Source organism: Labrus mixtus, chromosome 20 (assembly GCF_963584025.1).
Source record: "Labrus mixtus chromosome 20, fLabMix1.1, whole genome shotgun sequence".
Lineage (NCBI taxonomy): Eukaryota > Metazoa > Chordata > Actinopteri > Labriformes > Labridae > Labrus > Labrus mixtus.
The window spans coordinates 1,867,039-1,937,813 of NC_083631.1; the positions used below are offsets into that span (position 1 = coordinate 1,867,039).

Consider the following 70,775-nt stretch of genomic DNA (forward strand, 5'->3'; position numbering starts at 1 on the left):
TTATAGTGTGACTTTTAACTTGTGTCATACCTGCTTAAAAACTCCTCAAAGTAGCTTTAATTGACTAAAATGAAATACAATGGGGACTGACCAATGGCCTTTAGTAGTAATTCATGTTGGTATATCCAAAATGGTAAAATCAACGTTTCTCAAAGTTTGTTGACCCTTTTTTTTTTCTAAATCCGATCCGTGACCAAAATCTGTGATTTGATCCGATCCGTGGGATTTGTGATCATTAACACCACTACAACTTAACTAAACAACTAATCCATGTTTGAAATATGTCAGAAAAAAACATGAAATTAGTTTAAAAATGTTTAAAATGTTCAGTATGTTGTTTGTGGTTGACATTAGATGCTGCTTAGAGTATGGAGCAATAGCAATGACGATACAATGTGTTGTAATGCATCATAACTAATGCAGTATCAATCCTTTTTGAATGGAAATTAAACATCCACAAACAAAGCTGCTATTTCTCAATCACTTGAAAGTGTTTTAAGTCGTCTTTTGGATACAGGTGATGTTGAATGACTTTAGCGTCACAGGTGCAGCCACATGTTTGTCCTCATTGGATAAAAGTAAGTCATGTCAAACAAGTCTCCAGGGGAAAACATCTTATAACATCTTGCACATTGAGCCCCAGCTGGAAATCTTTTTATTTCTTTTTCTCAATATTCTTTTTCCTTTTCACTTCTATTGACTTATCCCAGTTATAGGACTCTTGCTGCTTATATCTGCCTGTGGCTATGTTATGATGTTTGTATTCGACCCCTCCTCTCTAACAGCACCTCAGAGTTAAAGCAAGCATCTCTGTTCTCCGGCAGCATCTTTCTGTAATTACAGAAAGAGGGGAGGGATCCAGCCTGCAGTTCGATGCTTCATGATAAATCTTTACGGCCTCAGCCATGCCAGGACATCAGGGTTATAAAACGGAATCACTCGTGGTTGCAGCCCAGAATGATTCTACTTTACTGTCCTTCACAAAACAATACCTAATGAGATTAGAGATGAGCATGCCCAATCAATGAGAGCTCAAAATACAATTAAAGTGCAAATGAATGAGTAAGAGTTAAAACTTCCTCCTCTGTCCATTCCCTGATATTCCTTCTCCACTCACCGGCGCAATCCTTTCTGAGTTCAAAGATGAATACAAAATGTAGAAGGAAACAAGGAAACTGAGTGCAAGTTTTGTTTAATGATGAAAAGGCAAACGTTCAAAGCTCTGTTCAGGCTGCTTCTGTGCCGTCTCAAGGAGTAGGGTTTTGAGAAAAAGTTTTTTATTGTGAATCTGGAAGAGAGGAGTTGTTATCCCTAGGGTGGCTGAGGTTACAATTAATGAGGAAGCCGATGAAGAATGGTAGCACCGAGGAAACTTTGCATCTGCCGAAACAAGAGTGGGACCTTTTTGCTGTGGATGGAGATTGAAGGGACAAGAAGCAGAAGTACTGTGCATGTTTAGTTTAACCAAAGCAGAGATCTGAATACCAGCTTCACACACACACACACACACACACACACACACACACACGCACACACACACACACACACACACACACACACACACACACACACACACACACACACACACACACACACACACGCACGCACAAATGTATTTGCATTAAAAAAAAACTTCATCCAGAGGAAGGCTGTGTGATTAAAGTAAGAACTGGGTTTGCTTCTTAATCCTGTCTTCATCTCTGTTCCTGCCTGTGAGGCTCACCCCGTGCACTCTATCAAACCGCTTCCTTTGCTGCCATATCTGCACTCCATCAGTTCAAATGCATGTGAGAATGCATGCTTATAGCCACTTTAGGTAAATCATGCCTTGTGTGCTGCTCTGTGGTCCATTGTTCCTTTCAGATCTCTGCATTAATGGAGGCTGCTCAGGCTGAGAGATTTCTGTGGGTTAATACGCCCTCTAAATACAAATTCTGTGTTGAATACTTATTATTCAGGCCAACTTTAATTTTAAAGTTTGTCTTTTAGTTTTCAGTGTCTTGAGGGAGTCAAAACTTTGGAAAAGTTCTGGTAAAGTCACCGTTAAGCTATGAACAAATCACTGGGGGGGGGGGGGGGGGGGGTCTTTCGGCTAAACTAGTAGCAGTTTCTTCTGTGTTTGACAAACGGTGTAGGACTGAACCTTTACTTTAACTGCTGCTTTAGCCTTTGTAATACACAGCTATCTCACATATTACACCATGCTGTTTCACAGTTTGCCAACAACAGTTATTTATTGCGTCTTTACTTTCCTCTGCAACTGCAGAGAACTGAGTAAAGCAGATTAGTGATGTCTTGGCAACCAGAACGTGGACTCGCGTAGTCAGACTTTTAAATTGCACTCGGCAGTGATTTGCTTTTCAGCGTTGTGTTTGTTTTTGATAACAATTTCTACAATTGTCCCTTGAGGCCTAATTCATTTCATGCATTATATATTCCTTTTTTTTAATCAAAGGCAGTAAATGTCTGCTTCGGTTCCCTTGCAGTTTACCTTGTTGTTAGGCTACTTTGTGTGTTTATATTTTGTGTACAACTCAGAGCACTTGAGTGTGTTTTTGTGTAAAAATCTATCAATGGCCTTTCTCAAACCTTTTATTGTTTGTACAGTTCAGCACCATTAATCAGTTTCTCAATGTCTGCCAAACCATCAGGCACATGTCATGAGTCTCCTCGCTCTTTTTTTTTTTTTTTAGATGTGAGTCCTTGCAATTTAAAGCAGATTATAGGTCGAGACTTCTTCCTCTCTTTCTCCAGTTCAGTTTTGTCTCAGTGGATTTGAACATAAATCAGGTGCTAGTTGGCACAAAAGCAATAACTAATCATCGCTATCTTATATTAGAAACTATTTTTTGCACTTAAGGTCATAAATCGTATTGAGCTTTTCACCACAGCTTTTATTCATCCACTCTCCTGACAGGGAGGATACCACCGACTCATACCAAATAGGTTCTAAACCAACTTCTGAAAGTGCCCCAATAGCCAAATGCTGTCATATATACTGTATACAATTACATCATTATAAATAAGCATGTTTATGGCCTTTGATTCATACAGCCATAAGTCTTCCTTGGAAACTAACTTCATTTAGATACAGTCAGGTAACCCTGTTGAGCTGGCTGGAAACAGCTGACGGAGACACACCCAGCAGGAGCTCAGATTTAAACAAAAGGCTGAAATCTGTACCGGACAGTTTTACAGATAAAGCTCCACTATGTGAGAATCTGGGTCTGTGGAGATTTACTCGCTGTGTGAACCAGCGTAGTGATTCAACATTTTCAATTCACATGTTCCCTCTGGAAATGATCTTGAGCAAAGAAGACACACCAAGGGTTGTGTACTGACTAGAAGGCCTTAACTAGAGAACATCCCTCCTGACACAGATAAGTTGATGCAATTCTAACACGAGGGCAACCGAGGATGATGTAATGCTGTTCGTCATGCCTCCAATCTTTATTGTTATTATCCCGACACTTACTAGCCCTTGGCCTTGAGCATTAGTTGGCACAACAGCGTGCTCAGTGCCACTTACGGAGCTAATGTTTGTCTCTCCAGTGCTGCAGGCAATGGTTACCCTGCTGGCAGCAACAGTTACAGTAATTGATAAAGAAAAAAAACAATCCTTTTTTTCAGTTGTTCTTGGTTACATCATCGTCTTTCTTTTTTCTCTCAGTAACATATGTATTGCAAGACAGACTCATTTAAGGTGTAAAGACTAAAAGTTGTAGACCGGCAAAACATTTTTTATTTTGTTGTAACTAAATGTGTTTTGACTGCAACACATTCAATGGTATGAAAGGCCCTTTTTTCTTTTCTTTTTGGAGCAGATTTAGTTGATTTAGTCTTAAATAACTTTTATTCATGAATGTATAGATGTTCTTTGAACATTTCTCAGATAGCTGCAGCTGAACGTCTGCTTCCTTTAATATTCAGTTTGCATGAAATAATGGCTGCACACAAATGGTGCGATATCTATGATCAAAGAAGGTCCCTTCTCACAGATTGAAGAGTTGAGTTGTCATCTCAAGGTTTTATTGAAAGATGAAAGGCAACACTTTTTTTGTTGTTGAATTTTTTCCAATAGCCAACCTGCCCTTTTTTTCCTTCCATGCACAGATAGGAAATGCAAAAGCTTAGCTCAACAGCTCTTTTTTATGTTTTACATTTTGATAACGAGCAGAAGGATAATGTGGTGGATCTTGATTGGTTTCTACTCTCAGGTAAAACCAATATTTTTAGGTCTAACTGCAATTTACTGATTACAATCCTTTAAAGCCCATGATGGAAATACATCTGTTTCTTTGGTAACAGATTACATCAACATCCTTATTTTTTGTGCAACAGTTTCTCCAAGTTATTTGTTTTCCATCTGCAGTGCAGTTTATCCTGAACTCTCGCTCACACTCTTAGATGCTCTGTATTGTTGTGTACAGTATTGTGCTTGAAATGTCAGGCACTACTGTGTATGAACTCATCAGGGTTCTCTTCAGCACAGCACTTTATTGATAGAAAGGTCATCCAGGATAAAAAGGATCACCATGGTAACGCAGGAAAAGGAAAGTGGCTCCTCCTTTTCTATTCCGTTTCTTCTGTTTCCACCACGGTTTTCTTTTCTTTTTTTCTTGCAAAGAATGGCTGCAGCTTCACGTGCATTGTGAATGAAATGAATAAATAGGCAGCACAGTGGGCATCTTTCTAAAGACATGCCCTCTGTACAGCAGAGAACGCCTATGAAGCTCCAGAATTACTTTCAATAGTTAATAAAAAAGACAGAAATAAAAGGTTTGCAATTACAGACTTCTATAAGAGCATTATTCTATTGTTCAACTTGTGTTTGAATGTTTCCTTGTGAAGATTCCCTGAGTGGAGCAACTAACGAGATGAAAGCAGATTGGAGCTTTTCAAGCAACACTTAACTGTGAAGCCTCATTTCTTTATTCTAACATAAATACTGTTAGAATTCCTTTTACATTTATCCTGGCCCCTTTCCTTTTGTGCTTCTCGACCCTTCGCACCACCACCTGTTCATTTTACCAAATGTTTTGCTTTCACTTTCAATTCACCTTGTGAAATAATAAAAGGCAGCAATGGCTTTTGCAGTTAAATTTAACAATCTCTGAGTATAAGGAAGGAAGCTCTTTTATTGCACAGTAGCATATTCCCCTGGCTTTTTTAGATTTAAAGAATTAGATGAAATAGTTTCAAAGGTTGGGTTAATGCAGCCCTTGGGATTTGAATTGTCTGTATTCACATAGTCCCTTCATTCTTTTACCATTCCACCCTGTTATTAATGACCACATGGTATCTGCAATACTTAGTTATTTCAGGTTTTTCATTATTTTCAAATTGTACTATTGACCATATTTTCTTTATTTTTCTGCTAGTTTTCACTGAACAAGGAATAAAGAAATGTTACACTTGTCTTTTCCTTAGACTGTATGCAGTGCTGACCTTGGGATTACACACATCCAAGTTTAAAGCCAATGCTTTTTTACAACACAGAGTTTCTGTCTTGTTGTCCTTCCCCTTTGAAACACGACAATGTTCTCCGTGATATAGATGGGATAATGAAATCCAAAGTCATAAATGGTAAAGATTGATATTTATTTCTCATCACAAATAAAAAGAACCATGCTTACTCATCACAGAAAGAAAAAAAGAGAAGCGTTCAGTCCTTGTTTCTTTACCGACGTTGCTGTTGGAGTGTTTTTTTGAGAATGTGAATAATTGCACTCAATGAAGATTGAAATTCTTTTTAAAAAATTCAAGCCTTTGCCCGTAAAACAAAGCCCCCAACGCACAACTCCCACAGTCTTTACCCACCTCCACCCATCTCATTTGCCCCTCCCAGTACAATGGTCACAGCATTATTTGAGTGGGTCCCACTGAAGCTCTCAGTCCCCAGAAGTCTTAATAACCTGGAACAGTGTGACATTGTAGAGCACCTGGTGTCCGTTGTTCCATGTGTACAGGACCCTCTCCCTGGGATTGTAGTCCATCATGGAGATGTGAGAGTATTGATTGTGGAAAGGGATGTCTGTGTACTCATAGCTCGATGTGTTGGTGTAGTAGGCAAAGTAGATTTTGGCACCAGCCAGGTGGGAGTTGGTGACGTAAAGTGTGCCACAGATCATGAATGACTCTCCAGCACTTCGCTTGGGAAATCCTGTGTCCCAAGTCTGCAACACCTCCAGATTCTGAGGCTCCAGGCGGCTGATGACTATATTCCCAGCATTAGGGATGGTGGTGTAAACGGCCCACAGGCCATTCTCATCTGCCATGAGGTCGATGTCTGAGGATCCGCCCCAAGAGTAGGGAAAGGTGTTATTATAGCCAGCCCCATTCAGGTTGCGCTGCACCAGCACACTTCGAGAACGGAAGTGGTACTTAATGATGATGTTGCTCTGGTACTTGTTGTAGTACAGGGAGCCGTTGTAGACCACATGGCCAGTGCCTGCCCAGGGGTGAGGCAGCAAGTGCTGCACAAAGTTCTGGCCCTTCATGAAATCATTCATTGTGCGATATTCCAGGACACGACGTCCCTTGAAGTAACCATCCATGGACCAAACCTGTTAAGAGAAGAAAAATTAATTCCAATTGGGAAGACCAGACTAATTAAGAAAACGAGGTATTTAAATAAAGACAAAATGAGAAGATGTAGAGGTTAGAGAGGAGAACATTTCTTCCCTACACCTGACTCACCTCTCTGCAAGAGCACTTCAAGCCATGTTTTATTACAGCCTGTGGCTATGCCCTGAGCAAAGAAAGGGTATTGTGTATACGTGTAGAACCTCAAAGTGATGAGGGTGAATGTATGCCTTCCTGCATTTATGCATACTTGACTCTGTGTGTGCGGAACAATCGATCTCTCCCTCATGTGGGAATGAAGACGTTGCCTGCTCCTTGCAGTCAGCCACTGCTTGTGCTCTCTGCCCTTTCCAGTCCACATTTACAGAAAATCAATCCATTTAGCAGCTCTATCTTTTTCCTCAAGCACTCTCAGCGGATCTCTCCACCGACATGGCCCCTCTCTGGCTGCATCCCCCATCTCATTCCCTCCCATCGAAGCACAGTTCAGCTTTTAATTGATTCAATTAAACTGCAGTTGGCTTAGGTATTTATTTTTTCCTTAACATGTCAAGAAGAGCTTTGCTAAGTTGTAGCTCTCAGTTCACTGATCCACCACCGGTCATTTTTCACCGCCATCTCTCTCTCTTCTGGCTCTTGCCTTCATCCATGGTGTAAGCCAAGCACTTTACTTCAATAACAAGCCCATTGGGGGTAGAGGAAGGGTAAGGGAGGAGTTTGGGGGGTGGTGAGGTGCAGCAACTGAATTATGGAGAAGGGAAGATTATGAAGCATTAGGCATTGTTTCTCATATGCTAGCTAAATGACTCCCTGGAGGGAAGCAAGGAACAGGAGCTGAGCCAGGCCAAATCCTCTTTGCTGAGATTTTTTCTGTTAGGCCTCTCAGTGACAATGATGTTTCCCATATATGACTATCATCATTGGTGGGGATTTTGATATATTGCTGATGTATCAATCTATAATCTGTGATTGGTATAAAGGGTCTCATGTTATATCAGCTATAGTCAGGTGATCAAGGACAAAGATCAGAGCATTCAATCACATTAATTGACCTTTTCTGGTAGCAATATCTATTAAGCCTGTTATGATACAGTGTGCGGATGAAAAAGGCTGACGTCTTCTTTCCTTTATAGGTTCATCAGCTTCCATTCTTCCCTATGGATGGATAAGAAACCACTTTTCCACTTATCCATCTCTACCACTTCTTCAAGCAACCAGGCGGCACAGCTCCTTTTCATTTTTTTTCCTCCGGTGTCTTCCTCACCTTTCTCACCGTGTATCTGCCAATATGAAACCACGTACCATTTCTAATCAGCTGAAGCCATTACTATGTCATCTGGGTCCAGAACATCTCAACACACTCCTAGTAATTACCCTGGTGATTTAGAAAACTTTAGCACAAACAACTCATTCATTTCTCCACTGATGATGAAGTGATTAATCAGCTGGAGTCGCAGTGACAGAAGAAGACGAGGAAAGGGATGCTATCAATCAATGACGCTTTGTGTCCATGTTGCTCTCTCTCCATCTCTCTCTCTCTTTCCTTCTTAAGAGTGCATGGGACGTCCTTCTCAGGGAAACCAGTCAATTAGTCACTAAAGTATCATGACAGCACTACTGTTCGGGATATTTTCTACATTTAGCACCTAACTGAGTTTGGACTTGTTCTTGACAGGGATTTAGGTTCTGCTTTATCCTCTAAGTTAGTTGAATTACAAACATGGGTAGTAGAACCAGAGGGGACTTACTCTGTTGTCTGAGCTGGGGATCATGGTATCTGTCATCCAGGAGCCAAACCTGGACCCTGATGCACGCACTGTGATTGGATTACTAACACCAGTTAGCTTCCCACAACCTGTAGGTCGAAGAAGAGGAAGAGGTTAGAGCAGTCAGGGCCCAGCTATAGCATCATTCTGTGAGAAACAGTGCAGAGGGTATCATTCTGAGCAGCATGCTAAAAGGCATTCACGTTGTTCTTTGAATTACAATTTACAGTAACAAAACACATTTTAAAAATACTGGGACGTTTGAAATGTTCATTTTAAGTACTTTAAATGATTTCCAAATGGTTTATATATTCCCCTTTTTGAAGACAAGCATGTTGAATGATCAATTTATCAACTTCCTTAAATTAACATATGTTTAAATTCCTTATGAATGTTTGATGCTGAAACATAAAGTTTGTTTTTAAAGATTACACAACCCTAATTTTATTTCTTTACAGAGAGCCGAAAAGTGCTCCTTTCTGCAGTTTTTAGGGTTCTCTTCTTCCATTTTTTAGCATACTGAAGATTGAACAAGGTTTATCGGGCGGCAGTAGCTCAGTCTGTAGGGACTTTGGTTGGGACCGGAGGGCTGCTTGCTCAGGTCCTGATACTGACCAAACTATGGAAATTGGTCTGCTTACTGGAGAGGTGAAAGTTAACTTCCTGAGCACTGCTGAGGTCAGACACTCTGACATCTCTCCATATATGCATGTCTATAGATCCTGTTTGTGCATGTTTGTATTTCCTTCCTATTTGTGCGATATCTCTTAATAACAGAGTGTAAACCCATATTTCCCCTTTGGGATTTAAAGGTCCCACATTATGCTTTTTCTGGTTTTATATGCGCTTTAGTGTGTTTTCCATGTGTCCTGTGCATGTTTAGGCACATCTACGGGCAAAAATTCAAAGTCTGTGGAAAAGCAGCTTCTCCTACGTCCTCCTGTTAGCTGTAGCATTAGCAGCATGTAACGCTCGGTTCTAGCCCCCCTCGATAAAATGTTTGCCAGTGTGACGTCATTGTCAGTGTGAGATCACTGATCTAAGCCCATTGGCTCGTTGTGGCAAGCCCAGCAGCTCATGTTGCACGCCCATTAACTTCTGTAGCACGCCCACGATATGCCGTAGCCTGCGGTAGCACAGTAGTGCTAAGGTGCTAATGTTTATGCTCCCCTCGGAGCCAAAGTGGCTGCATTCCCAATATGGTAAAAGGGGCGTGACATTTCAGAGAACCGTGCTGAGCGACTGACCAATCACGGCAGAGCCGACAGGCCGACCAATCAGATCAGACTTGGCACACGTGGGGACTCTGAATGTGGGCACTTCAGAGCCTTAGAGAGAGAGTCAGAAGCGAGCCGCTGCATGGAGCGGCAGTACATGAAAACAGACACTTTTTTTTATAACTTTAGCTATTGTGAACATACTTTAGTAGGTACATAAATTAAATATACGAACCCCAAAAAGGGCATAATATGACCTCTTTAAATAAAGTATTAGTTAAGAAAAAAACATAGATTGATTCTCCAAACACATTAAAAAAAATCTTTGCTTCTTTGTTTATTCTCTATTCTTAGATTTCCACTAAAGCAGGCCTCCTATTGAATATTTTTGTCTGTTTTTGTCAAGCTTTTACAAATTCATAACATCTACCTGGCCATAAATATATCTAATTGATCAATGAGTGTTTGTAATTACTTTTTCTCTGCATGAAGTAACTTGCATTATGTAAGTCATATAAACACAATAACAAAGCACTAATGAGCTAAAGGCATAGAAACAACGACAGTCCTTTTCCATTAATTCATCAGTTGATATGAATGAGATTTTGTCAAATCATCACTAAAGCTAACTCATTGCACGAGAACAATCAATTATTCATTCATGTTTTTAGGCTGTTTCTTTTAATTAATGCAACAATTTGAGCTAAGCAGAGTGGAAGTGTTGACATTTAACAACATACTTTTGACCATCGATTTCTCTCTACACTGCTGTTGTCTTACCGATTCCTTTCTCTACGATCATATTGGTTAATGGATTTCCAATTAAACATTTAAAGACCACCCACCCCCTCATTTGCATATATTTTATACCTAGTTTCTGCATGCAGGAGTGGAGTCTGGTCTCCAGAAGCAGGACTCTCTGGCGTAGCTCCTCATAGTCGTAGGCCCCCATCTCTTCTTGGATGGCCATCAGCACCAAGGACAGATTCCTCACCTCCTCCCGAAGACGAAGGATCATCTTAGCATCTGCCTTATATTGTTCCAGCACTGGCAGCAGGGGGAGCAGCTGAGTCACCTTATCTTTTAACTCCTAAAAAAAGTAATTGCAGAGGAAGACATGGAATGGCAAAGGAGGTGGGTAGGCTTAAACCCTGGGAGAATATATCAGGTACCAGTCAGTACAGGGGTTGTGTCCAGAGGAGCTAGCCCTTCAATCTTTAGTTGTAGCCTCTGGTTAGCCGACAATCTCTCAATCAAGAACCCATAGTGGAGCTTGGTATTGACATGTTAGTGCACAGAATTATCATGACATTAAATGCACTGTGCAGAATCATTCTTTACTGAGTCTTTTTAAATTGTTATCAGCAGTGAAACTGGGTTTCTCTTTGGCTTTATTTTAAATAATTATACTCTTCATTTCCATCCCAAGATACATATTCAACAATAAAAAATTGTTGCAATGCAATCTTCTTTATTGGGCAAGCTGCTGTGCACTTGTTTCAATTGTGCAGGCTTGTTTGCATGAGCTGTAAAGAGCAATTTATTTCAATAAACACTCCTCTGTATGAATGGGAAATGCACATTCTTTGAAGTTTGATCAAATACAAGTCTGCTTCTTGACTAAGCTGATTTGAGTTGTTTTATTTTAACCACAGCAAGGAGCATACTGCTGGGTGTAAACTTGGTCTGTGATAGATCTTTTGTTTACGAGTGGAAAAGAACAATGTGTCCTTAGATTGGAGTGCAGGGAGCAGCAGGAGAGCCAGGCTGCCTGCTCGGAAGGTAGAAAAGAGAAAAAAGGTGTATCAATAAAGTGTAGCCGCCACAGGAGGGGCTGTTTCCTTCTTGTTAAGGTTTATCGTAAATCTGGTGATGGAGCAGCTCTCAGCCCCGTGGCGCCACATCATAAATCTCATTTTCCCCTTTTCAAGCTGCGAAAATTCGCTCTCGTTAATCTCCCACGCTTTGCCATTGGCAACTTTGAGCTGCAAGCATTCATCAGCCAACCTGCTCTGGTCAATCCTGCTTCTCTAAAGTGCCTTTTTTCTCTTTATTGGATTGCAAATATGTATTTACACAAATCTTGGAATAAATGCTTACTATTCTGCAGAATTTAGTGATCTGCGGTTCTTCTGATGAATAAGCTAAATTTGAAAAACATTGTCATTACTTAATTTGGAGTTTCTTTCATAAGATGCACTGAAAGTAAAACACAGCTATTCACACTTGTCCCCTTGTTGAGGCAGTTTCCTAGTGGTTAAGCACACTTAGCATTTATCAAGGCATCTTTTTAATCAAACTACTTTATGGCCCATCTAATATCAGTAAGAGTGTGAGGAATGTGGAGAAAGCCTGGGCCAGACAGCTCGCTGACAGGAAGACAAAAAGGCCTACTGATAATGGCAGCTGAGCTTCAGCTTGTAGAGATAAGGAAGAGATAAATGTGAATATATGTGCCTGCTATCTAAGAGCAGTCACCAGAATGTTAAGTGTATCTTTAAATGAGGAGAGTGAGGGAAGGGTGTAAAACGAGGACGACAGAAAAATTAACAGTCCACTCGTAGGACCAGGACTTTAAATGATTCAGGTGCATGTGAGTAAGCAAAAATGTTTGGCGCATGACGAAGAGATAGTTTTGGAATTGTGTTAGCGCTTCGGCTGACGTAGTCTTTCACGAGTCACGCAAAATGTTACTGTCTGTGAAGTGCAAAAGAGGTTGTGATGCACTCAGTGTGCACACAGAGAGCAGGGCCACATCTAATGGTGTCTGAATTCACTCCCCAATAATAAACACACTCACCAGCGCACAAGAGGTGACAGACAGCCAATTACCTGAAAGCCCTTTGGATTGAGACTGCGGGGATTTTCCGAGGCCACCTTCAGCTTTCCATCCACCACTTTCATTAGGCTCTCTGTGTTCCTAACATACTGTAGATCTCTGTACGTCCTCAGGTCCAGCACCTCCATAGACTGGCTAATGTTCTGAACCTAATACACACACATAGAATCACACACGCAGAGCCACAAGGACACACACACACACACACACACACACACACACACACACACACACACACACACACACACACACACACACACACACACACACACACACAGAATCACACACGCAGAGCCACAAGGACACACACACACACACAAATTGTCCATGGTTAAATTATTGCATAATTTGTGTGTTCATCCTAAAGAAATAGACTTTTACATCTCAGCTTGCAAATCAAACTAAACTTGCTGTTGTTGTAGACTAATGAGCACAGTTTAAGATCTGTCATGTCAACATTGAAGTTTTATTCTTTAAATCCAGTCGGAAGAGAAGTATAAGTGTGACAATAAAAACAAACAACAGAATATGTTCTACTAAGGCAATGCCCTTTAAAAACTTGACGGCTTAAAGACAATCGAAACCTTTTTGTTCAGTGTAGAGCAAAGCATAAAAACATGACATTATATTAAACATACCGTAAAACTTCAAATTAAAACCCATCCTAAATTAAGGCCCAGGCCCTTATACTCCCCTGGTGTTGTTACTGATTAGACAGTTCTCAATTAAAGGCTCCTATGCATTCAGTGATAAAATAGTTTTCTGACCAAAGGTAGGGAGACAAAGCAGACAGACCAGAGAATACAGATGCATATTAGCTCATAGCTAACTGGTACAGCTAATTGGCTGTACACTGTTACTGTCAAAATAAATAAATTAAATAAACCTTCAAATCTGTCCAGAAAAGACAGAATAGTGCTTTTGTGTGACTGTTGTGAGAAAGAAAATTAAAGATCAGCAGGCGATAGGTGTTGAAATTATGAAAACAAATGTTTTTTCCATCGGTCATCTGAAATTTGAACGCTATAATATCTGCTTTGAACAACAAAGTACTTTCTTGTATGTTTACACTGCTCCATTGGTCAGCGCAGCACTCGTTAGTGATTATATTAACAGGGGGTCTCTCTCTCTTTCTCTATCTCTCTCCCCCCCACAGTGCAGCTGGTTGGAAATGATGGGCTGTCTTACAATTATGGATTTTTTATTTAATCTATTCATCAATTACCTATTTCAGTACATGGTTAAATCCTTCCCATCATTGTAGTGCACAAATTTTGTTTAAAAAATAAAGGCCTGTCTAGTATTGAGGCCTGTACCAAATGAAGGGAGGGTCATTTCATGGATTAAGGTAAATAAGAAGCCCAGGCTATTAATGGAAGTTTTTATGATAAACACAAACAGACTGGTGTTAATAACAAGCGAAAGCAGAAAAATAAGAAGCAAGAACAAAAGAGAAGAGGAGGTGATGAGCTTCAAAGGGCAGCTCCGAATTGCTCAGGATGTTACATAAAAAACATAATATCTAAAAATTATGTGATAAAAGTCAACAGGAGTCAGGTGATGATATAAATATCCTATAAACAGAAGGGTGGTAGGCGAAATGAAACTGCACACTAGTAACTTGAACATTTAAACAATAAAGCAAGCGGCACATATTCCCATGGAGTAGCAAACATGTTGTCAAGTAGGTGTTTATTGAATCTCAGTTCTCCGAGGACTCGGGTCTGCACTATGTTTAATTTCACTAGGTACTCTGCTTGCTCACTCTTTGACAGCCCACTCTCTAGCTGCATAACCAGCCTACTCTTTCATACGCCCCCTCATCTCCCGCACATCGCCCTGAACTGGCCAGAACTCATCTGAACATTGACAAATGTTGCACGGCTGCTGGGGCATACAGGAGCCTCACGTGTACATATGTCCAACAACCCACACAAATACAAGCCCCGTCCACACAGACATGCGCCTCTTAAACTCCACATAGATATTTATTGAAATGTCTCCTAACAAAACAAAAACAGTCTGAACTCTCATAGGTCACGCTTTGGCATCAAGTCTGTTTTGTACCAAATGCCTTGCTTGCCTACTCTTTGACAGCCCACTCAATTCACTCTGTGTCCAAACCTACTGTTTGCTACACCCAACTTCTTCTCCCACATGCTTCATGAACTGGCCAGGGATTTTCTGGTCAGACAATGTTTTCTTCTCCAATTAAAACCTATTTGACAGCAGTGCAGATGGGATAGTTGAAAGAAGGTGTTTTCGTGAACTCATCCAGCTGCCTGAAGTCGAAACACATGCACCCCCCCCCCCCCCCCCCCCCGCTATAGGCTTTTATCTCAGCCTGGTCTTTCTGTATTCTCTGAGCCATGATAAGTAATCTTACAAAAAAAGACAGGCATTTCATAGTGTCCTCTGGCCCCATCAGATGCTCCCATCCCTCACACTTCCAAGAATCCAATCACTCACAGGTACAATCACTGTGAATCACTCACAGGTGTGTCTACCTCATGTCCACTGTAATGACTCACTTTGTGCCAAATACTCAAGTGTGTTTATGTGTTTCAGCGCAGACTCTGCCCTCCTATCTCAGTTTATCCCATCTCAAACCAGACACTCAGACGGAGAGGTTAGAGGGGACGAGGTGTTCAAACTCTATGTCGACAGCGTCCTCACACCCCCGTCGTTCAAGGTGAGCTCTGCTTTCGACGCCGTATTGCTTAACTTTGCAGAAATCTGAATAGAGACTTTAGCTCGATGCTACACAGCATTCTTTAACAGAGGGCGCTTTAGACATTGTTAGTGTAACCTTGGTTTGCTCTGTCAGTGGAGAGCTCTTGTCTGCTTATAATACTCAATCCCACATGCTCTGGGTTTAAATGTCTTATTGCACACACAAACACAGTCTTTCAACTTGTTTGAGGCCAAAACAGCACTGACCCCAGGTGTCCTCATTAGGCTGAGCTGTGGACTGTTTTTGACATGAGCACTGAGCTCTGATCGCTGGTGTATTAAGAGCAGTGTGCATGTGAAGAGGATAAACAATGATACCGGCACTATTTGCAACCCTAATTCTAAGAGCTGAAATCTACACCTCACTTGAAATACACTGGACACCAACAAGTACCTTTATAAACATCAAAAGAGTGTGATATTTATGGCTTTACTCCCTTACAAATAAATCTGTTTTTAAAGGCTCATCTCTGGTAGCTTTAATTGATTTTCTTCACTGAGGAATATACTAATTTCTCTGAATGGTTATGTCTTCATCACAGTCACTGTTAACATCATCGTCCTACAGTGCAGATGGATAAAAAAACTTTTCGTTGGTGGGACGTGAAAAGAAAAATAATGAGCTCCTGGTGACATCCTTCGGCAGACCAATAAGAATCCTTTTTATTCTCATCTAGTTTCTTTAGTGCTTTGAAAGCAGTTTGAGATTCAATTTGTTTATTTGGATGAAGTTATCTTCATCTTTGGAGATAAAGAGTAATGAGTTGAGAGTTAAAAATAAAGACCATCGTTCATAGTAACGGCTGAGTGATAATTATAATGTGATTGCAGGTCTATGAGGTAGTTGTGTAGAGAGCTATGAGCTTTGCTATATTTCACAAGGAACAGACCAAATGTTGTGCTTCAGGAAAATATGGGCAAGTTTATTTCCCTGCTGTTTTTGTCCTTTACCAATACACTGCCTGAGCTTTACAAAAGAATGCACACACATACATACTGTATATAACGGTTCTTACACAGCGCTCAGTACATATTTACATTTCTGCATATACTGTATCCCTGTGAACATATACACTGTCTCTTGAAAGCTGCCAGAATATGCCTGCTCTATTATACCTCTCCTTTTAAGAGTGTACAAGTGTGGGTTTTGTCTGCATGAATGTGTGCTTGAAAGAGCAGCAGACAGAGACTGTCAGGGGAAAAGGCGAACTTCAATGAGAATGAATGCAATATGTGAATTCAGGTGTCTCATTGATCTGCCAGGACTTCAGAACCTATTCAGCATCTCAATTTACCACCACCTCTCCCTCACTAGACCACATCAATGTCAGCCCCTCCTGTCTCTTCTGTGTCTCTGCTCACAGGCTTTCACCCGCTCTGTGGAGCCAAACTCATAAACTTGTGTTTTTAGTCTCGACTGTCCACAAAATACAGCTGTGAGCAAGCTGCCATGGCTCAGCAAGCAAATGAAAGCTTTGAAACATTATTTCTGTTTTTTAACCATTTAGTTTAGGGCAAGTGGTACAGTGCCTAAAAATCTCCAAATGTGAGTCAAAAAGCAGCTTGGGGTCGTTGGTGATCAGAGGTCCTCTCCTGTCTGTCTCACACACCGGATGTGAGTGTATGTGTTCAAGTGTACATGCATTGGATACAAGCAGGAAATTACATTTGCATACGCTGCACTGCGCCACAGGTCAATAACACTTTACTCCTTGTATATAAAACATGGATTTATTGTCTGCTTGCTGAAACAGTGTATGCTTGCTTTTCTCTCTGTTTACTTGAAGGTTTTGTGTGTGTACACATTCTTGTATTACTTTAATGACATCTACGCACATAAAGAAAGTTGACAGATATATTCGAGTTCGAGACATAAAGAATGAGCTCAAGTCCGAGCAGAACTGATTGAGTGTGTGCAGAATTGACTGTGCGACAATGAAAACAAAGCATTGTCTCACTTTAGGTTGATTTTATAGCTCAAGTTCAACATGCTTTATTGGCAGGACATTGTTGCTGAAGTTATCAAAACAATCAACAGTAATATACTTATATATATATATATATATTATTACTGAAAAAACAACATTTATTGCACTAATTAACTGTACAAATTGTGCAGCTGAGTGTATTAGTGCTGACACTCCTGCTAAACATAGTCTCATTAGTTTCTGGTGTGGCTCTGCTGCTGTAGCCTGGTTCAGGAAGTTCTTTCTGACGGCTTCATACAGCAGGAAGACGAGGAGAAAGTAGACCTCTGTTTCTATTTTATCCAATTTACAGTTTTTACAAATTCTCTCTTCTCTAGGTTTCCAATTCTTATGATGGCTTTCTTTTACAAGTTTTTAATCAAATGTTATATATGTTGTCTACAAAATATATAAACTATACAAAACCATATAACAAACATAAGACAAAGCCTCTCTAAATTGATCTTAATGGATATGTTTTAGTGCTGGGCAAATCGATGCAATCTTCCTTTTCTAATGGCAGGAAATATTCTACCACAGAGCCCTCTTCCTTTATAACGTCATTAAAAGCTTTATTCTTGTTTTTATTTCTGTCTGATGAGGGGGTAGGGATGTTTGTGTTTAGTCAACTAAGCAATTACTTATATTTTCACTTGTTGGACCTCAGTGTAAATATTATATATTATGTCCAAGCTGTTTGGAGCTGCCCGCTGCTAGATGGGGCTTTTTTATTTTACCTTTATTTTACCAGGAATATAGCCACAGACTGGCTACAGCCTTATCTTCTGGCTCTACTGCCTACAAATAAACAAGTACAACGAACAGACAGCATCACATGGAAGCAACGCATCTGGCAGTATTTTTTCTAGAAAGTGAGATAAAGATGTATCAAGGCTGTGTCAGTTTAAACTGTCATATCAACTGGAGTAATGAATAACTAAACAAAGCACAGGCGTGTGTTATTAACCTTCATGGAGGACCAAAGGCTGGAGGTGCTAGCATTGCTAACATTAGCCACACTCTGCAAACCAAGTTACATCGTAAACCCGCAGGCCATTACAACTAAACTGAAGTTTGACTGTTTTCTGAGGTTTTGCTTTCTTTTTGACTACTATGGCTCAACAGATTTTAAATATGGGTTTAATCATCTTTGAAAGAAAAATAATAATGTGCATCCAACATTCTGCATTTAAATCCAAGCACATGTCAGTAACAAAAAACAGCAGTTTATGAGAGAATGTTACCACTGTCTAGTTCATACGTTACGCTGCTTTCACTGTCAGTCATCAAACGCCATCATGTTGTTCAGCATTTTTACTCCCTATCACACTTCTCAGCTACGACGCAGCTGTTTTTGTGTTTTTTTAAAATGTTTTTGTTTACAGTCTGTTATGATTAACAGCTACAGAAAAGTGTGCAGGGTATTGTCCTACACCTTTTGGTAAACACCCCAAATCAGTTCAGTTCATCTTCATCTGCATGGCTGATCAACTGTGTACTAAAAGAAGTAAGACTGTTCACTTCAGCAGCCTACATGTGACAGACGGTGCCAGACACGAGCGCGGTGCAGCGTGACTGTTTGTTTGTGTGTCTGTGTGGGCTTCAGTCGTGTCTCAAGAGTGAGTGTGTTATTGACAGCTGTCACCTTCTCCATGAGCTGGCGGAGTTGCCTGCTGCGTGGGTCGCGGTTACACATGTTCTGGGCTGGTGCGACCACGGTACAGATACACTTCCCATCTGCGTCCTGTGCCGAGCTGTATATCTGCCAGCCCTCCTCCGGGCTCGGGTACAGAGCCTGCAGGGACACAAAGACATATATAAGTTAGACCAGAGGAAGGAAGTGGTTGCTTCTGTTGTCTTCAGTTTATCTATGTTGCTCCCAAGTAGAATTTTCAAACTGCATGGAGGCAGACAGGATTAATCCACCAGCATCAACAATAATCTGAAAAGAGTATAAAGCTATGAAAACATTTCCAAACGTATAGATATATCCAACACTCGATGTTGTTGTTGAAAGTGTTTAGAGGGAAAAGTTATCTTGAATAAATTCCATATCATGATTAGTCGTGCCCATTCTGTCACCATAATTTAGCTGCAGTCGTACTGTCTCCATGGTATTCTCTTTTTTCTCTTGAGATCCTGTCAGAAGTTACTCTTCTCCACAGACAATTAATGGCGATTGATTCCACAAGCAACTCAAAATCATTCACAGTCTTATTTCACTATTAACTGGAGAGCTACATCAAGAGAGAAAGCAAAGCCAGAGCTTGACAGAAGTGAAGCTCACAGCAGTTAAAGACAGAGAAGATGAAGTAAAGAGATGAGGATAGACGAGCCAGAGGGAGAAAATGAGCAAAAAATGAGTGCAGATTAAAATAAGACAAGATCACTGGTGGAAAATAGACAAAGGGCTGAAAAACACACAATGGCCAGACAGAGATAGAGTTGGATCTTGATGGAGGATGAAGAAAGACAAAGACAAATGAGAGGAAAACGGGTATTTCAAAGAAAAGAGGAAGAAAGGAGGGAGATCAGGCCAGACTGCGTGAAAGCAGAGCATCTAATAAGTTTGGACACAGAGAGGAAATGGAGCTGTTCAGGATCGATAATGCAGCCTGTTACCAGTGGAGGAGGGGCGGACTGAAAGAGTTGATGTCTCTCTCTCTCTCTGACTAATCCAATCAAAAGTAGTGCTGTGTGCTAGAGAGAACACACTCATGTACACACACTTTTTAAAAGGCCTGGCTTCATTCACACAGCATCTACACACTCTCAGCATATGAAGCAAAATGTAATGAGAAAAGGAGCAGCTATTTTAGTGATAAAATTAAAGAGCCATCCACATAAGTGGAAGAGAAAAGGCTGGCTGTGTAAAATCTAGCCGCTCTGCACTCCTTCTCAGTGCTTTGCTTCTCGTCTTCTCGGGCCCAGGGATCAGATTAAAATGTCTTGGGGGACAGGGGGGACTGTGTGATTGGAGTGTAAAGTAGCAACCGCCCTGCAAGCCAATGTGCTCACTGTCACATCTTGTCACTCCTGAGAGTCCCCTGGTTCTCCACCCGCTTTCTCTCTTTCCTCCCCCACTTTCTCCCTTACTCTCTCAGAATGAATTAATTTTAAATCTGGCTTTCTCCAAATGAACTGTGGCAAAAAGAAAATACCTACGTGAGCTACACTTAAATATAATATAATGTCGACTAAACAATAAGCAGCCGTTATCTATCACATCCCTTTCATATTTATGTTTCATTATATTCAAAGTATATTTAATGGACTCATGCACTTTCTAAATTAATTAATCTAAGTTTAATTAAAGTAAGTCAGGAGTAATATTGTATTCCATTTTCTATTCAGAGAATATTACACACCTATTCGTAATACTTCAGTAAGACTGAATGTCCACTGTGCACATGAATGACTCACAGTGGACCTCAGCAGCTAAATGATCATTCCATTATTTTTTAATACTGATGCATATTTGTGAGTCAGTGTGCGGCCCGCTCCTGCAGAGGCCCTGCGCAGATTTCTCAGTCAGCACCTTTTCTTATCATTATGCATCTTGAGGAATTCCAGCATCGGAGGAATGTTAGTCGGAGGTGGAAGACAGAGGTCTACAGAGGCCAGAGTTGAAGCGAAGACGAGACAAACGAGGCAGACTCCACGATAAGACCTCCTTCGGTTTCTTTCAACTGCATCTGACTGAGTATTTCATTCCGCCATCGCCTGAGGGGGAGATTCTTTTCTTCCATCTGCTTTCCTGCCTGCATCTCACTCACTGTCAGGACTCTATGCCTGTTTGAGCCCTTAAGTATATTTATGTGAGCATACCTCTGTATATATGTACAAGACATAACTGCTGATGAACATACAAGCACAGAATATACCGTACATATGCTTGCAATGTATATTAATGCTTTTATTTGTACATGCTCTTTAAAACTGTTGCTGCACAGCAGATCTCCCCCTGAGGGGATTTTATTGGATTTCCCTGTGGCTGAACTCACTGCACGACTACAGTGCATATGCAATAGCTGCTACAATACTATGAATGTGTTTACGATAGTGGATTGTGATTCCACAGTATGGTGCGCCGGATTCTCATTACAGCTGATATCCTGCAGTGTTAACAGGTGGAGGTAAGTTTGCCTCAAACAGCAGAATCCTCTTAAGTTACTCACTCGGAGGCTATGTGCAGCCTCCTGCCTTCAATAAAATTACCTCATATCCATACATGTGGGGGCTGTCTGCCTACGCACCAGATATTCACTTTTTGGTTCAGAAAGATTCCTGCGATGGATGCAGAAGTGTGCATCAATATTTGATGTTGCTGTCAGCTTGAGAGAGAACCACAGTTGTTCGTCAGGCTGCTTTTTTTTCTTCTTTCTATTGGTTTCATTTTGGGCAGTGTCATAAGTCAGCAAGGTAATATAGAAGGAACTGTAACACAATTATCATAACACCTTCTTCATTATACAACATGTTTAAACTCGTGCTGTGCTCCTCATGTGCTCTTTCCGAGCCAGGGAGTTCTCTCAGCAACAGATCTTCTCCCCTCTTCATTAATGTTTCATAAATGCCGGGCTGAAATTAAGAGCTTATTTGAATCAGTTCCAATTTCATTACCACCCACCTATCCATTCTGCACTAACTTCCCCATTTTCACAACAGCACCAGGCACTGTAGAGGATTATGAGAGGATTTCTTTAATGCAAATCTTTCTGTCCCTTTATGCTTTGTGCCTGAGCCTTTGCAAGGACATCTGCGTACAAATCAGGCCTCATAAACAACCGATCTCCCTCGGTGCAAGAAGTAAACTTGAATATGTTTTAGAATCTTGGCTTGTTCATGTAAATACGGTTAAGGCTCTTCTCTGCAGTGAAGAGTGGGTCATTGACATTGGGTCATTTAACATAGTGCTCACACCATGCAGCCATCAGATATCTCATTAGTGCAGGAAAAACAAGATTTTCATTAACTCATGTTACAAAACAATATGCAGAGTTCAATAAATGAATTATATTTTTGCACTGTAGCCAGGTCAGGGCTCAGTGTGTTAACATTGAAGTAGTGATGATAACATAACCTGTGCTATCCATATCATGTTATCAGTGTCAGCTAGCAGGGAGCACTTCAGGTCTGCAAAATAATCAATCCTCCCCTCCCAGACACAGATGGTGGTTTCAAGAGAGAGGAGGTATTCAGTTGGCTCTTCCAGAAATCTAACCATTAGATGTGAAGGATGAAATAGAATATGTAAGTGCCAGGTTTCGAAGCTGTCACAGTCATGGCTAAAGCCCATTAAGAAAGAAGACAGCAGCAATGAAAACAACAGGAAACCTCGGAGGGCAAGAGAGATGAAAAATCAATTGGGCTCACATGCTAAAGCGAAAATTGCTCTTTTAAGTTTTCTGGCTTGCCTCTTTTGCATCAACCCAGGGTTCCCTCTATCCCCATGACATCACATGTGACAGTCTGGGCCTATGAAGTCCCACCATCCCCTGCTGGTACGTCTTCTAGTCTCCAACTACCATCGCCCCCCAAAAAAGAAAAAACTGTTGCAGCAGGAGTTCCTGATATACTGATAGGCAGAAATGGAAGAGTTGTGGTTTGAGAACGGCTGACAGGGAGAAGAGTAATGGTTCCTATTTCCTTAGCTTAGTTCAAATAGTGCTCAGTCACAATACGGAATGACAACTTGAGTTAAAACCTGCTGAGACAGTTGAAGAGGAGATGAGAAACGAAGGTGCAACCATTACTAAGCCAAAAGCCAGATGCTTTTCTTTTTCCTTTATGCTGCAGACGAAAGGGATCACATTCAATTCAGGTAATCGGGCATTAGCCCAATTTTTCTGAGTTGTATCAGATTTGTCTGTTCAATATGCTGCTTGACTATTAATTCAGATATTTTTTAGTTCAACACAAACTAAGGTGGGATAAAGTCATTGTTCTGCAGTGGGGGCGGCAGTAGATCAGTCTGTGGGGACTCGTGTTGGGAACCGGAGGGTTGGTGGTTCAAGTCCTGTTGCGCACCAAATCTGGAAATTTGTCTGGTAGCTGGAGAAGGGCCAGTTCACTTCACTGTTGGCTCCCCTGACTCTGACATCTCTTCATTAGTGCATGTCCATAGGAGATCCTGTATGTGCATGTGTCTATTTCAGCCTATGTGTGTAATTTAACATTGTGGGATTAATAAAGTCAATCTTATCTTAAGTCACAAGTAAAGCTCAAGTCCTTGGTCTCAAGTCCCAAGTCAACTCCCAAGTAAAGACAGGGAAGTCCCAAGTCAAGTCCAAAGTCCTAAACTTTGAATTTGGAGTCCTAAACAAGTCAATAGCACTTTTCACCAAAATAAATTCAATTTTATCAGAGTAATCAGTTACAGTGTTTTTTTTTTTTTTACATTTTCTGTTTTTTTCTCAGTTGTAATTTTTCTGAATTCTGTGTTTTACAATGTGTAAATGAATCCGAATCATTTTAGCAGATCAGGACATAGTAGTACTAGTAGTTCCCAGGCCACCCTTGCTACCCTGTGGAGCCGCCCCTGCATATAAAAGAAAAAGGGGAGCTTGCACTTAGCGTGCTCTTTATCTTCGGTGTTTGGATATAATGCAGTGCTGTTCGATACAGCAAGTGATACACACTTTAAATTCCAAAGTCTTTTCAAGTCATAATGCTCAAGTCAAAGTGATGTCACGAGCCATTAGTCTTAAAGTCCAAGTCGAGTTGTAAGTCCTTTATGATATTGTCAAGTCAAGTCCAAAGTCATTAAACCTGAAGTCCAAGTCAAGTGACTCGAGTCAACACCTCTGGTTCAGCGCCACGCCAGTCTCTCATACCAGCTTCATGGGCCTCATGTTTTACCTGTCAGATGCATGATGAGAGTTTTCCATAAGCCCAAACTGTGCCAAACATCTGGATGACTACTCTCTTAGTGTCTCAAGTTATGTCAACATTTCTTTACCATATCAGGTAATCCCATAAAGGATTTGTGTCATGGTATTGTTAGAAAACAGAAAAAAGCTAAGCTTAAGTTAGAAGCATCTACAAAGCAGCCCACAAGTTTTTCCAGAGTGTTCCAGATTGACACTTATTTTATAATCAAATCTGCTATTTTCAGTGCTTTATCATAAAACCTGGAGTCCAGATAAAAATGGGGTCATTAAAAGACAAAGTTTATAAAGCTCACAAACTTCCATGCTGTTGTTCCAGACCTGCGCCATGTTAAATATAGCAACTAAAAACACAAAAAGCAGAGATTTGCTTGAATTTCATTGCCTGACAGGTAATTCAAAATGTTGCATTTTAGATACTTTGATAGGTATTGGTAATTCCAAGGCAACCATAATAAAAACCAGCAAACCAACTTGTGCCATTACCTGAGCGCTTCCTCACCCTGAGGATATTAATGATTAACAAACTTCGAAGGGATTGTCCTATTAGACGTTGGAGGCTTCGCATATCACTGTCGAGAGTTGCAGGATGAACTTCCTCTGGCGTTTCATTACACTGACCCTGGAGCTGGCTTGCTGCTGTAAAGCCAGAGCTAAATGAGATCATAAATCTAGAGCTCCAAACTTTATGAGCATGACGGGAAGTCTATTATAACTTTCATAAGCAGCAAGCAGAAAGGGGCAAACGGGCGGAAGCCGGCACGAGTCCTCTCGAGATATGGAAGAGAGCTGACCGCTAGCTACACTGTGAACTGAGCTTGCCATCACATCTGAGACACAGCGTCACCACAGAGGACAGACGGGGCCAGAACAGAGGAACTGAGATAAAGTTAAGTAGAGAGTTAGTAAGAAACATTTTGAGAATGAAGGGGACGTCAAGGTGAGATAGTCTGAGAGTAAGTATTACAAAGTAAGAGGTAGTACCGATAAAATCTATCCATTTCCTCAGCTTCCATCTGCAATGCCAACTTTGTTTATCCAAGTTTTACAGTTTAACTTTATCTCTGTCTATGGCTATCTCTCTCTCTCTCTCTCTGTTGATGTTTTGTGCCAGGCTTTAAATCCTCTCACTGCTTGTACTCAGCAAAGTAGAAACATCTGTCCCTGCTGCACGGAGCTTAGTTCTATCTATACCATCGCCAAACAATCAGAACTCATTTTTCAAATTTACTGTATATTACTGTAATTGCCCAAACACAAACAAACATTCACTTCACATCCCCTCTGTGCAAACCAACAATCAGTCAATCCTCAATGCACAGGCCATCTGGTGCCCTTCAAAATAAAACTCAATGAGGACTCCTGCTGAAGTCCCTGGTCTCTCCTCCACCCAAAGAAAAGCGATTACCACAATCAGTGCAGCATGGTTGCCAGTCAATAATATGAGTCATAAACTCATCATGCTCCTATCCCTGCTGCCTCCTTTTTCCTCCCTGCTGACTCTCCATCACTCCTGTGACTGCCACCCCTCCTGTGCAGAGTCCTGCTCACTTTCCATCTGCAGCTCACTTGATCCAATACGAACATGCTTGAATGACAGCGGGGGTAGGATGATGCTTCAAGTGTTTTTTGAAGTAGGCAGGCTCAGTAAGAGAGAATCTTGGGCTAGTGAAAGAAAACTGACACAATACTAAGCTCAGCATGAACAAGCACGTAGCTGCAACTTGATATCTTTTTGTTGTAGGAGGCTGCTAGCACAGTGCCAGGTGCCCCGGTGAAACGTACTTGGCATCGTCTCTGCTGTTACATGGCTAAAAGATAGCTTCATCGTGGCTGATGTTAAGCAGAGGACGGAGACGTGAGTGGCAGGGTAGCAAGTGTGAGAAAACATTGTATAAACTGTGAGAACACAGTCAGGGCTTCATCCTGGGAAAATATGGATTGCAGAGGTGTGTGAATAAGAAAAGCATCAAATTGCTTTGAAGGACAAAGCAATGATTCAGTTTAGGTTCAGTTGGCTGGAAATTGCACTCTCATCATGGCAAATGAACCATGTCAAAAGCCTGATTACTAGCCCAATAGAGGCTGGGATCAATACTGCTTTGTACACAGGCTATCACTATAATTAGTTAATGTATCAGAACAATTTAAAATTGCATTACAAGATTGGCTTTCACTGAGACCCAAGCTGTGCACAACGCTTAACATTGACCGGGCAGTAGAGGACACCTGTCCGGGTCTGAACTCGAATAAATTTAAAAGAAGGCAGCAGTGTAAACATAAAAACAAAGTGCTCAAATACAAATCTGCACCAGTCTTTAATCTTTAATCCATAGCCAAGAATCAATCTTTACAATCTGCTTTATTGGATTGCCCGGTGTACAGTATGTGATAAAGTTTACAGTCCCACACCTCGACAGACAGAGGCAGTGTGACCCCAATCGGATTCTGAGCACCCCGCTCTTTGTGTGCTGCCATTTGTTGTTCCATGATCCCTTTTGATGGTGTGAATATTTTTCTTCACTCTTCTGCCTCACAGCTTGCTTATTTTAGATATCAAAGGGAGAGTCACAGTCACACAACCTGGAATACACACAAACACAAACACTAACACAAACTCTCATTACTTCATCTTTCCATGCAGTGTCATGCGTGTGCAACAATAACGTGAATAGGTTTAGGATTTAGCTTTGGCTAACCTTCTCACATGTATGCAAATAAACATATAGAAACAGTCTATAATACATTGTACATGTATGTACAATCTTTGAACTGAATGGACCGTATCTCTATTGACCAGAGTGGGGTATGTAGTAGAAAATACAGATCTGATGTTCTCTGTGCCAGCTGCAAAATCTGATGTCATACCAACAGGTACACAAAGTGACATGTAGTGTTGCGCTCTTGAGACCCATCTCGACTCCAATACAGCCAGGATTAAGATTTTTTTTTTTTGCTTTTTGTGCCTTTATTGGAGAGATAGGACAGTGGATAGAGTCAGAAATCAGGGAGCAAGTGGGGAATGGCATGCGGGAAAGGAGCCATTGTTTACCAGCTAACTAACTTAAAGCTCCTGTGAGAAATGCAAGGTATGAGCTGATTTTTGATGCTGCCAACTGTTCACACAGTCAAATGTTTCACTAATTGTAAATCTTTACTCTGGAAAATGTCAAAACAAACGGCAGTTTAAACGGCATGCTGTAAATTGTGCCATCGCACACCTACCCCATGGCAGAGGTTTTAGACATTTAAAGGAAGAATGTGCAACTTTTTGATCCAGTAGATGTCACCCTTGAGCACCAGCATGAAACCAAAACAACACTGTGGTTTGGTGACACCTCTGCCATACAGAAGCTCTCCTCCAGTGACACACCATTAACCCCCCTCCGCTAGCTTTCACATGAAGGACTTATCAAATGGAAAGCACCACAATGAAGCACCAATAAGTGCAAGCTGCAGACAACGTTTTCTGAAGCTCGAGCTGCAATTGACTACATTGTTGTGTTAGCAAGCTAATGTTAGCACACGTTAGCATGTAAATTGACACGGAAAGACCGTGATCTAAAAACGCTCTGTGACATTCAAATATGCAGTGAGTAGGTTATATAATTCTACTTTTCTCTAGTCCTTGACTCAAAACAGCTTTATATGCAAGTTGTCGGAGATGGCCTTCCCTTCCATGTAAACATGATGTAAACACAGCTCCCACAACAACGCACCCGGTGGGACTCGTGCTTCTCACTCATTGTAGACAGTCATGACTTAGAGAGACATTTACACAGGATAGACTTGATTTCTTCTACATTTACGTGCAAATTGTCGTACATTGTTCCATAAAATTAGGTATAGAAATAGTGAATCTTTATCCTGACGGTCTTGTTTGTTTTTCTTTGAGTAGTCGGAAGACTAGAAAAGCGCTGTATAAGCTCAAGTCCATTTATCATTTTCTAGGTCTTAAAGAGTCATCAGTAAGAATATAGTTGAAGTAAGATTTACTTGCATGCAGCTTTCTGTCTAAAGACATCAAATAAAGCATGATAGAGGTTAAATTACTAACAATGGGTTCCGATGTTGCATAACAACAGGTTCTTTTCTTTGCCTTTTACACTGACCAGTTTCATGCACAATGCTAATGCTTGCTGAAACGGCAGTGAAAAAATACTACCCATACAACGAACAGAATCACAACACTTTGGTGACCAAAATGCAGTCCAAAGCCTTCAGGCTCTGAAAACTCTTCTTTTGCATTAAATGAAGATAAGAGATTGGGATTTGCAGTCTCTCTAGCCAACACCAAAACTGTTTCCAAACGTCTCATTGCAGAGAATATCATGTATACGGATATATTTCACACTGTTAAGTCTAACTTGTTGTTCAGCTTTATTTATAAAAAAAACCTAAGTATCCAAAAAAAGAAATGCTACACAGTGAGGCCAAGGCTGCAGCTGCTTGTATGTGTGCGATGTATCTTGGAATATAGACATGCTGGCACAACTTCAGGAGCAGGAAAAACCAGCTTCCTCAGTCAGTAAGCACCTGCTGAAATATGTACCAAATATTTACCATAACCACTATTTGTACATTTGAAATCAAATGTGGCAAAAGCTTACTTTATGTACATTGACAAACTACCACAGAGAACATCACATGGCAGAACAGTGTGGCTGAAGTGATGGATATTGTTTTGTCAAGTCAAAAGAGACATTTCTTATCAGTCCTCCTTGAACTTTAACTAGTCAATTAGAAAAATGCCTTATTGTTGTAATTGGCATCTTTTTTAATGTTAATATATTATCACTGGAAAGCATTTGAAGTATGATCTCTTAAAACTTCTGCTGCTGATGACACATTTTTGTCTCTTTGTTTTTTCACAAATTTTTCACACCATACTATTGAGAAGGATTGCTCAGCATGCCAGAATACTCTGTTGATTTCAGTGTTCGTAAACAAATTCAGCAGTGCCATCGTCACATTGTGTCCAAGGCGTAATTTGTCTCCTTTTATACTTCATGCTAATAGTGAAGGAGCAAACACAGTTACTTTTTACACTTAAAGAATAGTACTGTGAGATCCAACACTGCTTAGAAGTGAGAATTATTCATCATACTGTTGTTATTCCTGCTTAGACTATTTACCTGTGCGGAAGTATGTGAAGTGTGTTTCAATGGAACTGCTGAGAAATGTTTCAGATCTCAGCTTGAAGATTATTGACTGAGCCCTTCTCTCTTTTTTTATTTTGCTTAGTCTTACATAAGATACCTATGAGTGTATTCAAGAATTTCTACAACCACATTTTTCCACATAGCTTCTCATCAAAGGATTTTATGTGTCACCATCGAGACTAAAGACTGCAGAGCTTCACTTAAAGGGATACTTCACCCGTTGAAACATGAATCTGTATTGACATTGGGTCATATATGTAGTAGAAATGTGATTTTTTTTTTTTTAAGTTGGTGCCTTCTTGGCCGAGAAATGGCAAAAAGTGTCTTTTTTGGTTCATGTGGATGAAAGACACCAAATCCCAGAATGCACAACACCGCAGGCCAATCCCACTAAGGTCAGGTTTACAGACATATTTACTAGTTCTCCCACTCCTCCTGATAGCAGCTGCAGTACCACATACGGCCGTTTCCTCAACTGATTCCGAGATTTCTTCCAGAATTGGTATCTTCTAAATTCCTGTCAGAAAACAGACTCTATGTCTGTGTCCACACTACCAGTCCGCCCCAGCTCGAGCCGGCCCCGGCTCCTCGTCCTCACCGCCGCCGACAGGCAGGCCTTATGTCTCGAGGCGGCCCCGGCGACCAGCGGCCCCTGTGGCCAGCGGCGGCAGCAGCCAAGACACAAGACCGGCCTGTCAGCAGCAGCCGTCTCGCCGCTATATTTATATTTTTTCTCCATTATCAGCTTTCTCCATAGAGCCTGTTAGCATATCTTCCAACCAATATGGCGGATGTTAAGTTTGGATTCTGGGAGTGAGTTCCCACCCACTGATCTGTGATTGGTCTGTAGCTTCAGTGGTCGAAAATATGAGGAACTAGCATTGTAGTTTCCCCCTGCTAACTGCAACAGCTTCCAGTGACGCAATATGATGATTTTTGCGTCACTGGAAGCTCCTTTTCAGACTCAGAAATACAAAGATTTCCCATCTCAGGGGAAAATGAGGGCTGGATGCACGACCATTCAAAAATACTACCAGGTTTCTAATGATACAGAGCTTAATGCAAATGTGTGAAGTATCCCTTTAAGACTTTAACAGTTGCCTGCTAATGCAGCTGAGTATGTGGATGTATTTGTGCCTTAAGCCTCTTTCATTATAAGATACATATCATTAGAAAATAATTTCCAGTGTAGTAGGAATAGTCAATGTGGACAGCCTGTCGGGTCTTCACCCTTCGTTCGACCACACTGTTTAGCCACACTCGAGCCATACATGTGTTAGAGTTCCAGGGTCTCTTGCGCTCATTAAGGAACATGGTTTTGCACTATCCAGATGTGTGCAAGCATCCAGGCAGTGTTTTGCTCCATGCCGTGGCAGAAAGGCCCGATAAACTCAGTCAGCTGTGTTCTGAGATCAGCTGGTTAGAAGACAGACGTAGAAAGCAAGTGAAGCAGACTTTTCAAATAGCACCGAGCTGGGAGAATATGGGACGCAGCATGCATGCATGGGTGCCATGGTGGGGAGCAGATATGCAATGGCCACTGGCGAATTAGCACCACAGTGTCATAAGAGCAAAGCTAGATTGTCTTTGATTAGAACCCTAAAGATTGTGTGAGTCATGACTGCATCTGAGATCATCACAGGGAAATGTCTCATTAATAGTGATGGGACTTTGAGGCGAGGTTTTACATTAAAGTTTTATTCGCTACCATTGTTTATGAGGGGAGATTATTCCTGTCTGCAAGCAGAAACGCTTCCCATCACAACACACTGTTATACTGTAATAATCATGGCACCATCACACTGGCTCATCAGTTTTGATGAAACTTTGATGAACTTCTTTAATAGAAGCAATTTTCCTCAATGTGAAGAGGGCTGCTCAAAAGAAAATATCCACTCCTGGCTGTGTGTAATATTTTATTGTATCCAGTCTTTTGAAATGTAAATTTTACAGCTTCCAGCCGTGATATATACAAAGGCACGATTTTTTTATTTATTTATCTCTTTGACCCTGAGCAACGTTAAGCAGGTATAGAAAATAAATGGATGGATTATGTGGATTATACCCCTAAGGGGAAGGTGGGTGTTCAATAGGATAACATAGTTTAATGTTCTTAACAATTCAAACAGGCTTTATCCTCTCATATTGTTACTGAGATTATTTGATTTGATGTTGTATTCAGTACCTGCTGTGATACGTACATGTTGTTGTAAGACAAACACAACAATATGGACGAGAAAGCTTTGAGCCCAGTGTTTGCTTCACAGAGGTAATAAAGTGTCGAACTGCAGCCTGCTGCCAAAGGAAACATTTCAACTGAAATATCAAGGACAGATAAAGTGATGTTTTCTGCACCCTCTTATGAAATATCAAAACTTTGCTTCAAACAGATGGACCGTCACTCCTGTGACAAGATTGCCAACACATACTCGGTACATATTTAAACACACAAGCATGCACACATACACACACACACACACATTTCCAGATGGCTGCAGATCTCTTGGGATGCTCAATTTTTATTCGATCATTTTAACAGACCATGGCATTTGCCTAATGGGCAAGGTGCCATAAAAACACACTCGGAATAAAGGCAAAGCAATTATTAACCGCAGATGAACCAGAAATGTCTCGTTTCTTCCCCAGCTTCATGTTTCTCATTACTTTAGCACAGTAGCTTAAAGAGGCAGATGCATGGAATACTTTTATGTGCAAGTTTAAAACACAAGAAAAGCACCTATGTAAACAAATAATACATACAGACAAGAAAAGTGAACCCAAACTTAAATGAAAAAACACCTCCATTCATGTTTCTGTATGTCTGACCTCCTTCCATGAGGCCAGAGAGGAATAAGAGAGAGCGAGCAGAAAGAAGACATGTAAGTAACTGTAACATTGTCTCAACCTCCCCGACTTTTTACATCACCTCTGATTCTGAGCACCATCCTACCCAGCCTGGAGGTGAGTGACGGATGAGATCAGTCAGAACATCACTCAGAACCAACGTCTCTCTACCTCCCATCACCCCGACAAAAAACATATGATTTACCACGTCCGTCCATACTGCACCCTCCACCTCTCAGCACACATCCCTCGTATTCAGAAGCCCACAAATCAACTTCATTGCATGCAGGAATATGTGAACAAGTCATGTTTGGTTGAAATACTGCTCTCACATACATGTCTGGACCTGCATCATCATTTCTTTTTCTTCCTGAGACTGACTCTCACATTCACTGTCATCAGAAATTCCTTGTAGTTTAAAATATCAACACAGACTCAGACTCACACGTCGTCACTCTCTTGTTTCTATTTCCATCTTTCATCTGCATTCTCTTTTCTTTCTTACACTCACAGCAGAAGCATGAATGAAAAAGATTCAGTGCACACACACTTGCGTAAAAAGAAAAAGAAAGTCATACGCACGCTGACAATCCTCTCCGAGGTGCCCCCTCTGGAGATGGTGGTTCCGTTGAGTCCCACCAGAGAGGGCAGGGTCTGAGACATCCAGTTGGTCACCATGGCCATGGTGCTGAGCACCGCCCCAATCTTTAGCATGGGAACGCTCATATTTGCTTCCTGTGGGGCCCCGGAGCAAGTGGCCCTACAGCCAGCCTTACCCTGCCCTGCCCTGCCCTACCCTGCCCTGGACCTCTGCTCCAGTCAACCCCTCTCTGCTCCAAAGGGAAGGAAGTAGCAAGTCAGATTGTGCCTCAGTCCGAGCAACAGCAGATCCCCCAGAGCCGATGGATCACAGCTAGCAGACTCACACAGCGCTGGCTCAGTCAAAGGGACAGCCAGAGAGCGGTTAGAGGAGCGCGGCTCACATCCAACAGCATCACCCTGGAATCTTCCCTCCCAGAGTGACTGCCTCAGCCTCACCCCCTCCCTCTCTCTCTCTTTCTCACTCACTCACTCTCTTTCTCTCTCTCTCTCTCTCTCTCTCTCTCTCTCACTGACTCCCTCACCCTCCCCTTCTCTCTCCCTCCCTTTTTCTCTCTCCCCATCTCTTTCTCAAGATGCAGAGCTGCGCATTGGCTGCCTCTCCGTCTCATCCCCTCCCCAATCAGCCTCTGCTCTGCTCCTGCCAGCCCTGTTTTGCATGCATGTATCCATTCTTTTCCTTTTCCCTCTCTCTGTCTTTGACATTTGGCTGTCCTTTCATGACTCACATCTTGTTGTATATGCGAGAACACATTTCTGAGGCATGGAGATCAGAGAGAGAGAGAGAGAGAGAGAGAGAGAGATTTCTGAGGTCTGATCGCTGCTCTATGTAATGTGACATGTGAGTGCTCAGGGCTTCCTGGGCATTGAAGATGCTCTCACATCCCGATCACTTTATACCGAGTGAAGGACTGTTTTATGGTTTAAGAGTGGTTGGATAAGATTTCAGGTAGGCCAGGGGCTCAGGATGGGAGACACAGGCAGGTGGTTAGGTGAGGTATTAATGTTGGAGAGATCCAGGTGCTTGCATCTGACAGCTTGTCTGTCATTCTGCTTCATGATGACATCAGGCTGTTGCTTGCACTTTCACAGTTTCTTACTTACACCACTCAGCCCGAGGCACAACCAAATCACTGAATTAGGTTACAAAGTCTTCTTGACAGTGACTGCATAGAATGTCACTTGTGCTCTGAGAGCAATGCATGAGACACAATTTAAAGTAAGATAAATTGTCATAAAAGATGCGTGCATCAGATCAAAGCAATACATATCATTTTAATATAAAACTGATCAATAAAACTAAGATTTGTCATCTACCCCCACAGCTCCAATAGCATGCCTCTCTTTAGTGAAAGGGCACCACATGTCATTTCTTTCTTTTTTGAAGCTTTGTTGTATTGTTGTCATCCTCATGGCTTTTAACATAGTCCCAGAGTCTGTGTCAGATATTTGGTGTCATTTCCCCTCAGGAATAATATCTCAAGCTCAATTTGTGGTTATTGTAGGACAGCTTTCAGATTTATTGTGAAGTTTAAATTGATTCTGTCGATGTTGGGTGTGTATTTTTTTCTCCAAATGATAGCTGTCAGAATTTTTCACTCACCTCAATGCATATGGCAAGATGCTGCAAGGCAGCATGTGGATTTAAGGCAGTCTGAAACTTCTCTCAACAATTGATAGCAGGACACAAGGCTATAGGCAGTGTGATTTTTATGTTCTAAACAGCCATACATAATAATGACAGAAGGGCCCACTCAGACAAAAAGGCCAGGTCATCTCCATTTCTTGCTTGCACCCTGAACTGCTGACTTATTCACTTTGTCAGCCTTGCATGAGTTCTCCTCCCCACCCAGCCACTTTGGGTGAGTGATACAGGCTCCTCTGTGTGGGGTTGGACTGGGAAGTGATATGAGAAGAGACAGCTTTCTGAGCCCCGTCCAAAAATTGTCAGCCCTCTTCAGCTCACCTGCTGGCTCCCATGTCTCGCCTGTGAGGTTGCCTCCATTTTTGAAGCAAGACTGGCCCCCTGTGGTTACCGGTGAAATTACACCCAGGCCCAATAATTGTTATTCAGTGCTGAATCTGGCAAACGGTAGTTGTCAGTTTATGGCGATGTGTCAAGAGGATGTAAGGCATGTGGTATCATAGTTTACACAGTCACTTCTTTTCTCGTTACAGAGGTGTTAGTGTAGGGAAAGAAAGATCTATGTGAATTCAAGCAAACACACACACATACACACATGCACATACATGCACACACACACAGACACAAAAACACTGCAGCAGAGTTATGCTAATGTCCAAGAGCATTGTGGATATACACTACTGACAATATATCCTTCTTTTTTTTATCTAATTACATTTTTAATGGATTCAACCATTTATCTTAAAATCCAGTCTAAATATTTGTGTCATACTGACCTGTGTTTATTCAAATACAGTGGTGTTTATTTGCCACTTTTGTACAGGCCAGGAAGTCTATGCATTGTAATATGCCATGTCATAGATTTCAATTATTGCAGCTTCTAAAAAGAATGCAGTAATCATCACATCCGCTGGGTGGCAGCAAAGATTTAAACATGGATACAGACATCATTTACCCTTGTATCTGTGTTTCCAATAGCTCTCACACGAAGCTTCTTCATGTAAAAAATTATAGTACAAGAAAAGTGTTAAGCGACAAAGAAAATCTTTTAGAATTGTGCTTATGGTTGCAACATCTTTTGGTCAATGAAAAATCCTAGCAGTTGTAGCCTCTGTAAAAAGTAAATAATTCTCTGAGTAGAACAAAATAATCGACGGCTACAGCATGCTTCTTTTTTCTTCTTCAGTGGATCCAATTTGTACGGCGTCCTTGCAAAATTGGTTTAATGATGCCTTAAGCAATAGCTTGATAATACAGGTAATGCAACGTAGTATTCACACATGCATTCTTCTACACTTGTGAGGACCATATTTAACATAATATCTTCCCTAAAAGACATTATTTTCTTATCTGTTTTACACGTCTTACCTCAAACATACCTTTACTTTATCTTAAAATAAGAAAATCTATTCTTAGCACTAACAGTCTGAAGGGACTTTTTGATGGTGGAGGGTAAGCTAGAGGTCTTTAAGTTTTATCCCTCAATTGAATTGATCTTCACAAGTTAGAGGCGCTAACAATAGGAGATGGCAAAGTGTGTAACTCTCTCTGTTGCTCTCTAATGATCAGAGAATTACTCTCACAGACCTCAAAATAACTCAGACTGTCTGGTTGTAATTATTGAATAAACACATGCAAGATTCTGATCTAAAGTTCACCAGCAGTCAGCACACAGTAAGTACTCTGAACTTAAGGGGCCGTGTCTTTTTAAATCAATATGAAATGTGGCTGATTATACTTTTTTATTTTTAGAGATTAGGTTTTTAACACATTCATTCAAAACCTAAATGGCTAACTGAAGCCAAAGTGCCTTACAAAACTCTGTCTCTCAGAGGCTTTTCATCCTTGAACTCCTTTCTTCTCTTTCAAGACATCTCTTCATCAGAGACCATTGTTAATAACGTATGTATTTGCTTTAGCTGTGGAGTGCACCAGGACTCTTTCAACTCAGAATTCCTCTCACAGAGTGCAGGTCAGATGGCATCTTTTGTAGAGTGATGGAACCAAATATGGATGGAAATAATGAGTGTGATGAGGACAATCTGCCATACCTCAAAGACTTCTCGGCTCTGCCAATCATCTGTCTAATCACAGAGTCTGTTGGCAGAACAAGCATTCATTAAATATTAGCCAGAGAGGAAGTTGGCCATTTAACCTGTATTAATTTAATCCTTTTTGATTAATTTTCACCGCCCTTCCATATATTTCCTACTCTAATTATTGGCCTGCCTTTCTGCTGCTTCTCTGCTGCGTCATTATCTTCAATCCTCTGTTGCTGTCTTTTGTTCTTCTTCTCTGTGAATCTTATTTAGCCTTTTACTCGCCTCACTCCCACTCCCTCTGCTGTCCCCTGCCCCTTTGGCAATGAGAAAATGGCATCTTAACATGTGTTTCTCCTTAAGCCTGCATGTGTCTTAGCTTGTACTATTTCTGTCCCGAGCTCCTAACACTTTCACCGGTGATACTGAATGTCATGTTGCATGATGGACTTATATGCAGCAGCAATCTGTAGATACAATACTGTTGAGCATCGACATGCACACATACACACAACAATATAACATAAACATATGAACAAAATTCTACCCAGCTCTTAGCCTGTGGGTTTGCTCTATAAAGGGCATTTTTAATCAGTTCAAATGGTGAAAATCCCCACCAACTGCAGAAATGGCAGCATTCGTGCACAGCACACCCATGGATGGCAGTAGAGCGTTACAAAGCCCTGAGGTCATGGGGACAAGCTCCGGGTGAGATAACAATACGGGGGAGCAGGCAGCGCCACACACTCGCCTCGTTTCCACTGTGAAAAACACACAGCGAGCTACAGATTCACAGTTGAAATACAGGACCAAATTACACCTCAGCTAATTACACAGACCTCCTTCATAATGATGCAGAGCTGTTATGACTGAGGCAGCAGAGCCGCACACAAAGCCAGCCCCCGCCTGAGCTCTGAAAGATGCTGCAGTCATCTGGTTCTAAGAATACTGGCTATTTTTCTGAGTCATAATTCATTAATTAGATGATGGAGGCCCACTGCCTTCTAAATATATCAGGATCAAAATCAGCTCAAACAAAGTGTGACCTTATTGCCATGGCAACGATTTAAATGACATAAATAGGCTGTACCCCAGGGTTCAGGCAGACAGTGGTGTGCTTTCAACATGGAATGTTTAATCTATTAACGACTCCTGTGGGGCTTTGATTAAGGTAACTCATCTGGGCTTTTACATTTTATAGCAGAGACTGAGGCCACAGGAGGACTGTAGAGTACATATGCATCGATCCTGCATGCATGTAGTAAAGAGAGTGAATCCTAGGGTTAACAAAATCAACAAAATGAAATATAACCTCTGTCCCAAATGACAGTATATAAATTATGACATGATGAATGTTACATATCTTACATGGAGGATGATAATGCTGCATGTTCATCTGCTATAGAGAATCAAATAACTTTGACTCTGAGACATCCTGTGTGTCTGTTTTTGTATGTGCATGCATGTGAAATATAAAATGTGTCCTTTTCTGTGTGTATGTCTTCACATATGCATGCACGCATATTGTGTGTGTGTGTGTGTGTGTGTGTGTGTGTGTGTGTGTTTATGTGTGTGTGTGTGTGTGTGCGTGAGTGTGCGTGTGTGTGTGTGTCTCAATACTTCTCCATATTTGTGTCCACTTGCATGAGTTCAGCTTTCTCTCCACTGAGCTGTGAAATGTCTACAATACCCGCTAATGGTGGTTGCCACAGTGTTGCGTGAGAGGCTCAGTAGGGCCGTAACATGCATGTACTGTACAGAATCTCGGTCACTGGCGTAGGAAACAAAAGTAAGGAAGAAAACAGTATCACCGCCCCAGGCTGCAGCCCGATTGTGCTTAAGTACAATAATGGCTGTTAACAGGTGAAAATCTGTCCTTCCAGAGGGAACACGTGAGAAGGAAAATCAATATAGTAAGTGTGTCTGCCTGGCTGTATTGACTGTAACACACCTTCAATATACCCTTTGGTGAGTCCATCCTTTGTCTTTGCAGAATGGCCCGTGGAGCCTGCCTAATCAACCCACACTGAAGACAAGGAGATGCATTTTTAATAGATCACGAGTCAAGACTGCAGTTCTGACACCAGGTTTCATAGCAGGCCTCTTAACCTTCAGTTTTCTCAAATGGACTTCAAAATACTCAAAGTAAGTTAACCTTCTTTACATTAAGTGTAGAAATGGATTCACATATTCAGGACAGAAACGTTATTCAAACCCAAGAAACCTTTTTTTTAACCATACAATTGCACAACATGGAATATATCATTGTCATTTTGTATGTTTCCCTGAAAGCTTGCAGCCACCTAAAACTGTTGCAATTCACTGCACTTGTTCTGAGAAGCTGCATGAATATTTTTTTTACCAGAACATGCATTCAAATTGTATTCATAGAAGGACTGATTACTCCTGATTGTTCCCTTGATTACAATCTTAACAGTCAATGGGGGCTTATACATTATTATTTAAAAGGCCATTTGGTATGTATGAATGGTATATGGTTGAATATATGATAGCTCAATCAGGCACATGCAGGGCGCCACAGTTTGCTTGAGGCTTGCTAAAGAAAAGGGTTTGATCAAAGCAATAGACGAGGACGTCGTGAGGCAATCAGCTGCCATGCATTCTGCAGCACAGCATGTCTCCATCCACTGTTCTGCACCTACTCATGCCAACATTACCAGCTGAATACATCTCAGTGCAGCACTTCCTGTGCTAAATGTGCCCGGTTAAAAACTGCCCACACACACACACACACACTGAGGCACTCACGTATAAGCACATGCATACAGATACACATTCAAACACACAAAATGACTATGATCATTTCCTGACTCTATGACCTGATTAGCTGTGACCCACAAAGCGCAGCCTTCCCTGGATCCACCGTCAGAAAGCCACTGCCACATACTGACCTTTTCTCCCACCATGCTAATCAAACATTCTCTGTGTGTGGAGGGAAAGCAATTCCTGTAAATGGAGTAATTACTGACAGCAAATTGGGAGTCTTCAGCCTGGCAGAAAGGTATCTGGGGCTCAAAGAAAGACTGCTAATTGAGAATGCCCCCCTATTCAATACGCCCTTCAGTGAACTTGAGGCACTGGCCTAGTCCCTATCACCCAGAATAATTGACTTTTTCATCCAGATGGTAACTTGTCTTCAGCTGAGAGTTGGCTAGCTAGCTTATATTGCAGCTCAGCAAACTAATAAACACATCTATTTTTGAGTGCTGATATTTACAAGTCTGTTTTAGACCTCAATATGGAGCATTGCTGCTGCTGATGAGAGCATTTTGAAATCTGCGTCTGCTGCTGTTCAGACCTATTTTATTGTTTGATTACTCTGCTGGCAGGGCCCTTTGTTTCAAAGATGAATTCATCTATTTCTGCAGTATAACTCTGAGCTGATCCTAAATGCTTTTTTCCCTTTTACCCTGTTAGATGACTGTAGTGACAACCACTATACATTTGGCCTCAGTCTGAGTCATCGTTTACCAGCATCACCCAGCCACAGAGAGAAAATATCAGTCTGATTTGCTAATCACCGAGGCAGGTTACTCAGGAGGAACATACGCCAAAGAATAACAAAGGAGATAGACTTAAGGGCTATAAAAGCTGTGATGTTTAGAAGAGGGTAGAGAGAAAGGGAGATAAAAAAGAGAAAAGGCAGGTTGATGCATTTGAAACTCCCCAAGGTGATGAATTTACATCTTGTCTGTTTTCTGCCACGTTTGCAAGAGCGAAACTAACAGGACCAGAGAGGATTCGTGCGAGCCTGCCAATTACAGTCAGGTTGACTGAGAGTTTGCAGCAGCCAAATGTGAGGAAAAAGAAACAATCTCAATGCGCTGTTCTCAACATGGTCAGGAGCAAACAATGACCATCAGCTATAAATGCATCCAAGTAATGAAGGGGGAGAGAAGCAGCCTGCAGTCTTGTGTCCAGCTCCTTTGTCTGAGCTCACACTGCAGCGTCCATTTGTATCCTCTGTCTTCAGGTCATTAATGCTCAGAGAAGCTGTAACATTTAATTAGGGACACATTATTAGTATAACACAGGCTCAGCGTCATTCGAGAGAAATCCCAAAACAGCCTCTAACTCGATATTACATTTACAGCCACATGGAGTTCTGGGCAAAAGGGTTAGGAGAAATTTGTAGAAAAGCAAATTAGCTTGTCACTGTGAGCTTTAATGGGGTTTTGCCGTGCTGCTGGAAAGAGCACAAAGTGTTGTTAGCATTAATAAGCAGTCTTGTTTGAACTTGAGTTCCTTGTACTTTCCCTCTAACATACTGCCGATGATTCCAGTCATATAATCTGCAAAAGTCTCTTCTGCATTGTCAAAAGTGAGGCGCCGCTGATCCGTTCAGTTATTAAACAAACAATCAGACAGTGAAATATCAGCAAACTGGAGAAAATGAGTACACCGAGCAGAAATGAGAGGGCCGTACGTTGCATATCATAAAGGGGTAATATTCTGTGGAGTTAGCCGAGTGTGAGATGAGAAGTATTCTGAGTGGGAAGGTGTTGGTGGGAGGGAGGAGCAGAGGTAGGCCATAAAGGCCGTAAAGAGTGGCCATAGAGTCTGCTGCCTCTCCACAGAGTCTGCTGCCTCTCCACAGGGGGTTACATTGGATCATCAGGCTGAAGCGTGCAGCACCAGATACAATATTCAGGTACACTGCAATAGACTGTATGGAGAACCATCTTAGTTCTCTGCCAGTGTTGCCAGATCTCACAAGAGAAAGAAGCAACCAGGGTCTAAGGCAAGGAGGAGATCTCAACTATACTAAGTATACGAGAGGGGCCACACTACTTTACAAACTTCTAATAAACTACAAAAAAGATTTCCAACAGGTCCCAGGACAAGAATTACAGTCAGACAGCTGCATCTTACATCGTACTAAATGGTAACACCCGTAGACCGCTAATAATAGGGTTACACTGCAATTGAGTTGTCACTCACTGTCTGTCACCTGTGTGCTTGTGTGTGTGTGTGTGTGTGTGTGTGTGTGTGTGTGTGTGTGTGTGTGTGTGTGTGTGTGTGTGTGTGTGTGTGGGGAGGAGGGGCTGTAAGGGGGAATGGGAGGGGCAGGGGTAACCAGGGCTGCTCTGTTGGAGAGAGCTGGAAGACAAACAGAGGGGGTTCATACAGGGAGCAAGGCGAGCCCATAATAAGTAACTACACTTAAGAAACGCGCAGGACAATATTTCTTGGCAACTTCCCAGAAAAACAAGCTCAAAGGTCGATGATAATAAGCAGACTCGACAACACAGTCTCTACCCGAATGGCAATTGAACTATTGTTATTTTAGTGTGCTTTAAACATTCACGCCTGTGTCTGAAACCACACACTACTCACTACAGTATACTGCACACTATAAAAGGAAGTCACCATAGTGCTGTTTACACTATGAGTAAAGAATGTGGACTCTTTGTGAAAAGTAATCTACAACTGATTGTTAACCACGCAATATATACCATCATGCTTTGTTGTGCAGAAGAAAATTGCAGACGGACGAAAGGAGCGTTACCGGGTGCGACAGTATTGATGTCATTATTAGCATGTGAGTTGTGTCTGACGGTGATTTTTTTTATTGTGCCAATGAGCTCACTATACTATAATCCTCCTTTGAACTCCCTAGGTAAGTAGTGTAGGGAGTAATGAATTACTAGAAAAAATAGGCCAATCTCCTAGAAATGAAGTCCATTCACATTTTGTAAGAATAAAATGAAGAACATTGTTTTTTAACAACTGTCTACTAACATTGTCTGTGTCACTTGCTAAATTTTTTTTTGCCTAAATGATGTTAACCAACAACTTTTTTGGAATAATGGAATAGTATGTTTGACAGCAGCATCTCTCTGTCTCACTTCAGCGGTATGATCCTGGAAAAGAAACCAATTTTATTGTAATTTACTTGCCAACTGGACTTCCGTTAACAACATCATGATGCAAATTTGTACAAAGTGAAAAAAATCAAGCTTTTTTCAGGTCCATCCTCAAATGGATCATAATAAAACTTTTTCAAATGTTTGCTGAAGGGAGGTCGGAGCGATCACTTCTTATGCGTGTAAGTGTTTGATCTACGATGGCTTGCTAGCTGCACTTTAATGTAGATATCTGTTTATGGAGACAAATGAATCTTCATCAGAATACTGCCGATTAGGGCCGGTATGTCATTAGAAAGGGTAATGTTCCGCTTGTTTTTTTGCTGCCCACACCGACTGTTTTTCCTTCACACGCCAAAGCCTGCTGATACCTAATTGGCCATTACAGCTCGGACTACAAATTCACATTTCCCATGCTGAAGATCCAGACCCCTGTGTATGTAGAATCTGTAGAGATGATATGCTTATCCCCCTGTAGTGATTTATTCAAATGTTGTATGGTTATGCTTACACACTTTTTAAGATTTTGGTTGAAATTGTCTTTATATCCTGACAGAAATTAAATAACTCATGTGCTCTGAAAAAGGGACGAAGGAAATCTATCACCTTCAGACATTGGTAAGTCTGTAAAAACCAATGTCTGCGATGAGGTACCAATCTGATGAGCCAATCAGATGCCTCCCTGTCTCTCGTTCGCTCTCTACCCCTTTGTTTGCTCTAGTTCACACTCAAAGCGCGTCACAGATGACTTTAGGAGTTTATACTGTGAGTTTACTTACGTGGCTTTTGAGGAAGCATGGGGGGGGGGGGGGGGGGGGGGTGGGGGGTGCAGACGGGGCACAGAGGGAATGCTATTTTCAAAATCATGCTGCTTTTCAAGATGACCAGTCCTGCCTTTAAATAGAGACGCGAGACATTATTGAAATATGTGACTTCATGTGTGGATTATAAGGACATTGTTTTCTTAGTGCACATATTTACTGTTATATTGTTTCATACAGTCAATTATTCATGTTCTTGACAGTTGCCGTAAAGCTTTTTTTCTCGATTTCTATTTTGATCTTCTTACTATGTTATGCATCAGAACACTAAGGCAAAACCTTACATTACATGCCAGGCAATAAATCCGATTCTGTTTCTTTAACACTAAGAAAAGTCGCTCTGTTGATTTCTATATGTGTGTGTCCTTCCTGCAGTAAACCAGTCGAAGCAGGATGCTGTGCGACACGCTCTTCAATCTGAGCACGGCACAGATCTATGGAGCTTAATGATGATATTTGTGAGTGCAGCCGGGGAGATATGATATCAGAAAGGCCACCCCTTTCATTAATATTCCATGCAGCACGTAAAGGGGATGGGAGATGATTTTCCCCTGAAGGAGGTGCTTCCTTTGCTAATCGTTAACATAAATATTTTTGAGTCTGTCTTTAAGACATGGCAGTCTGTGACTCTACTGCTTGTTCCCCCCGGGGACATATCATTGTCGACTATTCTCTGATTGCCTCGGGTGAAATGGACAGGAATGCATTCAAATGAGATCCAACCTCTAGGCACTGGGGGATAAAAATGGCATAAATACCCATTAATAATGACTTTCAGAGGGAAACACATTCTGGGGACATTTCTGACACTCACAGATTAAATCAGTAATTTAAATTTTTACTGGCGCACATGCAAAGGTCTATCTCTGTAAAACAGCTTAATGCTCTTTTTTTAAGAAGAAGCAAAAGCTTATATATAAGGAGAACTCTGCACTCCTATCTCTTGCATTCATGGTAATCTGATATTATAATATCCTTGTTGATGTTCTCCATTAAGTGGCACTTTACTGGCTCCACTGATTAAACCCACACACTTGTTTCCCAGAGTAAATGCATGTCTTGTATTATTCAAAGGTAGCAATCCCAGTCTCGCTGTTAACATGTAAGAGTCTTGTTCAGGGCGGATTTGATACGATCAACAGAGATTTAAGCATGACAGCAGCAGATATCCATCCAGAACATACCAAATAGAAAAATGTGAGAGAGGAGTGCTCTTCTCTGAAGATCTCTGCAGCAGCTCCCTGCATGCTGTTAGTCTCACTGAGAGGAGTACGAGATGAGAGCTGGGCATGAGAGGGCCAGCAGCCTGAGGCATTAGGGCTTAAAGAGAGAGACCTCTCCTGAATACCTATTCATCACATCACCATTAGTGTGGCTGAAGCACTCAGCTCAGCTTCTAAAAAAGATAAGCAGGATCACTGCATTAGATCCCACAACATCGTCTGATGTAAACAGCTGAGCCGCCTTCAAACCGCTTCTTTTCTCATCTAGCTACACGTCCACGAGCTCAAAAACGGAGTATTAGATAAACATGTGCAGACTCTAATCATCATGAGAGCAGGTTTTTATCAGAGCATGACGTTACCCCCACCACCCCCCACCCCTCCATATCTCCCAATCAAATGACACTCTACATCATTTTCTTCTCTCATCTTGTCTGTCATCACTTCGTCCGTTCTTCCTGCTGCCTCCTCTCGCCAAAGCGACAGGATGCACATGCCTTTGTCTTGTCATGGTCATGGCCGTATTGATTAAGCAACGTGGAGCTAATTAAAGACAATCTGCAAGGAGTGTATGTGCCAGTTGAGGGGGAAGAAATCATAGTGACAAGAGCAATGGGCCTCTAATTATTATTCTCCTTTTGGTTAGGATGGGAGAGAAAAATCTCCCTCCAGGCACAGTCAGGAGACACTCTCTCAGTCTGCCATATTTTTATATTTCTTATTCATTTTGTGTTGTCCTCTCTCACTCCTCAATACTCACTTTTCAGCCATGTTGCCCCTCTCTACTCCACTGGGCACTAATTCAACATTCACATCGTCTCACTTTGTACTCAGACACTGCCCACCAAGCCTGATCACAGCAGCGTCTTCACTTAACAGCATCTGTCTACAGTGTGAGTGTGTTGTTGAGTCTCTGTTTAAATGAAAACATTGTTCTGGTGTATTACTTCTAGTGAGGTTATGTGTTTGGTGCTTATTGTCTCTCTTTCAGCAGGATTCCAAAAAAAGACGACCGATCTGATTTTATGAAACTTAGTGTAGCACGGGAACATTTGAGTACATCCAGTTCTTCCTCACAAGCAAGCAAGAATATATCAATATATTTCCATAGAAATACATCCAAACATACTGCCGATTGTATGGGTTATACCTACAGATTTGTATATTCAAGAGAACTGTACTATTTGCCTAAGCCGAGCTAAACCCTCTGTGTGTCCTTCTGGTTTGTAAGGCACGTTTAGCTAGAGTCTAAGCTTGACCTAATCATTTTTCAGCATTTACATGCACAAATGCATAACCAGTGGCAATAATAGAACTTAAGGATCAAACAGACTTTTTAAAAGTATACAATAATTACATGATGTTCTTTGTGCCAGACTGGCTTTGAGGCAGAGGGTTATTTTAAAAAATAAAGTGAAAAATGTCTTCCACTGAGAACTCTGTTGTTTCAGAAATGGTTTCTTTTTCATCAGTGAACAATCAAAAGGTTACAATTTGTAATGGAATCATGGCCCTGCTGCATGGACTTGGCTGGCTTTAAGAAAAGCTCTTTTTCGACTAATATGCTTATCTGAATTTGAGCCTTCTGATCTATGAAAAATTAATTCCAAAGTCAGCGCGTTTCATCATTTAACTCCAATTTTGTGTAATCCATCAAAGCCAGATCGCATTTCTTTCAGAGAATGTCTTCAATACTACAGATATTCCATTTAACTTTCTCTTTCATATGATACACTGAGAGTTCCCAATTAGCAGCAGATGAACATATGATGGTCTATAGTTGTGATTTCCAACTTTTCCATGTTGTGTTGACATATGTCTGTGTGTGATTTTTTTAGATTTGGAAGAAAACCCAGGGGTTTAGAATCAGGCGGCATAATGTAATGTAAGCTGCTGTTCCTTCCACTGAGCATCTTGTTATCTCTCCTCTCCTACATGTAGTGTCTCTATCAAAGGACCTCTCTACCCTGCTCACCGTGGGGCTGCAGGGAGCAGCTCTACCAGCCTGCTTGATATGCAGCAGTGTCTGGTGGCTGCTGGGCTCCCACGCCTCCCTGACTGGAGCCTTTAAGCCTTGGCGCAGTCGGAGAGAGAGCCTCCCTCATCAATGGCCCTACTGAGTGGCAGTGACAGTGCCACGCGGAAAACACATCGATTAAATGGTTCCTCTTGCCACCCGCCTCTGCTGCGCCACATAGCTCTCATCCTTCATCCCCCAAAATGAAAGCTCTGCAATTGAGTTAGCTTTTAAAATGGGAGGCGATGCCGTCACACTCACACATGGTGGTGAGGAGGGGGCTTCTCTGGAATAAAGTTAGCGAGGATCATGTGAAATAGGAGCAGAAGGAGACAAAGTAGAGGAAGAGAAATAAAGCAGAAAGAGGTTGTAAGAGAGAGAGAGAGCGGCGTAGTGCAGTCTGAGTTCAACAAAGATTTACTCTGTCACTTTTTGATCACGTCTCCCTCAATGTCAATTGCCGCTACGGCTTCCAGCTCTGAAACAGGAATGGGAGCAGTTTGCAATTAACGCAGGCTTTCGAAGAGTACGCTATGCTTTGCATGAAAATCCTTCACTGAGAATCTGACATAAAAACCAAACCTTTGTTGGAGAAAAAAAAGATTTCCCAGGAGAGTGGTATGTTGTCCAGCCATGTGATCAGGCAGTGGGGGCAGAATCTATGTGTAGTGTTTGAGAATGCATAACACTCTCTGATACTGGATGTGTGTCTTCCGATAAAAGCGAAAGAGATGTGAAGAGCGCTGTTCAAGTAGCAGCTTGCCCAATCTGCTCAGTCTTATGAAAGCTTTTGTATCAGAGCAGGAAGAGGAGCTCTAGGCGCAACAGCCATATTTATATTCCAATCTTCTACACAGAAACCCACATTGCCAGGCTCATAAAAGATTCATCGAGCAGGGGAAAGCAAGGTCGTGCAGAAAACTGGTCAGAAGGTGCCTACTGCAAAGCAAAAAAAAAAGAGCAGATGGATGCAAAAAAAAGTGATTGGGTGAGTCCCATGGTGGCAGTTACTAAGGTTACATGTCTTTTTAGTGTTATTACTGGTGGCAGTGTGTCCAGCATGGACCACATGATCAAGCACCACTGTGCTCTAATTGGCAGCTGTCACTCATACTTTAACCCTTGACAGGCTAAACAGTCCGAGCCATGTTTGTTGGTGTCGATTCAAAGCGTTTGTCTGTCGTGGATCCCATGGCTGACATGTTTGTGAACCAGAGAGCAAAGGGTAGGCAGAAAGGGAGACAAAAACAATGTGTGTGAAAGAGAGACTGCGTGTGCGCGTGCATTTTTGGTCTGTGTTCAGGGTGTTGTCAGAGAAATGTCACTCTTGCTTAGAGTCACAGACATAAACCTCTGGGAGTCCTGCACCCTCCAGCACACTCACACTGAGGCAAAGAGAGAACATGGGGGAGAGAATGTGATATAGGGATGATATTCATCCCAGCAGTCAAGCTGATCCTTCCTCTCACTGTTGACAGCAAGAATACAAATCAAATCTTATAGATAGATGTGCAAAAATAATATTTTGAGAAAATGTTTTGTGCATTAATACGTTCAAATCTGCTGGAGGAGAGTAATAAGGTCAATAAGGGACACTAGAGGCTAAAAGGACACATTTAAATTTACTTCTATCCTCCCAGCACATCTAAAAAAAAAAAGGAATCAGTCCCTGTGTGTACAGCTGGCTGCTGGTAAGCTGCCAGGTTAACCATGTCTATTTAAACGAGAAGGATCTGTATTCAGTGCTCACTCCCAGAAGACCTCAGAGACCTTTCTAATGACGGTTGTGAGCTGCCCTGGAGTCAGCCAGCTCACTACATGGGAAGGCTAATGTTCATTTTAGGCCAGCCGGCCGCTGGGTTTCCAACGACGACAGAAAACAGTAACAGAGGTCATTTGGAGCCCACACAGCCCCCGAGCAGAAGTAGTGGTCCGTCTGTGGCTCCGGATGAATAAGTGGTCATTGAAAAATGGACTAAATACCAAGGTTACCGGACTTTCATAGTTGACTTTGAAGCAAGCATGTCAGCTGTCCTCTGAAAAAAAACAAAAAAAACTGCGGAAAATACTCAAATTCACAGGGTTCAAAGAATACAAGTCGTCGTTTAACAGACCCATTTACTCGATTACATCAGAGCATAAAAATTAGAAAAAAAAACATCATGGTCAGAATCTATTTTCTTTGTAAGAGTGTCAATCAGTGTTAGAAGCACTGCAATCAAAATCTGACTGTTCCAATGAACACAAGTACTATGATATTTTCATGATAACTTTCAGAGTTAGTTTTTCTAAATGATTTAATAATCCAGATTACAGTTTTGGGTTTTTCTTCTCTCAAATCAGGAAGATTGGCATTTCTTTATTTGCACTCAAATATCAAAACGTTATTCCAGCTAGAAAAGGTATGAAAGCATACTGACACACCCACCACCCGCCTCATCCTCGGGGGGGGGGGGGGGGACCATGACAGGGACACCAGTCTGACAGTCAGGCTGCTGACCTCACACGCTTTCTCTACCCGCCGTTCCATCTGTTAACCAATTACCACGCAGACCGCTGCCTGCCTCTGCGCTTCATCTGAGGCACTGCAGTAGTAAAATCAGTCACCCATTTTACCCCGGACCACTCTGTGAAAAAAACAAAAGCTCAGCACCATCATCACACACTAATATCGCCCCTGTGTGAGTCATTTAGAACCGCATTTAGAAAAGTGACCCAGAAACAGGTACAGCTTCATCAATACCAAACCATGCACACAGTCCTCCTCGTCCAATTAAAAACACACATAACAACCACTCTTCTTTACAAATGGGCACACACTGAACATGTTACAAACATCTTGAAGCGTTGCCTTGATCAAACTCTAAAACAAAAAACACATTTTAAAAGTAAACTTTATACAAGCCCTTTAATGACCTTACCTAAAGATTTTAAGGACTATAATGCAGGTCCTCAAAATGTCTCTATGTGTACACATTATTTTTCCCTACAAACACACCCAAACACAAGGCTCTGATGATGAAGCAGCGGGCTTCATGAAAGCACATCAAACATTAAGATGAGAGCGAACAGCGGACAGCACAAAGGCTCAACAGCTCTCCTAGCTCCAGCCCCCTTTCCTTAAGCAGCGTCTCTTTTATGAAACGAATCTCTTTACAGTGCTAGGTTTCTGAGTCACACAATGTGGTATCATTACCCAGCACTGATTCCAGCTCTCGCCCAATCAGTCATTACACGAGCACATGCTATTCAATGTCTTCAAGCAGCAGCGACACATAATGCAACCTCATTATCTGTGGCTGATTGTGAAGCAGCACCTTTGTATATTAATGGGGAGTGCGTGGAGGTGGACTCTCCCACATAGTGCTAGACATGATTGTTGGCGACAGACAGGCAACGCAGAAATAAGGTGATGTGAGAATCTTATTTGGCGGAGCAGCAAACACATGAGAATCACACCCGGAGTACACATCATATCACCATTTATTTGGAAATGAAGCTCAAACAATAACATCATGAATGTAATACTCCTTAAACAGTATATGAGACGAGCACATATCCTATTGTAGCATAGCAAGGTGATTTTCCCAGTTCAGTGTGTGTCTGTGTGTCTCACTGGCAGATTTACGCCCCTGCTCCTGCAGCTTTTCATTTGTTTAATTCTCTAGGTGGAGGTTAGCCTGCTGCTTGGCAGAGCACACTCTGTCCAGTCCACACCTCCTACTGTCCTTCCTCTCTGAAAAGCTGAAAACGTAGACTCTAATCTCTGTTCTTTTCTGACTTTTACCCACCCTGCACAGTATCATCCCTCAATATCAATGAAAGCTTTTAACAGGTAGGCTCACCGAAGATAATAGCTGAGCAACAGATTTTATTTGAATTATTTTTACAAGCTTTTTGAAAAGCTTAAATGTTTTTTTTTGGAAGATTGATGTGTTACAGGCTTTTGGCATTGTGACAATGGCAGGAATTTACCATAATTGGCCCGATTATACTTACGTCTGGGAGGGCTTTTATTGAGATAAAGCTGCTTTTCTAGTTGGACTGGCACCAGGAAAAGCGATTTCTTTTTTGGCCAAAGTGTCACTGCCAGGTCTGTGGACTGTTTAAAGCCATCTTGATTGGACATAAGCCGACTGAGCTGTTTGTCCTGCATGAGACTGATTGAGTTTAAGTCCGTCCTTGAAGTCTTGACGTATAGACTCGCTGAAGATAGCATTAGCATTAGGTTAGCTAGCTGCTTTACATCACTTTCACTCTGTTTGTTTGAATGTGGAATCAGTCTTGTGATTACTATCTGTCAGATTTGTTACTAATGCACATAAAGCTGTACGCTGTGTCAGTATAGCAGCAGAGGGCCTCTGCACAGTTCCACTCAGATCAATAAAACCATCTCAGCTCAGTGACACTTATATTACAGCACTAAAGTACTGTATAATTGGCTCAATGTAAATAAACTAAATGTTGTGCCAAATGATGTTTTAAACAGCACTGTGACTTACAAGTGGTCTTACTTTTACAGTACTTTCCTTTAAGCTATAAATCGCCCCCGGCTGAGTGAATGTCTGGTTCAATCATCACACCATTGTAGAATAAGGAAACACAACTTAACAAGGTCCTAAATGTTAGTCTGTTCTGACTGATTGTTTATCTCCATCCCTGGTGAAAGAAAGGATCAAGCAAATGACTGAAAAATCTAGCCAATTGCTTACACAAGGTTTCTGTCTCCCTCTTTGTGAATGACAAGCAATTAGGTTTTTCTCCCTCAGTGCACTCGCTGTTTGAGCAGAAAAACACCAAAGCAAGTGTTCATTCCACTCCCCATCACTCACAGCCAGGCTGGTGTTAGGATTCCTGAAGTCCAGACAGTTTAAACCAATACCTGTAGTCTCCTGGTGCTGTCCTGCTCCAGTGGGACCACAACAAACATGATGTGCCTCCAAACCTGAGAGTGAATCTTTGGAGCACATGAAAGAGCTTTTATTCTTGACAACTCAAAGTAGTAAACAAGAAAGCTTTTGTCTCCGTATACAATCTTAGCAACATTCCAAGTCGGGCTGCAGCGAACTTTTTAAACACACATTACATGAAAAACAGATGTGTTTAGATGAAGTCATGATCATATAACTAATTATCATCCATTCTGAACAACCACTGTTACAAATGTATCTGAGGTGGTTCAAGCAGTTTATGGAGTCAATGTGTCACTGGTGTGTTAACTCTGTATCAGAACAGAATTGGAGGCTGAATAACAATACTCCATCATCTGTTAGTATAACAAATAACAGTAACTAACTTCTGCCTCATTCTCTAACTCATCATCTGTCCTTTCTAATGTTGACTCCTACCCTTAATTAGTTAGATATGCTCTTAAACATCATACATTATTCAAACAACTGAGGATAATGTTATGAAACAAGTCAATAGAAATGTATCAGAGAGGTCTTGTCTTTTGTGTCTTTATTTTGTTTATTCTGTTAACTGTTGTCAGACATATTCAAACGTTCCTTTTTCAGATTAAAAGGACATTTGCTAACACTGATTTTACTTTTCTATTGGTCCTGGTTTATCATACTGCAGTAAACATAGATATGATTTACTGCATGAAAGTTCTTGTCTGCATACAGAAGATGAAGCATCTTCTTTTTTTTTTCAAGACACATTAGGTTGCGTATCAGCATTTCTCTCGCTCCACTAAAATAACATCCAAAGCAAAGAAACCCTTACAGAAGAACCTCAGGATTTACTCATGGTGTGCACATGTGATCACACGAGTATGGCGTAGTATGGTAACTTGTACTATACAGGGGCTTCAAATGAAACATTATGGAAGTGTTCCAAAATGTGTGTTTTTTTTGTGAGGGAGTCCGGGCTTTTCAAACAATGCAAACAGCTGTGGCTCATTTGGTAGAGTAAGTTGTCTCTCGGCCAGAAGGTTGGGGGTTCAATCCCCAGCTCCTGCAGCAACATGTCCGATGTGTCATTGGGCAAGACTGTTAACGTTAACGTGTATGAATGGGATGAATTACTTCTGATGGTCACTTTTAGCAGCCTCTGCCATCAGTGTGTGAATGTGTAGATGTGATGTGCGTTGTAAAAGCACTTGAGTAGACTAAATAAGAAACTATATGAGCTCAAGTCCATTTACCATCTAAAGAAGCTGTCTTTAACACGTATCCTGAATCTGCTAAACTGATCATTTCTTACATTTCTGGACATCCACCTTTTTAAGAGAACATTCTCTTATTTTGGAAAATACAGTAAACAAGGTTCAAACCTTATTAACAGACTTTTATCCCAAATGTATCAGTTATGTCTGGAGAGAAGATGAGTAGCCGTAACTATTGGCCATTAGAATAGTACTGTATCTTTTTAGAAGTTGTTAATATACTTTTCAGAAGTCACCCAGAAAAAAATAATTTCCATGGTTATTTTTTTTCTGCTGAAATCCATTTCTCTTATGACCCTGCTCAGGTGAAAGTGGAGACCATTTCCTGTCCAGTATTCTGTGTAGTATAAATTTGTATCTTACATGCATTTCACACAAGTGCACAAACTCACACACAGAGACACGTGTGCTGGTGTCAATGTGTTCAGTCATGCTTGGCTTGATGTCTGCACCATAACAAGACATCTGTGCCAAGGTCAAGCAGGTGCCCATTTGTATCCCTAGCACTGGAGACCCATGGGCTTTATGGGTACTTAACAAACACATGCAGTGAGAACAAGTGCATCTGTCTCATTAAAGCCCTCTAAATATTTCATTCAGGCCCGAGCCGAGACTGTGACTGAAATATGTGGTATCATAACTACGCTCACAGGAAATGTTAGCCCCATTGCAGTAGAGGCGCGAGAATTCATCAATTCTTTATGTTTGCTGTGCAGTCTTTGAGAGTTGGGTGGCGTCATATTTTCTTTCAGACATTTAAATTTTTAATGTAAACACTTACAACAAATTGTCCCCCAAGGGCAATTACAGCATGAACCCACTGAAGAATTTGCTGAGCTATGATAACGTGTCATCAGCTACATTTTCTCTGTCGTATTTGCAAGTGTTAAACAGTGACATCTATTTATTTTCATATCCTCAAGAACACCGATATTTATGTGCCAGTGTGGGACAGACAAGTTGTGTAATGCACAACTGAAGTATTGGATTGGATTTAAAAGTCGGCTTAGTTTGAGTGGTAATCAGTAGATATATTACATTTAGCAGAAATGAATGAATTCAATTAAAAGAGGCACAGCACATCTTCATGGTGACATTTTGTTGTTCAATGTGACTGTTAAACATGAGTCCCAGGAAGTCTTGCATCTTGTTTTATAGCACTCAAAATAACACCATCTGTGCTATGCATGTTATACTCTGACCTCCAACATGTAGGTGTAAAGTACCGCCTGCTCATCATCAGCGCCTCTACTGTTGAATGAAAACATACCGTAGCTTCTACTCCTGTTAAAGGTCAACTATACACCACCCCGCTGCCCTGTGGACACAGCATAGAAACACTGACTTATGCTGGATAGAATGTCCATAATACAGCACGAGCGTCAATACTACACAAGCTGTTCCTGGGTCTTATATGTATGCAGAACTCGACTATATCTTTGAATATAACACAATTATAGACGGCTGTATTTATGGGTGATTGAATGTAATACGTGATTTTAGTGCTTTATCAAACTGCTTTAAAAAGAGGGCATGGAGATGAAAAAAACGGAGGCCCATAAAAAGCCTTAATTCACAGGATACATCATCGAATAGAAATCATCACAACAGAGACTTTGTTCTCCACTCCCTGACATTTCTCATTTCTAATAGAGCTTTGACTGTTCGTGCAGATCCATTTTGTGGCATCTTACAGATTGTATTTAAAGTGTTGTGATCGTGAGGCCCTGTGGCCTGTCTGGTGGCCTTTCCCAAACGGTGACACTCAGCACCAACATGCGTTAGGCGCTGTCTCCGGTGCTAAACTGACTCAGACTGTTTCTACCCCAAGGCTCTGTCCGTGGTCCTGAATCTGATTCTGCGTGGATCTAAAGGTGCCGTCAGACGCTGTCCAACACAGATCACATGCTATTGAATACAATCCCAAACAACAGCCGAATTTATTTTTCTTTATCAACAGACTCGATACTTCCCAAGCTGTCTCCATATGCCTTGCTTATTCCCAGCACTGTCTGCTACTGACCAGCTGAACCCTCGAAGTTCAAATGCTCTTGCTTTGACTGAAAGCTTTTCTGGGTCGAATAATTTACCGTCCTTCACTTCAATTTACAACTGTCACATCAGAGCTCATCATTTTAACCAAAGGGACACGGCTTACCTCGAGTGTCATGCACTACACCACGACACACACTCACAGCCACACACACACACACACACACACACACACACACACACACACACACACACACACACACACACACACACACACACACACACACACACACACACACGTCACACATTTCCAGGATCTACAACCATTTGTTTGCGCGGATTTGGTAACACTGCTCATTACTCATGATTTGTATTCACAGCCACGAATCACACAGACGCTATAAACAAACTGTCCTTGTCATTCTTTCATTGCTCGTTATTTTCATCGGGATCAGTTTCTCAGGGAGCTCCTGGACCTTTCCGTCAGGGAGTGTAAACCTCCAAGGAATCAAGGATATCAGAGTCCCGAAATATCTTTAGTGTCAATTGAAAGGGGGACTTAATATTCCTTTCTTCCCCACTAGACAGCTTTTGTTCTTACAATGTAACCTGCTTTTATTCAATTCATTCTAGTTTGTGTGAGAGTTCGATTCCCGGAATAAAACCACAAATAAACTGAGTTCAGGTGGATTTGCGTCAACTAAAAATGTTCTTGTCGTCTTATCTTGCAAGAACTCTCTTCCTTTCCCGTCCCCCTCTTTTCAGATCGCTATGTTACATTCTGCAAGAGGACAGCGCAATAGCAATTTTTCTATTTAATGATGCAATATGCATTCAGTCTTCTCACTGACTTAATGTACCAGTTTCCATCCGTTTTAACTGTGACATACATCGTATTAAGGCGTTGGTTCTTTAGAAATGATTTGTCTCTGAAAACAGGCCGTTAGAGCTGCTTTAAGAACTTTTAAACAATGCTTATTCATTGCGTGCCGGAGTCCTTACCTCACTGGGCATGACAGCTAACATCACAAGTAGGAACATGGCACTGAAGAGATGCATCCCAGTTGAAATGATAGCGTCCCAACCGACACCAGTCCCGCAGCTGTCCCCGCCGTTCTTGTCCCTTACTGGGGCGGTTTCTTCGGATACAGCGGGATTCCTTTAACGCTTCGTCGGCTGTGCGCCACCAACCTCATCACCGGGACGCACGGCAGCCCTCTCTGGCTCTGCAAAAGCGACCAGCCGCAGGTTTTCTCTGGAGCATAGACTCTTCTGTTGGTAGCAAAAGCGGAAAAGCGCCAATCTCTCAACGTGGGAAAGTCCTCAGATTGGTGTAATCGGGAAAGGTGGACAGTCAGCGGTCCCTCTCTCCGTCCTGCAAAATATCTGCGACCGAGCGAGAAGAGCGGAGGAGAGGCGCAGAGGTTGGAAGGTGACTGCTGTGCTTGCAAGGTGCCGACGCTAGGAGCAGCACGTCTGTGTGCAAGAAGCCCAGTCAAAGAAGTACCACTCTTTGACGCAGCCAAGCTTGGCCATGCGCGCGTGCGTCTGCATGCATGTGTGGATCTGTGTGTGTGTGTGTGAGTGAGAGGGGATAGAGAGAGAGAGAGAAATCCCTGCTTGCACTGACAATATTTTTGCTCCCCTGACTGAAAGACTAGATAGATAAATAGATAGATAGATATAGACAATGAAAAATGTTTCCTCTACAATGACTGATACCTGTGGAAAGAGCTGACATTTAGCATTGATCATGTGTGTGAATAATAACTGTGTACTTTAGAAGAGTGACTGTCAGCCATACATGCAGATCATCAATTCAGAGCTGACGCAGGTCCCATTAAGAGATGCCAAATCAGAGTGATTCTCTGGGGTTTAGGGAAATGATAAAGATTGTTCTTGCCCGCTTACAATGAGGATAATGAATGTCGTTAGCTAACAGAGATAATTAAATGATGGCTTGGCATTCTAATCAGTTATTTTTCAGGGCAGGTGTGGTTATGAATGAGAAAGCACACACAGCAACAGTATGCTCTTATCTGTATTTGTGTGTCCACATGAACTCTGTCACAGTTATTGGATGGTGTTGGTTTATGAATCATCTGTTTGGATGACAGGACTGCGTTTACAGCTTCCGGTGTAGCTTGAAAAATGAAAACAGCGTATGAGGCCTGTTCTATAGGCAGCACGCAGTAAAAGCTCAGCTTCAATAAAACAAACAATTTTCAAAGGTAAATGCGCAATATATCATTGAGGGAGAGTTTCTTTAATGAGCAAAGAATGTCAGAGAGGCAATTAGAAAACATAAAAACACAGTTTCTGGGAAAACTTGTGTTTAGCCCCCCCCCCCCCCCCACACACACACACACACACACTCACACACTCACACACACACACTTGGTTATTAATTAATTCAAAGAGATTAAGCAAAATATATACAGCCAAGGAAAACAGAATGCACTCTTTAGTGACAGCTCAATTCAATGTAATTCAAACAACTTTATTAATCCCTCTAGAGGAAAATGTTTATTGAATAACAATTATGTTAATTTTAAGTAAACAAAAACTTTTATGTTATTGTTTTCATTCCATTCTTCCTTAAAGGTCAACAATACAATTTGTCATATTTGTTAAACACCTAAAACTGTGTTCTCGGTTCATCTCAGATTCAGAAGGCATTTTTCAGCAGACAGTGTGATGCCGTGTGTTTTCCAGCCTCTGCCCTTGTAAGGTTCAGTAGAGGCCCCGACTTTCTCCACCCCTGCTGCTGCCCTCAGTGCCATGGTGCACACCCCTCTATTTTCCCAGCAGGAAAAACAACATGGAGGTGAAATGAGTTGCTCAGGGGCGGCGGAGGAGCAAGGGGTGGTGTGTGAGAAAGAAAATAAAAAATGCAGGGATCACTTCTTGTTTTCACCACGGCTCTTCTCTTTTACTGTACAGTCCTGGTTTGTGCCTCTGCTCAGACACATACAGTAAGAGCATGAAGCTGAGAATACCAGCGAAGCCCAAGGCTGCCAGGGTGAGTAAAAGTGATGATGAGTCACTTCATGGGGTCAGAGCGCCAGTGTGCTTAATGGTCATGCTGAGGAGAATGATGCACTAACACACTCCTCCCTTCCCCATGGTCGCTCTCCTCCATCTCCAGCCCTTGTCACAGTTTGGAGACCTGGGGCGCTCAGGGAGCTAGGGGGAATGTTTCTGAGGTAAATGCAAACAAAGCATAACCCATTTGTCAAAGATGCAGAATATGTTTTTCTCTTTTTATCCCAGGGTCATACCAAAGAGGCCAAGAGGAAAGGGAAAATAGACGCTCAGGGCTTCTGTGTGTCCACTCAGGAAGGCAGAATCTCTCACTTCCTGTCACCTCACATGTGACTGCACTGTGTAAGGCAGATGTGGCACTAAAATCACAATTTGTTTTGCATTCCCTCCAGTGTAGACCTTCTTTTGCTTCTCGGAAATCTTGTTGTGGTTTCCCCTTGGTGTTTATTTTACTCAGCAACTCGTAAGTGATGATTATAATTTATGCCTCTATTTCTCTCTCGATGGTTAAGTGTTGGAGTCTGTGGCTTAAAGATTAGAAGTGATGCAACATGCAGGTATCTCCTAGTTTTGAAGTGGCCTGGCGTGTGTGTGTGTGTGTGTGTTTGTGTGTGTATGTGTCTGAGGGTGCGAGGGAGAGAGAAAGAGAGGGAGAGAAAAGTTCCCTCCACTTTCCTATAGGCACTCTGCTTGCAAGAATGCGTGATTGGACTGCTCCATTCGGACCAGTGTTGTTTCATTTTATAGATTTTGCATGTGCAGAAAGTGATGCTCCCCAAATAATTCAAATCAAAGGACATATTGAATTCACACACGGTGAGAATGAGCTGTACTAGAGAACAGAGCTGGACTAGAGGAGCTCACAGTTTGCTTCATTGTTATGTTAAATATTAGACATGTGGATCGGCCCAATGAGTGAGTCGATTGTAGATCATCACAGACATACACAGACAGTCTAATTGGATTTTGCGGAGTTGGTTGCTCTATCCATCATGCAAAAAGTGAAGTCTGTCCCATAGCAGAGCTTGTGGTTGTTATTGATCTTCATAATGTTACTGCTGCTGCCACTGATGCTGAGTTATTATGCAATAGGACTGAGAGACCGTATGTTTCCTGAAACTATCCACAATTTGAAATCTGCATTAGCTATTGCAGTGGAAACAACAATGGGACTCTCAGTCTTTGGATTGCATTTGAATACTCACTGAACAAGCAGTCTATCAGATACAAACACTCTTCAGCACAACAACAACATGTGAATCAACACACAGATGGAGAAGTGTTAACCCAGACACTCCTGCAAACATAACACAGAAATCTAAGCCAACATGGAGGCTTAGTGGGAACCTCACAACAGCATCATCTCACACTCGTATTCCTAATGAATGTCTGGTTGTCTTGAGCCAATGTAAACATCACGAAACACCTTGTTCTGCAGTCCTTAAAAGTGCAGTGTCTTTGAAAAGGCAAATGGACTGCCACAGCTCCCTCTCGCTGCCTGCTGAGTTTGTCTGCCCACTTCCCTAATGGAAAGTCATTGTCAATTTAGACATTACAGAACTCCAGGATTTCAGACCGAAGCTTGCAGAACGTGATCAAAGTAGATCTCCATTCATGGCTGGATTTATCAAAAGATATACAGTACCTACAATTAAATGTCTGTTTTAAAAGCTTTTCCTCTCCGATCAGGCAAAGAAGGCACTCTAAATCTCCTTTCATTCACCGGATGGAAAGCCTCCTGTGTTTACAAATGGACATGTAGAATTATACAGGCCCAGAAAGTACTGGTGAAGCTCACACAGCCACCAGGTCAGAAGGGTAAGAGTACTCAGTTGCCATAGCAATACTCAGTGGCTGAGTGCCCCGGATGGAAAGGTGTGAAATCTTCAATGGCTGCCTGAAGATGGCATTAAAGATGGCTTTTCACACCCTCTCTGAGGCTGTCTCACTTTACTACCTGCATGTAACCAAGGCAACCAGGGCAAGGACAACTCAGGATCAGTTGGGGTTTCTGCGAAGGTGGCCCCGCCATGCTTCATGTCTGTGCCTCGCCATAATTCAGCAAACATCATCAATCATAATCTAGAAGAAGTGCACAGCAGACTGCTCATGTCGCTGGATCAAACAACAAAACAACGGTGGAGCGCTGCCCTCCGCAGCCTCACAGAAACATGAAGAAATAATGGAAGACGCACACTGGCAGAAACACGCAGCTGGTCTGCCAAGAGGTCCATCTTTTAAGTGAAGCCACCAAGCACAAACACAAACACAATGGCCCATTGCTTTGTCTCTGCATCCCCTTTCCCCCTCTTCTTCTTCTTCCCCTTGTGTGTCTCCCTGTTTCCCTCCTCTGTCTGTTTCTCTCTGAACGAGCAGCTCTGAGATGCTCCCTGAGTTGTCCTCTGTAGACTGTATTTGTGTTTAATTGGATGAAAAGATGATGCATAATGCGCGAGGAAAGAAACATGAGGGAACCAAAGTCCATGTCGCCTGCAGCAAAAGAAACCAGCAGCTATTTGTTGTTGACATTTTTCTCCTCTGTTTTTTTTCTGCTCCATTGAAACAGCGGCAACCTCATGTTTTTTCATGCATTTAGGGCTTCTTCTTCTTTTTTTTTTTTTTACAATCCATTGCGACCTGTCTTTGGTGTAAAGTTCCCAGGCACCACAAGATTTCACTCTCCACTGCCACACACTCAAGAGTGAGTGTATGTGTGATCGAGTACATGTGTTTGTGTGTGCAGCATCTAGCAGTGTACTGATGTCTGAAGTATTAGAGAGGCAGAGCTTTGATGTTAGTCTATGTAAAAAGAATATATCCAGGGTGTCTCCTTCAGGGACATGGAGATACATAATGTTTACTTCCATTACAAATAACCTGCGGCAGCACTGAGCAGGAACCAGAATACTGACTTCTGTCAGCAGGAGCCGAAGTACTAATGACTTTAACAAAGTAATTGTTATTCAAGAAACACACCAGTAAAGTTGAAAAAGAAAAGAAACATACTCTATACAATCCATCCATGTGAGCTGTAAAGTTCCTCTGACCAATACTAAAGAGAGCATGGAGAAGTGTAACATAAAGCTCCACAGAGAGGTGAGAGCTTTGTGCTTGTTCATGAAGTCTCTACAGCTAACACACCTCTTTCCCGCATATAGCAGCCTTTGTTAGCACTTAGTTCTTGCTGTACTTTATCTCCCAGCAGCCATTTGGACTGACAATTCCCAGCATAGCCGTCTGTGGTTGCTGGGAGATATTAACGTCTCTGTGCTTTCATGGTTCCAGTTATATTCAAAAGATGAAACTACGACAGAGACGGAGAGGGAGAGTGGAAGAGATAAAGAGCGAGACACTAGTCGGATAAAAGAATGGTTTTACATAATTAAGCAGATAGAAGTGATTACAGCAGCTTATCCACAGAGCACGAACTGCGCACATTCAGCCTCATTATGAAGTTAAGGACTCCAAACTGTGGCTGATGGCTTAATTACAGTTCCACAGTGGAACAAATGCTTTCGAGTCATTATGGCAAATCACAAACCTTTTCGTGAACACACAAGCAGTCATCAGAGAAGATGCTTTGTTTTTTTCCCACTGAAGTTTATTTCCTCTCGGTCTCTCTGCCGTTTAGCTCATGTCAAAATCCTTCTCCCTCTAACACGCCTTCTTATTCCTCTGAATGATTCTGTGACAAGTTGCACAGAAATAATGAGAACCAGCGCCTCACTTTCTCCTTTTAACTGCTTGTCTTTAACCTCACACTGCAAATCCTCACTAGGGCCTTGTTCACTCTTTGTACAGTTAGTTATGTGGGGGCCGGAGGCTGAAGTTGTCCCTACAGCTTCCTCAGCGTTCTGCCAAGTTCCTCAGAGGCCGCCTTGCCGGCAGGCAGGCAACAGAGTGTGGACTCAGCACTTCTTAGCAGGAGTTAGTGACTGAGGCCAGGCACGAGGGCTTTTATTCACCAGCCTGCTTTTGCATTATTGAATCAGGGCCTGCCTCAAACCTGAAACCGGACAGAACCTAGATGCAACATGCAGATTTGATGAATCAATATACTGCTGCTGAGGAACAATATGGAAGGAAGGCATGCAGCAAAGGTACGCTAGCAGCATTGGCTCAGATAAGGACAAAGCAATACAAATCTTTTTTATGCCTCAACTGCTTATCTGTCATTTGCACACCTATATGAGTTGACATATACATGCAGAAATCTTGTGGCACGTATCATGCACATCACACCTATATGCACACACATACACTCAAAACACACACAGTCGGGCTCCCTCCCCTAAAGGCCTTCATTAGATAAAAGGAAAACAGCTCTTTCCAGAGCTGCAGTGCAATTATTCAGTGTAGTCAAGCATGTCTCTGTGTGACAAAGCAAATTGCTTTTTCGGTTTGCTGTTCCTGATACAGATAGGGCTTTCAAAATCTGAGGGGAAGCCTCGCGCCACTGCTCCCGACGCTGCAAGAGATACCGGCAGTTATTTACCCCACTGTGTGTGCTTGTGTTTACAGATGACTTTACGCATGCCTGTGTGCTGTATTTGTGCGCAGATAGCAGCACGTTGCTATACATAGTGCTGCGTGACAGTCAATCAGTTCTGTTCTTTATTGGGTTTCCTTCAAATCTGACTTGATTGATGGCGGTCTCATGTGAAGTGGTGTGTTATGGTCCATGTAGAAGAACTTGATGGCCTGTGCACTACTTAGATAATTACCCTGAGCAGAGTGAAAACATGCAGGCACCTGCTTAAATGTAGCTGTTTCTGATGCACAGTCGAAGTGGCACCTTGCACCATGCAGACTTCCATTAAGTTCCTGTAATGTTTGCAGCTGCAGCTCATTTTACCACGGTTTAGATGATTAGATGTTATGCAGATGGCTTGATATAACAACTACAAGCAAATACATAAAAATGACGAGACGACAGGTTCTTCTGTTTCTCCTTCAAACTCCTTGCATTAAAGTCATCCAAATATCAGAATAACCATTATGTTAAGAAGCATATTTGGGGCTTGGACTATGGATCATTGTTTAAGTAGAAGATTGTATATGTTTGTTATATGGAAATGTTGACATGAAAGTGGCCTGCAGAAATACATATTCCTTTCCTCACGTCTGGCAGATGCTTTTCCTTTCCATCATGTAAGTCTGAGTGAGAGAGCCATTCACGGCCACTGACTCCTTATTTATCTTATCCCTGCTCCACCAGTAGGGTCCCAATCAATATCCAGGGACTCGGAGCGAGAGAGTGAGACAGAGGACAAGTCATCCGGGGAGAGACGGAGGGTGGGAGGGAAAAAAAGAGAGAGAGCAAGGACAGAGCGGAGCGTGGAGATTTATTTGTACTGCCTGTCGGTTTGTGGCCACACACGGGAGACAAATGCTTATGGGAAGCTTCAGGAATCTCCTGTGTGATTACAGAGCACCGCAATTGATTTTGTAATGATTTTCATTTCTGTGCAATATTTCCATGCTGTATAATAGTCAGAAACAATCTAAGGTTATAAGGACACTCACAGACAATTGGAATGGGAAACCAGAACAATGAAAGGTTGGCATTTAGTGGGAAGCTTCATGATGTAAGACGGCATGTGAAACCAGGCAAAGCCTGACTGTTTCACTAGATGGTGTCTGTAGGAGGGGGGTGAGCATGTTTTAACCCGTTCTAGCTTGGAGAAAAGTATTGACTGTCATCTGCTGTCCTGCCACCAAGGGACCCCGGGGAAAGCTTAAAGCAACACCCTGCATCCAAACTCCCTAGGATGGAGCTCCTGGCTATTCTGTTGCCATGGAGACATGTTGTTGTCATGCCGACAAGCTAGCCAGGATGGAATGTGAAAAAAGACGTGATGAGGCGAGAGGATCAGTCCACAGAGACGCTCACAACTTGGCTGTGGAGTGGTGGGGTGGCAGTTCCTTCAAAATGCAGTCACCTCCCAGGCTGTGAGCGCACATGTGCTGAGACGAGGAGGGTTTGGAAGATGCATTAGTATTAACACATATTGAGTTGGCGAGTTGGCTCAGGATGAAAGGCACAGGCAGAGAGAGAGAGTGAGGGATGGAAAAGCCTGTCGACGAGGTAGAGGTTGACACTCTGTATGGAAAAGTAAGAGAAGAGATTCGGTATGAAATTAGAGGTAGATTTGGTGCACTGGTTCCACAGAGCATTTCCCACTCAGTACAAGCAGGCTGAAGAACCCTGCATGGGTACTTCAAAATACTTATGATTTATGCCCGTCAGTGCTGTCCATATGTGCTTGGAATATCTGATCAACTCCACTGATGTAGCTCTGTGCCTGCTGGGGGGAGGGATGGAGGGATAGAGGGAGGCAGGGAAAGAGGGAGTGAGAGGGGCTGATAAAAAACAAGGCACGGAGAGTACAAATAGAGAAGCAACGGATGGGATGAAAGACAGAACAAAGAAAAAAGCAAGAGCAGAGAGAAAACAGGGACAGAGGAGAACGAACTGAGACTGACAATTGAGTGTGAGATGCTTAAAAAGGAGGCTAGCAAATGGAGAGAGAGAGAGAGGGAATGAAGGACAGATAAAGGAGGAGTGTGGCTGAGCGGTGTTGTGCCCTGTGGAAGCCGCTGACCACTCTAATTATCCTCGATTTTCTTCAAACAAGGCTGAGGCATTGTGAGTCGCCTCCCTGGGACACAACCCGCTCCTCCTTTTCTCTGAGATTCAATTCCACTTCTCCGTCCTCCTCTGTCTTTTACATATAAAACACTTTCTTCAATTATTCCTCCGACGTTCATATCTGTATTATTTGACGCCTTTGCCTATTCAGAGTGACTGCTCATTTCGCCCCACTCCAGTGTGACTAGAATCAATCCCGGGCTCATTCCAAGATAGGCACATAGAGTGAATGTGTGTGTGTGTGTGTGTGTGTGTGTGTTTCCATGGGAGTGTGTGAACAAGTGAAGGTGTGTGTGTGTTTGTTGAGTATGATTGGAGAAAAGACATAAAGGGAGATTAGAGTAAAAGACAGACCAGAAAAGTTGATATCTAATGGAAGGAGGGAGCAAAAAGGTGTGTGTGTGTGTGTGTGTGTGTGTGTGTGTGTGTGTGTGTGTGTGTGTGTGTGTGTGTGTGTGTGTGTGTGTGTGTGTGTGTGTGTGTGTGTGTTCATGCAGTAGTTAGACCAAGGAAGTCGGTTTGAGTGTGTGTTTGGTGTAATGAAGGTGTATTCAGCTCTCTCCCTTGTGTAGGGCAGCATGGTTTATTTGAGATCAAATGAGGCTACAATTACTCGGTGGTTGCTTTTCTTTCTCGATCGATTACAAACAAAAGAAGCATTCCATCAGAGGCTTTTAAGCAGGGAAGCTGCTGCATGAATTGTCATCCATAACATTCTGGCTCATTGTTACTTTGCTTTGGATCTCACAAGAAACGGGAGTGTGCCGTAAGAACAGTGAGAGAGTGGCTTTCAAAAGAAGCTCTCTGCTAAAATAGATGGTCAGCATAGAAAGCAGAATCAAAGGGAAGAGTCTTCATGTTACAGCATAACTCTTTTAAAAGAAAGTAGTTACCCAAGTCTTCAGGTGATAATGGATGCATATTTGCACATGAATATTTTAGCTACATCCCCCTGCTGTTTGAGGTGGAGAGAGTCTGTGCACAAGATTAATACGCTACTATCCGTCTGCAGAACAACAAGTAAGGGGGAAAACTTTGAATTAATTGTAGTAATTTGTCACCAAATAGTTTGGGAATTATTTACATATATTCGTACCTGTGGGTGGCTGTGGCTCAGTTGTCTCTCCTACTAGGTTGAGGGTTCGATCCCCTGCTCCTGCAGTCACATGTTTAAGTGTCTATGGGCAAGATACTCAACCCCATATTGCCCCCAACTGCACACCAGGAATGGAATAGTACTCTTAGGCAGTTGGTCACTTAACATGACATCAGTCTGCTGTGAATGTGGTGATATGTTGTGTAAATACACTTTGAGTAGTCATGACTAGCAAAGCGCTATGCAAGTCCAAGTCCGTTTGACCAAGCACAAGTGCCATGCACTTCACTGAATTTCTCAGTGTTAGAACAAAAATTGTAGTTTATCAAATGTATGTAGGCTAGAACTTAAGGCTGCAAAAGTTATTTTACATCATGAGAATGCAAAAGTATAATGATGCAGCAGAAACACACACTGTCAGGGTGAGTCTGTTTCAGGTTTTCTTCACCAGATAATCTGTGTAACGTGTGTGAGTATGAGAGTAAGAGGTCTGGAAACTGTTTGCAGAATATCCAAGAAGCCCAAAACCTGCTGCTCAGCTTTTATTTCCTGCCTCACTGTCTCGGACGCTCTGATTTACCTGCTGAATGATCGTAGTTCTAAGTGAACAGCATGCTAAGACTCACTGCCAACTCCTGTGTCAGCGTTTGAGTCCAGTGCATGTCCTGGTGCCAGTTACTGTGACACATGGACATCCAAATGAAAGAGGGCAACATGGGCATTCTATTGAAACCAAATGTCAGATGAAATGCCAATACTCCAGATCCATGTGAACACTGAAAAAGGCCTCTTTCAGCGGCTCACAAGCTTTATTCAGGTGTCAGACGTTTACTTTGTTTTGACTTTAAATGAGAAATCAAAGCAACAACAGTTCTAACAGGGCACCTTCTGTTTCAGTGTTAATTTAACCCATTCCCTGATTCCATGTCAGAAAAACGCTGTAATATAGACAGTCTTTGGGTGAGCTGCCATTTTTAATTGATCATCTGTTATCAGTTCTGCATATCTGTATATGGTGATGTAAATCATATTAACAGTGGCTCTCTCCACTCATCTTCTGAGTCAGGAATCCTTTGAGTCTGAAACAAAAAGTACATTCAGAATTGAATCATCTCGTGGAAATCAACACATTTCAGACTATATTTGTATTTTCATGCATCAAGCATAGTCTCTGTGGAGATTCAAATTCTGGCCCGGCTTCACACGAAGCTGTGCAATGGAGGTATGTGAACAACAGATTTGTATACAACCCAAAAACTCTGTCATCTTCACTGTAGAGTCGCTCCAGCTGCGGAGGAAGATGATACAGACTTATTTTCTTTAATGTACTACGTTTGATGAATAACCTGGGCGTCGTTGCTTTTGTTTGTGAGGGATTTCTGTTTTATGTTCTGCGTTAAGAACATGTGTTGTTAGCTCTGATTACAAGCATTCATCCCAAGTGTTTGAAAAAGATTTTGGAGAAGGGACTTGGATTCAACACAGACTCTTTTGTAGATGTTCTTCTGCTATTTGCTATTTGTCACTCAGCTAGCAAGATTCTGACAAATCCATCAATAGTTTGTATCTGAAATGACTGTGACACCTTTCACTCTCTGGCTCTGTGCAATCAACGGAGTAAAAATGAACATGTACCACCCGAGCAACCCAGATCTGATAGGAGAGGGAATAGTGACATACAGTATATCCCTCTGAAGAGAAGTGCATCTAATTTATTCTTTTATAGCATTTCCTGTTTACAACCTTTGATTCTTAAATGGAAACAAAACCTATTTTTAAATCCACCCAGCAAACACTGTCTTTGTCAACTGCTGTCATTGTTATTTACATTCGTCTGTGTTGCATTAAGCTGACTTTATCCTCTTGGATGAGCCGCTGTATGTTCAGCTATATTCTTAGCCTGATATCAAATCATTATTTTCACAGTGTGGTGTTCCAGTCAGAGAATACAGCTTTTCTCCCTCTATAAGACATTTCAAACTAATTCATTCTGAAGAGCAACATGACACGATAATGAAAGAAATGAAACACACACTCATATCTACAGTAACAAAGTCACCTTGTGTTAGAGTTTCAACTTTCTTTAAAGGTTGTCACAATGAAGGGCAGGCCGACATTAAAGGTTTTTCGACGTTTAACAATACTTTAAAACCACTTAGAAAGTGAACATGAGTTCTTCTGTCGGCACTTCCTCAGCCGTAATCTTTTGTACCTTTTGCTCTCTGGGTCTCATTCAGAATTTTACATCTGGCACTAGTTTCCATATTCAGCGAGGGGCCGGCCCCGTCGGGAGCAGTGTGAGCACAGAGGTAATAGGCACACCCGGCTCACGCTGTCAGGGGGGAAAGATCAGATTGGCTCCCGATCCACAGGAGACACAAGGGACCCAGATGAAGGAGATCTGATCTGTGTGTGTGCCGGTTGCTGGCACATCTGCATGGTCTGTGTGTTTATGTGCAAGTGTGTGTAGACATAGGGGAAGGACTGCTGTTTCAGTCTGCTGGCTGACAGACAGTCTCTTGGTTAATGAGCAGCTGTCGGACATCACTATTCATGAGCCCTGTCACTCACCTCCTCTCTCAAAGCACCGGTACCTGAAACCCCTAGTCTCTCGTTAGCATAGCAGAACACACACACACACACACACACACACACACACACACACACACACACACACACACACACACACACACACACACACACACACACACACACACACACACACACACACACACACATAGGAGCACACATCAATACACAGTCTCTATTACACGAGCATGCATTAATACTACAACACAACCATAATACGCCTACATGCGTGTAAAGATGTGAAAAGTTCACACAAAACAGCGGGGCTTCATCCTTCATAGAATAAAAATTTAAACACGCTGGTTTGAACAGACAGAAAAACATTCATCAGTACATGGCTGCACTTTCATCTGATTCTGAAACCAGCATGCATATGGGACTTGACTAGAAATGGCTCTTTGATGTGTCCTGGAGGAAATAGATAGAAAACCGGAGGTTTAAACAAAGTCCCCCGTTTGCACTGCACTGTGTGCTGAATAGTTAAAGAAAATGAAACACCAGCATTAAGACTTTTCTCAATGATAGTGGCTTTAAGGTAACATTTGCCTGCTCTCTCTGCCCATCATACTCACTATCTACCACAGAAACACTTTTAAGGTACATGTGTATTCATGACATGATGACTTTCAGAGAAGAACGTGGCTGATTGCTGCCACAATTCTTTAACTTAAGGCCCCCTGTTGATCTAAAATAGGTTGCGTCATTCACACACTACTCACTGAAGTCTACTATTAGGTAAATTTGCAATTTAGTAAAGCCATACAATGTGAAGTAAGTACTATTGTTTCCTACAGTGGAGATATACTTTATTAATCCTGCAAGGGGAAAATTCATTTTCTACTCTGTTGTTGAACATGCTACACACATATAGGCTGAAATACACACACATGCACAAACAGGATCCTATGGACATGCACTAATGTAGAGATGTCAGAGTGATGGGGCTGCCCACATGGAGCACTCCTGAGCTTGTGAGGAAGTATGTGCCTTGCTCAAGGGCAATGCTCGGGAAATGAACTGGCACCTCTCCAGCTACCAGACCAATTTCCAGACTTGGTCCGCAATGGGACTTAAACCAGCGAGCCCTCCGGTTCCAAACCCAAGTCCCTATAGACTGAGCTACTCCTGCCCGCTCTGATCTTATTCTCTTCCTCAAAGCTCCACAAAGGAGGCAATTAACGGTCATCAGTGACAGAGATCATATGAACTGAATCGTTATTCTGTGTCCGCGTCACGCTCAGAAGAGAGTATCACGACTCATCACCGTGGTTAGCGAGACCGAACACCGTGGAAACACCATTTCATCAAGACACAAACTAAAGAAATGATCCCTGAAAGTGTATAGTCTTACTTTTTTTTATTTTACTTTTAACATTAAACAACATTAACAACATTAAAATGTTGACAGATATTAAACATATGACATGAAAAACAAACAACAGAACAAACAAATACAAGTGTCACAGATACTTTGAGATATAGTTTTACTTTTACACTACTTTTACACAAGTATCTGAAAATGCTTTTTAAAAGGTAGAGTACAACAGGTGGTCACAACTAAACTTTACATACCAACATGCATTTTTGCTGAAGAAGAACAAACAATGGTGGATTAAACATAGAGAAAGTGAGAAGTGTCTGGAAATATATCTTTTTCATTTTGCAGATGAACTCAATATATAGTCCTCTAAGGAGAGTGAGTGAATGACAGACCACCATAATCTGCTTAACAGACACCACTTCTGTCAAAGAGAAATCAGCATCATTCTTAATCCAAGTCTTAAACATGTCTTTTCTGTAACACAATGTTCCAAACTCTCTCCTTTATTACTTCTGTGCCAGAGAAGTCACCCTGCATCACGACGAGGCACCTGATGCACTCCTGTGTGCCCGTACTGTGAGTGTGTGCTGCATGTGTATGTGTGAGCCATGTAAAGAAAGGATGTAGTTCTCTCTGTAATATTGTTTTCAGTATGAATAAAGAGAAAATCTAGTCTGAAAAATGTAATCAAAAACAACCGACTGTAGGAATAAAAGACCCAGCTCTTTTATGAACACCTATGCACTTCATGAGATTGATGGGCCTGACGATGATGATGAGGATGATATTTAGGATGGTGTTGAAGAAGCGGTCGATGTTGTTAATGATGATGAAGATATATTAAAAGAAATATTAAAAAACGTGTGTTTTGCCCTCTGTGTACTGTCTGTCAGCACCTGTGTCTGATCGGACTATAAGCTGTTTGTTAGCACTTTGTTTCCCCCCCTCTCTAGATCCTTGCTCGTGTTATACTTACTCTCAGATTTACATCACTTTGGACTAAAGCGCCTGCTTAATGAATTGTAGAGTTGTAGTATTGTGGGGATGAATCCTGATTGCAGATTCAGAATATCGTTTCATGTCTCAGGTTGGATCTGAATTATTGAAGAGCAGCAGAGTCAGGCTCAATTTAACTCATTACTGTGAAACATATGAGAGCATTATTTAAATCCTGCACCGACAAGTGGAGAAAAAAAAGGATGCACTTTACCCCTTCAGCAAGTCTATTGATTGCTGGCGCTTATTCATTTTGATGATAAGTACAGAGATTACGTGACACTTTCAATTTCATTCTTCTGACAGAAAACATAGAGCTGCCTCTAATCGCAATGGAGCTCTGAGTTTTAGCCCCTTAAGACCTCTGTGTTTTGTCCATATCTCTCCTTAGATGATATAAGGCTTTTGAGTAACACTTCTTCGCTGTTCTGTCACACAAACAGCTCTGCTTCCTCTGCAGCTCACCTCTGCCTTGCAAGATTTATGAGAAGTGTCCAGGTGCCCATGAAATGCTGCCACGTCTGATTCTCTGTGATAGAATAACAACCGTGTCAGGTACTGATACAGGACAGGCTGCATTGATCATTCAGAGCGGGAGGGAGGGTGTTCAGGGGGGCAGAGAAGTCTTTGCATTCAGGACCACGGACAAGAGCAGCCAGACTCATCGAGGTGAATGGAA

At 41.9% G+C, this 70,775-nt stretch overlaps 1 protein-coding gene and 1 non-coding gene across 3 annotated transcripts; both read right to left on the reverse strand.

The window, feature by feature from the left end:
- Positions 1-5,580: 5,580 nt before the first annotated feature.
- On the reverse strand, positions 5,581-55,836 carry olfm2a (olfactomedin 2a). Of its 2 annotated transcripts, none has more exons than XM_061026313.1 (6): positions 55,400-55,836; positions 18,753-18,902; positions 12,401-12,556; positions 10,439-10,658; positions 8,334-8,440; positions 5,581-6,566 (listed from the first exon to the last, which is right to left on the reverse strand). In XM_061026313.1, exons 1-6 carry the CDS (start codon positions 55,454-55,456, stop codon positions 5,892-5,894), a joined length of 1,365 nt encoding a protein of 454 aa, XP_060882296.1. In that variant the 5' UTR covers positions 55,457-55,836; the 3' UTR covers positions 5,581-5,891. The 2 variants fall into 2 exon arrangements, with proteins under 2 accessions (XP_060882296.1, XP_060882294.1); XM_061026311.1 differs by lacking the exon at positions 55,400-55,836 and adding an exon at positions 32,586-33,010.
- Positions 55,837-68,907: 13,071 nt separating this feature from the next.
- Positions 68,908-69,128, reverse strand: LOC132954774 (small nucleolar RNA U3). Its single transcript, XR_009665863.1, has one exon. It is a non-coding gene; the product is annotated as a small nucleolar RNA U3 (small nucleolar RNA).
- Between the last annotated feature and the right edge of the window lie 1,647 nt (positions 69,129-70,775).

Bases quoted from the DNA above. Each gene is read 5' to 3' on its own strand.
- olfm2a (XM_061026311.1), bottom strand. From the start codon at position 32,729: ATGAGCGTTCCCATGCTAAAGATTGGGGCGGTGCTCAGCACCATGGCC. The intron at 18,903-32,585 runs GTGCGTATGACT...GTGTCCCTGCAG, and splicing joins CCTCGGAGAGGATTGTCAGC to GCTCTGTACCCGAGCCCGGA. The intron at 6,567-8,333 runs GTAAGTCCCCTC...TTCTCTTAACAG, and splicing joins TCCCCAGCTCAGACAACAGA to GTTTGGTCCATGGATGGTTA.